Here is a 69,157-nt window from a genome sequence, read left to right as displayed (position 1 = left end):
ATTAATGTGATTAAGCTCACACAATCTACCTACTATTCCATCCAATACCCCCATTTTTTTTAAAGAGATCCCTAAGCCTACATAATTTCCACCTCAACCCCCAACCCTATGTCAATTATAATAAACTTCTAATTGATGTCCCTAACCCTGAAGGCAAACTTTGTTGGAAGAGGGATGTCATCTTCTAAAATTGCTTCTAGTGGTCATGGGGGGTGATCTTCTTTCTATGGGATCCTGTAAAAGTAAAATGATAGTTAAGTTTCAAGATTACTGTCTGCTATAATTGCAAATAGTCTCTGAATAGCCAATGGGTTTTTCTGAGGGTTCCTATTTGGAGTTCTGGCCAGAACATTGTGAGAAGGTTCACTATTATAGTTAACCAAGTTAAGCATCGTGAGCAGCTGGTACCAAAAACTGGTCTTAAAGTAGCACTATCACCATCCTGACATCATATATACTAGGTGGAGTAATGGTTGTGGGGCCCCAACTTCTTCCTGGAAACTTCAAAGATTACTGCAGGAAAATCTATTGTTTGTTGTGGAAAACTTGAACATTATTTATATAGACATATAGACATAGATTCAATAAAAGATACTATGCAGACAAAATAGGTATGGAGAAAAGTAAAATTTTTCCTAAGACCTTTCTTCTTTCTGTCCCATATTAGATGGCTACTGACATGAGACAGAAACTTTGAATTTTTTATTTTAACAACATGCTTGGATTTAGAGAATGATAGCCATTATTCAACTCCAAATCCAGCTTTGATTTTAAGTTAGTTTATATTCCTACTGGGATGTATATTATTTATATATATATATATATATATATATATATATACACACACATATATGTTACATATATATATGATATATATATATTACATATGAAATTTTACCCTGCAAATGTAGTAATATGGGCGCGGGGCTGCGTCCCCAGCACCCCAGCCGCCCGCACGGCTAGTTTATGCCCCGAAATAATTACACGGACACTGTATTCTTTTAAACACTGCTTGGCCCATTCTCTTCTAGGCTAATTCTCACATATTAATTTAGCCCATTTCTAATCATCTGTGTGTAGCACCCCAAGGTGCGCTTACCGGGAAGATTCTAGCCTATGTCCATCCTGGGTCAGACCTTCATCGCGTGTGTCTGCCAGGGAGCAGGGCATGGCGTCTCTGCTGAGGCGTCTGCTCTGGAGAGCAGAGCTGTGGAGTCTGAGCTCACTTCCTCTTCTTCCCAGCATTTTGTTCTGTTTACTCCACCTACCCTACCTATGTCCTAACCAATATAATGGGCCAAGGCAGTTCCTTTATTAGCCAATGACCTTCCTCCATCATGCAGATGATCAGCCCTCATAGTTTTATTCCTCTTTGTTTGGTGATCCTTTCTGGATAGTTACCTTTTTCTCTTTAAGCAGCCAAACGTCCCCCTTGACTCTCTGAACTTTCTGAAGATGTATATTTTTCTGCAAAGACAAAAACAGATCATTTCCCAACCCTTATGAGGTTTCCTTACCACATGTAACATTGTCACCTCTGTGGATGAGTTGCCATTTCTCTGTCTCAAGAGGATATTTCTTTTCAAATTGAATCTTTATTAATTTTGATGGTATCCAAAGCTTTTGTTTTCCTGTGGAAACAAGAGCAAAACCCTTCCAAAACATAGCCTATCTCCTGGTTTCTATTCTTTGATCAACACATCATTGAAATATACCAGATGATTTAATTCAGAATTCTTTTCTGTTATCCATTGTCTCTCTGCTAGCATTGTTTCTTTCTCATTAGCATTAAGAAAATTCAAGGTTAATAAAGCATTATGTAATCTATTTCCGAGAGTATTTTCCATCTCCTTTTGTTTGTTTAACATGTCCTTCATGGTTTGATTTGATATTTCTATAACTGTCTGACTTATAGGATTGTTGGATATACCTGTAATATGATTAATACTATAATAAGCAAAAATTGTTTCATTTTCTTAGACTAATTCAAAGATTACTGCAGGGAAATCTATTGTTTGTTGTGGAAAACTTGATTATTGTCTGTCTTTATTTTTGCAGGTATACCCCTAATGGCCATAATTTCTAAAAAAAAAAAAAAAAAACAAAAAACAAAAAAACAACAAAAAAAACTGCATGATTACTGACTCAGCCTTTTCTGAGCGCGTGGCAGGTGCCCATTGAAAACCTGAATAAGTGTCAATGGTGTGGTGTATATATTTTAATTTTTTCAAATTCTGTAAAGTGTAACACATTCATCTCCAGATCTCATTCTTTTGAGTACCCTTTGGGTTACTCCCTGCAGGTAACAGTATTTGGTTATAGGAAAGGCAAGTAGGGTATCTTTTTATAATCCCCTTAGCTTGTTGCCATGTAATAGGAAATTCTTTCTTTAAACCTTTGTTATTGAAATGATGCTTTTTATGAAATTCTGAGGCCTTCAACACACTTCCAATCAATAATTGATCAATTTCTGCATTATCTTATGCTAAAAAAAAACCTGGCAGACAACTATGGGATCAGATGTGTGTTATATATATATGGGACAAAGCCCATTCCTGATTATATCTTGAACCTGAATAAATAATGAAGTCAATTCTACATCATCTGGCATAAATTTAGCAGTTTCAATATGCAAGACAACTCTTTCTGCACATTGCAAATTAGTAACTATACTGAGAGGTTGTTTAAAATAGCATTTAGTACCATGAAAATAGCACATAGCTCTGCCTTTTGGACAGAATTATAAGGGCTCTGTTGCACCTTACTTAAATATTCTGATTTGTAACTTACCTTTCTTGATTTATTTGCATCAGAATAAAATGTACAGGCTCCAGTTATTGTTGCATCACATACAATTCATGGAAGAATACAAGTAGTTCTCTATATATGCTTAACTCTATAACTTTTGAGATAACTGCTATTACTCTCTCCTAAAAAAAGTGCAGAAGCTCTTTGCCATGGTTCATTGTTGTCCCTTAATTTTTTTAATTTTCTCAGTAGAAAAAGGCACTATAGTCTCTGCTGGCTCTATACCTGCTAGTTTGCAGAGTCTCGATTTTCTTTTTATAATTAATTCAGAGACATTTTCCATATACGTTTTTTTTTAACTTGGTTTATGTGGTAAAAAAAAGACCCATTCTAAGATAATATCTTCTGCATTAAAATTCCTGTAGGGGAAATTCTGTAAGACAATATGACTGGAATGCAGTTAAGATTTGTATTCACTCAATCCACAAGTACCTCCTGTAATTTCTCTTCAACTACAGATAATTCTTTCTCAGTTTTAGCTGTTAATTCCCTGGGACTATTTAAGTTTTTGTCACCATCTAAGGTTTTGTTTAAATAAAACAGCTGGTCATAGACTGGAAATATCTCCTAAGAATATTTGAAAGTTATTAAGAGTCTGCAATTGGTCTTTCTTAATTTGTGCCTTTTTTATTCTAATATTTTGTAAATCTATTTTATAACCTAACTAATTGACACAATCTCCTCTCTGTATTTTTTCAGGACCAATTTGTAATCACCATTTAGGCAAAACTTTCTTTACTTCTTCAAACATTCTTTCTAAACCATCTGTATTTGAATCAGATAACAAAATGTCATAAATGTAATGGTAAATTATAGATTTAGGAAATTGTTTACATATTATTTCCAATGGCTTACCTACAAAGCATTGGCACAGGGTGGAGCTATGGAGCATTCCTTGTGGGAGGATGATCCACTGGTATCTCCTTGTAGACTAAGTAGATACTGTGAAAGCAATTTTTTCTCTGTCGTTTTCTTGTAAAAGTATAAGTGAAGAAACAATCTTTTAAATCAATAACTACAAGTGGCCATCCTTTTGGTAATAGAGAAGGCAGAGGAATTGTAGATTGTAGAGGTCCCATAGGTTGAATTTTCTTTTTGATAGCTCTTAGATCTGCCACCATTCTCCATTTTCCAGATTTCTTTTTTAATTTATTTATTTATTAAAGATTTCTGTCTTCTCCCCGCCACCACCTCCCATTTCCCTCCCCCTCCCCCGATCAAGTCCCCCTCCCTCATCAGCCCGAAGAGCAATCAGGGTCCCCTGACCTGTGGGAAGTCCAAGGACCACCCACCTCCATCCAAGTCTAGTAAGGTGAGCATCCAAACTGCCTAGGCTCCCCCAAAGTGAGTACGTGCAGTAGGATCAAAAACCCATTGCCATTGTTCTTGACTTCTCAGCAGTCCTCATTGTCTACTATGTTCAGCAAGTCCGGTTTTATCCCATGCTATTTCAGACCCAGGCCAGCTGGCCTTGGTGAGTTCCCAATAGAACATCCCCATTGTCTCAGTGGGTGGGTGCACCCCTCGCGGTCCTGACTTCCTTGCTCATGTTCTCCCTCCGTCTGCTCCTCATTGGGCCTTGAGATTTCAGTCCGGTGCTCCAATGTGGGTCTCTGTCTCTGTCTCCTTTCATCGCCTGATGAAGGTTAATATTCAGGAGGATGCCTATATATTTTTCTTTGGCTTCACCTTTTTATTTATCTTCTCTAGGATCGTGAATTATAGGCTCAATGTCCTTTATTTATGGCTAGAAACCAAATATGAGTGAGTACATCCCATGTTCCTCTTTTTGGGTCTGGCTTACCTCACTCAGGATAGTGTTTTCTATTTCCATCCATTTGTATGCAAAATTCAAGAAGTCATTGTTTTTTACTGCTGAGTAGTACTCTAATATGTATATATTCCATACTTTCTTCATCCATTCTTCCATTGAAGGGCATCTAGGTTGTTTCCAGGTTCTGGCTATTACAAACAATGCTGCTATGAACATAGTTGAGCATATACTTTTGTTGTATGATAGGCCCTCTCTTGGGTATATTCCCAAGAGTGGTATTGCTGGGTCCAGGGGTAGGTTGATCCCGAATTTCCATGGATAGAAACTACAAATGGATAATTAGTACATGAGATCTATAATTGGCCATGAAACTATTCACAAATGATTTAATAGCCCATAAAATTGATTGAAAGCAAGACCAGGGTTTTACTTTTCAAGGATGGGCATCTTGCATTGTGACATAACTAATAATGAATGCCAGCTGCCATAACAGTCAACTTGCTCACTGCTGTCCACTCCACTCCTGCAGCTGAAACTTTTCTAAGTCATTGGCCTCCCCCTGGTGGTACTCATGATTAGATGAACAATTTCGTGGGGGACAAAGTCCTGAGTGAATGTGTATTTGTTAAAATGGACATGATCATGTCAAGAATCCCAGTGCTTCAGACCCATGGGAAAGGATGGACATTCAGTAAATCAGGCCCAGAAGAATGACAAAGTCTTTCTCCAGTTCAAGTAGAGATGACTAAGAACTATTGACCTTTAACTAAAACAAATGCATACAAAAATTACTAGCCACAACTTCCTCTTCTTGGATGACTATAGCATGAAACTTTTCATCTACAGACACCACCTACCTAGATTAATGAACTCCTCCATTGTTTGTAAGGAGGCCACTTGTTTGTTCCTTGGCTGCCCAGACTTGGGAAATAATCACTCAGAAACAGTATTAATTAAATCACTGCTTGGCCTATAAGCTCTAGCGTCTTATTGGCTAACTCTTACATCTTACTTTAACCCATTTCAATTATTTTATATTTTACCTCAAGGTTAGTGGCCTACCAGCAAGGTTTCAGCATGTCTGTCTCTGGCAGTGGCTCCATGGCTTCTCCTTGACTCTGCTTCCTTTCTCACAGCATTCAGTTAGTCTTCCCTGCCTATCAACCCTATCAGGCCAAACCAGTTTCTTTATTAACCAATTGGTATTCACAGCATACAGAGGGGAATCCCACATCACTCCAGCATACAGTAAATATACAATAAGTCTACCTCCTTGTTCAGAGGTATAAAAGCCCTGAGTTTCCAGGCTGACATGTGTTTCCATTAAGAATGTATGCCCTACCTGATCCCAGCTTTTCTATAAGTGTATCTGTGTGTCTGTCCTTTCTTTACTCTGTGATCACCCACATAGGGTCAAGTCTGAAACCCAGGTTGAAGCACAAGTATTTGTCATTTTAGCTTCTGGTGGAAGTTTCTCTAAATTGGTTTCAGGTGGTGGGTATAAAGCAAATAAATGAAAAACATTTGAAGCATCCACAAAAGGCATGCAGAATTGGACGTAAAGAATGTCTCTGAGGAGCAGGGTCAAAAGTTATGGATTTGGTAGTCCGGTTAGGAGGTAAAATTAGAGTCTAAAGGGATTCTAAGTCAATCTTTTTATTTTCATGTGTGAAATATGAATCAGAATGTGGTTCAGCTCTATAGATGTAGTGATTGTCACAAGCTCCTAGACTTATTAAATGAAAACAATGAAATTTACACTTTATTAGTGTTGTTAGACATTTTAGAGGACTTCATGTAGGGTGCCATTTGTTACCAGGGAAATTGGGGTTCCATTTTTGGTTCTTAGTCTTGTCAATAAAAGGGTGGAAAAGTGGATTCAGGAGCTCAAGGACAATTTTGTTAGCATTTGAGAGGAAACAACAGGCAGGCAGTCTGTGCATCTTGGTGGTTACTAGGAGGAAGGGTATGGGCAAGACGAAGAGAGAAAGTCATGTCATTTAAGTTAGGAGGACATGCTCAGGAGTGGAGGTCAGCATGCAGCCACATGAGTGCAAACAGTTCCATGGCCATAGGAGGATGGCTTCAGAGAATGAGTGAAAAGACTCAAATGTATAAAAAAAATGTAGAAAAGAGAGGAAAAGTCCTAACTCAGAAGAGCAGGCAAGCTATATGGCAGAGGCTGTGCAAGCAGCTGAGATTTCTGGGAGGGAAAAATGCATTATGTCACTAAGAGGATAATTATTCCTCCTCTCTCCTTAGCATGGCAGCTTTCCTGAGGGATGTATTTTGGCCAGATAATAATAGACAGGCCTAGCTCTGTTGACTCCAAAGGAAGAAAACGTGGTATGGAATCCTCCAACCTTTGAAGGCGATCAGAATCTTAAGTCTCCAACCAGGGCCAGATGTAGGTTTTATTCTTTTGACCAGGAGGAAATAGTGTTCCCTAAATGTGTCTCAACAGAGCCCTAATATCCTCAATGGTCTCAAGGTTAATGTAACTTTAAGGGACAGAGGGGGAAAAAATACAAAGATAACACTAATATAAATTAAGTGGTGAGAACTAGTGAGGGGCAATAGTATTTGATTGATTTGTTTAAAAACATTACAACTCTTAACCCTGTATCAGGAACTAATCTGATGTAATAGTGAGCAAAACTGGACTTGGCCCTACATTGAGGAAATGAGAGAAAGCAGGCTAGAGTGCAGAGCAGGGGAGTGCGTGGGAGTTTAAGATGAAGGTGAAGAGTACACAATTTGTCTGCAGTGATTTAACAACCCCCCCCCCCCCCCCCCCCCCCCCCCCCCCCCCCCCCCCCCCCGCAGTGCTTCCTCCCGGCCAGAACACCAGGCAAGCAAGGCAAGCACTCTACCGCTCAGATAACACCCACATGCCCTATTTAAGGATTTTGAGCTTTATCTGAAAGGCTAAGCCTTCTAAAGGTTGTAAGGTATTTTTTAAAGCGTACATCCTCCCTAAATCCTTAGAAGAATGTGTAGGCTAGATGTTATCAGTATTTGTTTACCTTTGAGAAGGCTGGGGCTTTGAAATGGTTTGACCTCACTGAGAGCTGCAAGGAAACAGAAGGCAGGCAGAAAGGAGGAGCTTTCGGAAAGGAAAGGAGGCTTCGTGCTTTTTTGCTTGGCCCAGCTTTATCCGTGCTTCATTCAGAACCTGGTCTTCAGGGCCAACTGTGCATTCCCTTGTAAAATCTAGTTTTTAGCCAAGAATGCTTTGTAGCCAGTTTCGCTAGAGTATTCTTTCTCATCTTCCCATCTTCTAGGTAACCCTTGCTCTTTCATCAAGAATGCTGTAGACCTTAGTCACTGAGTTGTTCCCTAACGCCGTTTTCTTTTTGGGATTCTCTATCCACCCACGCCTTCCTATACTCTGCTTCTCATCTTTAAATTCCCACTTTTACAGTCTGGATTTTGATTAGAAACCATTATCTCCCCTTCCACTTCAAGATGGAATTGTACTGGTCACTGTACTTTATGGCCATTGTTTTAAATAAAGCCCTCCTAACAAGGTGCTCTTACAGGTTTTGGACATATTTTTTAAAAACTCCAACGTGGTCTACAAGAGCTAGTTCCAGGACAGTCACCAAAACTACAAAGAAACCTTGTCTCGAAAAAACAAGAAAAGAAAAAAAAAACTCATTATATGAACACATTGTTTCCCTGAATGTTTACAATCTTGTGAGGAAGGTTTTGTTACCATTTTATAGAAGGACAGACCAAAATTGTAAGCAGATTTCAACCCCTAAGATTACCCGTCACGACAGCAACTGTGTGTGAAATGTGGCTCCCAACAGGTCGACCATGTGAATTCAAGGACATCAGAGTGCAAATTAAAATCATCAGTGTTTGAAAGTCCTTCAGAGCCTGGGAGAGATAGGACTGTAGAACAAAGATGTTCAGGATGTGGATCAACGGGGCGGGCTTAATTTTAAAGGCAGGTTGGTTATCATATGCAAAGCCATAAATTATACCATCTATATGAAAGAGCAGCAACGCCTTCTGTATATATTTGCAGTCAACTTGCAACTGTCCCACCCAAGCTGGTCCACTCTCGGTCCACTCCAGGCGGTGACCTAGCGGCTTTAGGGGCCTGTTCTCCGGTGGTCTTCTAGTTTCCTACTCTTGCTGCTAACACCCGATGGTAGGTAAAGCAGGACCCAGGATGGGGCCGCTAGCTTCCGTGCAGCTCTGGGCGCACCTGCCTGGCTGAGGCTCGCGGCGGGGCGTGGAGAGCCGCTGGGAGGCCGGGCCAGGGAAAGGAAGCGCGCGACGCGGCTTGACCCTGGCGGCGATCCGTACCGCCCGGAGTCGTCGGCGGCAACATGGCGGTCGCGCTCGTCCCCGAGAAAGTTTCTCCCGAGGCCGTGCAGCGCGAGTGAGGGCGGTCTCGGTCTCTCGTCCCCCACCGCTGACCCCCGCCGGGTGCCGATTCGCAGTCAGACCCCTACGCCCTTTTGCTTTGCAAGCTTCGCCGCGGACGGAGCGAGGGTCGGTCAGGTAAGTGGCTTCGGAGCCAGGGCTTGGGCGCCGCCCCGGGCCCCGCCGCCCCGGCCAGGCCCCGCCCCGCCGACCTCCGGGGGGGGAGCGCTGTGAGCAGGCGGTCGTCAGGGAGAGTGACCCTGGGTGTCCCTCGTCACCCCACCCGGGCCACGCGTTGTGTCGTCTCTCGGAGCCGAGGGGCAAAGGGCCAGCGTCCCGGCCCCATCTCTCCCCGTCTCGCTCGGTCGAGGCCTAAGGAGCCAAGTTACTCTTTACTGCTCAGAAGGGAGGAAGTTAGACTCTGAGCTGCCTTTCTTCTGGTTAAGAGGTCGGTCTGAAGAGTTGTTGGCAGGAACTCAGAAAAGCAAGATCGTAGTTCTCCAACCCTGACTCCTCAGCGTGGTTCTTTCAGGTTTTGATACTTCCTCTTGATGGCACGGAAATAGATTTCCACTGAAAGTTCATGCAAGGGATACAATGTGTCTTGAAGCCCGGTGCCTTAGAGAGGGCACCAGGAGGGCACTTTGTGTTTTGGAAGAACTGTAGGGAATTATTAAGTGAAGGCAGGAGTAAAGCTGAAATTAGTCGTGGCGTATTAGTAAACTTGATTTTATCCGCATTAGTTAAGTAGTGATTTCTGTATTAGTCCTTTTTATTTATATATACAAATTGAATGTAACTTGATTGCAGACTTGTAATCACTGAGCGTGCATTGTGGAAGTCGAATCTCACCGGACACCTTGTGACCTAGTGAGGAATGCAGACATTAAACAAATTTTTATTTTTTCTATTTCAGAGGACATGCAGGAACCATCTGATTAGTGAGAGGTGATTCTTCTAAGAAAATTATTTAAGCCCAGACCTGAAGAGTTTGACAGATGAAGGCAGTTAGTACTAGGAGGAGGAAAAAGAATTGTGTCCAGAGAGGGCATGGGTATTTATTTCGTTCATAATCGAAATGTCATTTGTTTGGAATACAACGTAAGAGGAAGAGCAGTAAGAGGGTGTGGGAACATTATTCTTACCCTATGTAGAGTACTTTTCAAAGTCACTGAAGGAGTCTAGACTACAGTACTATGAGGGATAAAAAGCCATTAGAGAATTTTACATAGTGTAGTAACATGGTAAAATTTGGTTCTAAAAACACGCTTTCTAGCTGGGTCATGGAAGTGAATGTCTATGATCCCAGTGGGAGTCTGGGGTTCTCTGTGAGTTCAAGGCCAGCCTGGTCTACAAATTGAGTTCCAGGACAGCCTGGGTTGTTACACAGAGAAACCCTTTCTCGTAAAACCAAAACCCAAGTCAAACAAAAAACACACTTTCTATAAGAAGGGCAAGAGTAGATTGAAAACCAAAGAAGGAAGACATTCAAGCATGAGAGCATGGTGGCCAAAATTGAGGTGGTGATTTTGGGGATAAGAAGTAAAAGAAGTGTGAGAGAGATGCTAAGGAGAAAGAAGAATCAAGAGCCCCTGAAGATTAAATAGTGGGAGAGGAAGTGTGAAATGAGGTGAAAGTAGTATACAAGATTGAAGGTTGGGGTTCAAACCCAGGCCTCCCAATTAACAAACCTGCTTCCTGAGCTATATCCTGAGCTTGAGAATTCTTAAAAATGAACTTTAGCAGTGACTTACAAATTGACTCCATTGTGTTTTGTTTTTATTTGCTTCTGGAATATTCCATGAAATCAATAGGAAAGGCAGCTCAACTGAAAAGTATTTATTGCTGTTTTTTTTTTTAAATTTGTTTTAATTTCTAGTTCCGGCTATCATTTAAAGAAAGTCAAAAAGGGCAAAGACTTTTAATAATAAGTGCCATAAAAACGTGATTATATAATATTCTGTGATGCAGCCATATTGTCTTTGATTTAACTATATAATTAAGATACGGAAGTAATTGAGATTGCTCAAAGCCTAGGGTTGGGATTTTAGTATCCAAAAGATGGGTTGAAAATGAAGAGCTTAAATGACAACCAAGGAGAAACCACTGACTTAGGAAGAAAATTTGGATCCTTAGACTTTAGAAGCCAAGGAAAGGAGGTTTTCAGATGGTAGTACTCAACACTTTCAAGGTTTTAAACAAAATGTGCAGGATCTTGCAAAGGTTTTATTGTATTCAGGAATTTGCTAATCATTCCAGAAGTTGGCAGAGCAGTTACACTGAGAGAATTATACTGTTCAGTGTTTTGAAATGAGTGTATTAAACATCCAAACGTAACTGTCAAGAAGGAAGAAAATTGAATTGAATATGGCAGAAGAGATGGGGAGAACAAAGATTACTTTTTCCTCTTTACCCCCTTGTGTAGTAGTTTTTAAAAAGCTGACCTACAAATGCTTTAGTACTAATGAATAAAGGATAAGTGAGAGTTTGGAGAAAATGAAATTCTATGGCAGGAATTTCACAAAGGAGAGGTTCTCGTTTTGACTGGCATAAGGATATACAGATAGAGGTGGATTTATTTGAAACTTAAGTTCTCATTTGATGACCTTGTAGGAAGCAGTAGTGTAGTAAAAGTCCAGTGAGATGTTGTTGTAGGAGGCTGCTTGGCCACTTGTTCATTTCCCAGCCACTCAGACTCCTGAAATATCCACACAGAAACTGTATTAATTAAATCACCGCTTGGCTCATTAGCTCTATCTAGCTTTTTATTGGCTAACTTTTACATCTTAATTTAACCCATTCAATTTCTATTAATCTGTGTATCCCCACCAGGCTGTGGCTTTCCAGGTAAAGCTTGGGTATCTGTCTCCTGTGAGGCTACATGGCTTCTCTCTAACTCCACCTTCTTTCTCCCAGCATTCAGTTTGGTTTTCTCTGCCTACCTCTATTCTCCTTTGTGCAGGCCCAAGACAGTTTCTTTATTAACCAATGGTAGTCACAGCATACAGAGGGGAATACCACATCACCTCCCCTTTTGTTTAAATAAAAAGGAAGGTTTTAACTTTTAACATAGTAAAATTGCATGTAACAAGGAAGGTATCAAGCAAGAATTACAATTATAATATTTATAACTACTTTATCATTTAGCATAACTAAGGAAAACTATAATTATAACTATGTATTCTTCAACTCCATCAAAGACTCCAGAAAGATATATTACCTAAGTAAACAAAAAGTGCATTGTAAGCAACTTCCAACACTCTGAGATTCCATCTTACACCTGTAAGAATGGCCAGTATCAAAAACAGTGATGACAACTTATGCTGGAGAGGTTGTGGGGTAAAGGAACACTCCTGCATTGCTGATGGGAATGCAAACTGGTACACCTCTTGGATATCAGTGTGGTGGTTTCTCAGAAAATTAGGAAACAACCTTTTTCAAGACCCAGTAATACCACTTTTGGGTATATATTCAAAGGATGCTCAACCATACCACAAGGACATGTGCTCAACTATGTTCAATAGCAGCATTGTTTGTCATAGCCAGAAACTGGAAACAACTTAAATGCCCCTCAACCAAAGAATGGATAAGGAAAATGTGGAGTACCTTTTTCTCTGTTCCATTTACACAGTGAAGTACTACACAGCAGAAAAAAACAATGACATCTTGAAATTTGTAGGCAAGTGGATGAAGCTAGAAAACATCATTTTGAATGAGGTAACCCAGACACAGAGAGACAATTATCATATGTACTCATAAATAGTTTTTAAACATAAAACAAAGAAAACCAACTCACAAATCACAATCCCAGAGATCCTAGACAACAATGAGGACCTGAAGAGAGACATACAGATATCTAATCTACATGGGAAGTAGAAAAAGACAAGATCTCCTGAGTAAATTGGGAGCATGACGATCTTGGGAGAGGGTTGAAGGGCATGGGAGAGGCAGGGAGGGGAGCAGCGAGAAATGTAGACCTTAATAAAAATCAATTAAAAAAAGTCCTAAGTTCTTAAAACATTTTAAATGGAAGTCTCTGAAAGGTTTGAAGAGTACCTAACTAACTGAAGTATATCTCTGTATATCTAGAAAACCTAATTAACATGACACGATTGACTATTATAGATGATTATGTATTAATCTGTATTTCTTAATTATGCATTACATTTTTAAATGAGCTGCACAAGCAGAATACCTTAATCAGAGCAGAAATATACATATAACAAAATTGACCTAAAATTTGTATGAATAGAACAAGATCCATACCAATGCATATCTCTATAGCATATCCCCCCTTTACATTTATGTAAAGAAACATTTATAATCAATATTTGGGAATTTGGGTGTAGTTCTCTACAAATTGCTTTCTGCTGTTTATTGGGTGAAGTAATTTTTGGGAGTGTTTATGGTGACTTTTACATGTTAATTTAACCCATTTCTGTTAATCTATGTATCACCATGAGGCTATGGCTTACCAGGTAAAGTTTGGGCGTCTGTCTCTGGTGGGGCTACATGGCTTCTCTCTAACGTCACCTTCTTTCTTCCAGTATTCAGTTTAGTTTTCCTTATGTACCTCTATTCTGCTCTGCGCAGGCCCAAGACAGTTTCTTTATTAACCAATGGTAGTCACAGCATGTAGAGGGCAATCTCACTTCAAGATGTAGGTGTTGAGAGTTGAGAACAAAGAGGTTTGAATAGTCACAGAGTGAGAAAGATTATTGACCAGGGCTGGAGAGATGACTCCACCGTTAAAGCTAGCCTAAGAACCAAAAATAGAAGAGTATTAACTAGGAAACACAGAAGAGGTGTCTCATGGTTGTAGAGTGGTACCTTTTTAGCACAGTGTGTGAAGTTTTCTCTCTCTAGTAGTACTTATACTTACCCCATATTATACCATCAATATTTTGAGTCTTTTTCTCCCTACCTTCTCTTCCCCCTTCCCTTCCTCTCCCCCATGTGTGTGGTATAGTATATAAGAGTTATATTTTATAAAACTTTTTTGCAGTCTAGATTTTATCAGTTCCTTAATAATTTAAAAATCCACAATATACAAAAAACATTTTCATTAATTTTACATAGTAAGAAGTGTTTACATGAATACATTATAGAGGAAAGTTGGTTTGAATACCTAATAATTTGAAATAAAAATATGTTTTTGAACCTAAAAAAAAGTAGAAAAAGTAATGGCATTTGAAATATGCTAGTGGTCCTAAGATTGTTCCAAAAACATTTTGCTCCGTCCAAATGCTTCTTGGGAGTTAATTCTAAGTTATCTCATGGTTCTGTTTGAGTGTATCTTTTAGTGTACCCCTCTTAGGATGCGTGTGTGCTTGTTGCTGCAATTCAAGCCTAATACCTTGTACATTTTAGGAAAGTCCCATAGTACTGATACCCACCCCAGACCGTGAACTATTTGTTTTCTGAATATTTTAAGTATTGTATGACCATAAGCTATTGCAATAGTCCAGTTCTTACAGTACACTGGAAAACATTGAAAAGCTACCTAGTGGATAGTTCAGTAGTAATTCTTTTTTATATGTATTTGTATGTGTGTGTTTGTGTGGTCAATGTGTGTGCATGTATCAGAGGATAACTTGTAGGAGTTGTTTCTCTCGGCATTATGAATCTCGGAAACTGAACTCATGTAAATCTTCATAATTGAGCTTATCTCATTTGCTTAATTATATATATATATATATATATTTATATTTTAGCTATTATTGTATTTTAAGTGAAACTTATGGAAGCCCTTAAGTTTGAAATAGTTATTTGGGTCCTAACAAATAATTGCTGTAGTGTAGTGACGTTTTGAAAAAGTAGACTTGAAGTTCTCTATTTTCTTTACCATGACTTGGTAAGTATTCTGGTATATGGGTTTTGAGTAATAAGTTTAGCAATTGATTTACTACATAGATAGTATTTAGATTTGAATAATAAGTGATAATCCAAGTAATTTATTTTTATTTTGGTAGGAGCAAAAGTACTAGAATAAGGGCACAGCTTTAGGGACTGAGCAACTTTAATAGAGTTAAATTTTACTTTTAGCTAAGTTTATTAGCTGAACCATATAAAGACTAAAATTTTATAGTATTTTTAGAGCTGTCTTGTAAAGAGATGTAGGAGATTAAGACAGCAGTAGTGGTTGACATCTCTGTGTACTAGTGTTTTCAGATTAGATCTCAGAAAAAACAAAATGGGGGGCATTTATCTAGTATAAAGAAGATGACACAAAATAATGTATGAAATTAACTGAAATATTTTTTCTTCTCCTTAGGTCACTATAAAGCAAACCAGAGAAAATGTTGGCATAGGAGCTACCACCACATGTGATTTGTTGAATGAAGTACAAGAAGTGAATTTTGTGACGTGTGGGAAAGCCCTGCATTGCCAGATTACATGTGTAAATCACTGCGTTACTGCTTCAGTCATTGTCTCTATCTAGCAATGACAAGGCTGGAAGAAGCAAACAGAGAAGTGAACATGCATTCCTCCGTGCGGTATCTTGGCTATTTAGCCAGGATCAACTTACTAGTGGCTATCTGTTTAGGTCTTTATGTTAGATGGGAAAAAACAGCCAATTCTTTAATTTTGGTGATTTTTATTCTTGGCCTCTTTGTTCTCGGGATTGCCAGCATACTCTACTATTACTTTTCAATGGAAGCGGCAAGTTTAAGTCTCTCCAATCTCTGGTTTGGATTTTTGCTTGGCCTTCTATGTTTTCTTGATAATTCATCCTTTAAAAATGATGTGAAAGAAGAGTCCACCAAATACCTGCTGCTGACGTCTATAGTATTAAGGATATTGTGTGCTTTGGTGGAGAGAATTTCTGGCTATGTCCGCCATCGACCCACTTTACTCACCACAGTAGAGTTTCTGGAACTTGTTGGGTTTGCCATCGCCAGCACAACTATGCTGGTGGAGAAGTCTCTGAGTGTTATTTTGCTTGTCGTGGCTTTGGCCATGCTCATTATAGATCTGAGAATGAAGTCTTTTCTAGCTATTCCAAACTTAATACTTTTCTCAGTATTGCTATTTTTCTCTTCATTGGAAACTCCCCAGAATCCAATTGCTTTTGCGTGCTTTTTTATTTGCTTAATAACTGATCCTTTCCTTGACATTTATTTTAGTGGACTTTCAGTAACTGAAAGGTGGAAACCTTTTCTGTACCGTGGAAGAATTTGCAGGAGACTTTCGGTGGTCTTCATTGGAATGATTGAGCTTATGTTCTTCATTCTTTCAGCATTTAAACTCAGAGACACTCATCTCTGGTATTTTGTGATACCAGGCTTTTCCATTTTTGGAATTTTTTGGATGATTTGCCATATCATTTTTCTTTTAACTCTTTGGGGATTTCATACCAAACTAAATGACTGCCATAAAGTATATATCAATCACAGGGCAGATAACAATAGCCTTGATAGAATCATGGCATCCAAAGGGATGCGTCATTTTTGCTTAATTTCAGAGCAGTTAGTTTTTTTTTAGTCTTCTTGCAACAGCAATTTTGGGAGCAGTCTCCTGGCAGGTAAGATCTTGTGTTTTGTTGTTGTTCTTTGTTTATTTTCTTGTGTTAATGCCAATAGGAGATTATTCTTAAAGACATTCTTAGATTATACTTAAAGACATACTGAAGATTATACTTTAAAGAGATAGTCAGAGTTACTGGTACTAGCCTAAACCCGTACCTGCTTTCTGTGGCTTATGTATAGCATATTTATGGCATAGCTTTTTTTCTTAAGATTTTATTTGAAAAGAAATTATATGTGTAGTACCATATCAACTTCTGAAATAAAGATTAGAGAATCTGAATTCTAGACAAGAGAAAAATAGATTTTATGGTGTATTTGTTGTCAAAAAAATGTTTTATAAAAATATGCTTATGGACATTCAAACTATGTATTTAAGAGTTTGTGTTTGTAGTAATTTTTAAAGTTATATCTGTGTGATTTATGTGTGTGTGTCTATGCGCATGCATGTGTGTGCCTATGTGCATGCATGTGGTCATATGTTTGCTCAGTCACTTTCACCTTTTCTTTTTCCTTCTCCTTTTCTTTCCCCCTCCTGGAAAGGGTCTTTCACTGATCTGGCTATTCTAGCTGGCCAACAATTCCAGGGACCCTCCTGTCTCTGTCTTCCCAGTACTAGGGTTGTAGACATGTGCCACCACACCTGACTTTTTCCACGGGTTCCCCATCTCCTCAGCTCTTTTGTCTACATTAGTCATGAGTCTGTCTTTTCTTCTGAGTATTTATTGACGTTCAGCTAGACACGGTGCTAATGCTGTAGAGCTCGAGGCACCTATGCCATTAAAAACGGAGGGAGAACCTAACATGAAAAAGAGTTTGATTATAAACTGTTCATGATGTGAAACACTGTATAATTTCTACCTCAGGCTGGGAGGTGGGCATACAAGAGCAACTCTTCTTGGTTCAGTTGCTTTGCAGCAGTTTGTTGTTGCTGCTTGATTTACAGTTGTGAGTGTTAAAGGGCATTAGATATAAGCGCTTGCCTGGGCATGGTGCTTCTATTCAGTGTGGGCTTCAAGGAGCCTGTGAGGGAGTCAATAAGTGGTGAAAACATCTTGGATGTTTTCTTAGGGTAGCTTGCCCACTTGCCAGAGTGAGGGACTTTCAGAACTATAATGATGTCAGAACTCTAGCAAGAATTTTCCTTTCTCTTCCCCTCCTCACTCTGTTGGCCACTTTCCCAGTCTTTACTACCTTTTTTATTGCCAAGTCAGCCTCATTCATTCATGATGCCTTTCGAGGTCATGCAGTTCTGTTAACCAGATACTTTCTTGGTCAGTAGATTTTTCTGCTTTGCATATACCGGTGGTCTGCAAGTAAAGTGTGCACACCAATGGGAGAACACAAAAACTTTCTTAGGGATCTTTCAGAAAGGTAATGTTAGGAGAATCAGTCTCCAGGTTTAACTTTCGATGGCAGTGTTTCCTAAGGTTGACCTGCATGACAAAATCCCTCAAGTTAGCCTGCAAATAGTATCTCATCTGATCTGTAAATTTACAGATCCCCAATGAAGATCTATTTCATTTAATGGGTATATTTAAATAAATCACATTTTGCACCCAGTTTTGAGTTGGGTTATTTGTCTTAAGTTTAAGAGGTCTTTGTGTATTTGGTACAAGTCTTTTATTAAAAGATTAAGGATTTAGAAATGTTCTTTTCACTCTGGCTTACGTTTTAACTTTCTTATTGATACTTTTTGATGAATAAACACTTTTATCTTTATAAAATCAGGTTATCAATTCTTATGGACTGTGTATTTAGTATTTTATTCAAGAATCTGTTCAATTTTAGGTCTTTGAAGTTTTTTCTCCTTTATTTTATTCCTGAGGCTTTACCAATTAATCCTTCACATTTGATCTATGCTTCTTTTTAATTTCTTGTTTATAGTATAAAGACCTTAATTTTGTTTAGTTTACGAATATCCAATTGCTTCCTGAAGACTGGAGACTGACATTTGCCTAACTGAATTGCCTTTGCATATATGTCTACCACAATTAAATGTGAATATGAGATTTCCCACATGACCTATTTTTTTTTATTTTGATCTGTGTCTGTCTTTCTGATAGAGTTATACTGTCTTTCAAGGTATTTTCTAATTTTTCTTGTAATTTTTTCTTTGACCTGTGAGTTATTTATATTTTTATTGTTTAAAATCCTAATATTTGTGAATTTCCCAACATTAGTCTTTTTTTTTAATTTATGATTTCTCTTTATGGTTGGAGGACAAAATTTTATGATTTTAGTGTTGAGATGAAGACCTGTTTATGACCTGGAGTGTTTTAGTCTGTCTTCATTTGAAAATAATCTGAAAAAGATTCCAGTACTGTTGAGCTAAGGCGAGCTGGGTAGTGATTTTGTTCTTGTATCTATATCATTGATGATTTTCTGTCTAATTCTATCAATATTAAGATATATTAAAATGTGTATTTCCTCATTTAAGAAATTGTGTATGTGTGTAGGTGCCACAGAGGGGTGTTAGATTTCTTGGAGCTGGATTTGCAGCTGTTGTGAGCCGCCTGACATGGGTGCCAGGAACTGAATTTTGATTTTCTGCAAGAGCAGTAAGCACTCTTAACTGCAGCCCCTTAGTGGTTTCTTCTTATTTGTTTATTTTTTGGCTTTGTATATTCAAGACCTGTTCCTAAATGTAGGAATATATTTTAGAACTTCTGGTCCTTGATTTTTGTCATCGTAGATGACATAGTTCAGTAGTTTCAATAAAAATCCTATTACCTGCTTCCGAAGCTTAAACTATTAACTATAGAAAAAGTTTGCCAAGCCTTGTTCCTAACACCTATGTATCTGAGTCTTGTGGAGTTTGTTAAATAAAGTTCTGGAGACTGGAATTCAGTAATATAAGGAAGAGCCTAAGATAATGCTTTGCTAAAGTCTTGAGGCAGTCCTGATCAGCAATATACCTGTTAAGTGGTTTATTAATTTAGCTGTTCAAAACTAATGTAAATCCACCTGAATGTATTTATATTTATATGCTACTTGATAACTGTTGTCAATGATGTTGGAACTGTTCCTTGTGGGAAATTAGACTTTTCAGCTCAATTTTCTTTTAATTGGCATAGAAAGCTTTCAGAATCTTTATTCTACCCAGTGTTGTGTGAAATGTAAATGCGTATACTCAGAGGGAAAACATTACAGAGCAGCTCTTCTGTATTCATCTGCTTATGAAATGGTTTCCTCTAACCCTCATTGGTCCTGCTACCCTCCTCCCCAGCTCATACACCCATGACGTCTGTGTGTGATCTCTCCTTGGACTTTTGCAGAAAAGCAAATGTAACATTCATATGAAATATAATTTGGGAGGCTTCTACTGGATCTATCCAATTTCCAATGATTTCAAGTGATTTAGAATCAGAAATTATATAGTAAAATGGAAACAGTAGAGGTCTTTGTTGGCTAAGTCTATATTGGAGAGAATGACATTACCAATTCAAGTTCATTCTCAGCTATCTCAAATTCTTTAAATTATATTTTAATATATTACTAAACAGAAATATTTTTACCTAAAATTTCTAGTGTTCCTAATTTCTCTCTCTCTCTCTCTCTCTCTCTCTCTCTCTCTCTCTCACACACACACACACACACACATTTCTATAAGAATGATACCGAATGTTAAACTTCTTTTTTTGTGTCTCATTAACTTTTCTTTGAGCTAATTTCAACTGGAAAGCTTTCCTACTCATTGAGTGGGTACAGACCGAACATGACAAGGAAAGACAAGAAATTACAGAAACTTAAATAGTCTAGTTTGTCAGTCATAGTCAGGACAGATGAAAATAGATATGGCATAGCCCATGATTATTTTTCTTTTATCAAATTTTATGTCATAGCTAAGAAATCTTCACAAAAGTGAAGTTTTTAAAGTAGCTTTACTTCTTGTTAGTTCTTCTACTGTAATATTGTCAGAATGATTCAATAGTTCCATTCACAGTTACTTTCACTAAAGAGCTGGAATTTCACGTTAACTTCTGTTGTGGCTTACTCATAATCTCATTCTGCCTTTAAAGTGCACCACTACAGCCGTTCTTTCCCATAGATTGTATTATGTTCACTGCTTGCCATTTGCCTCTGTCTTTTAAACTTTTCCTTTAAATAAGTCAACTAGAAAGGCACAGCATCGTAGTATAGCTTGTGTTACTTTGAAGGGAATTGGCAATTCAACAGAAGGCTAAAGAGAGACCACATCCCACTTACAAGCATACTTCATGGCATTTTTTTTTTTATAATTAGACATTCTCTCTGAAATCTTTCACTCTTATATGCCCTTCCTTGCTAACCATTGTAATTTGAAGATTCCGTGGAGATTTGGTGCTGCTTTTGTAGAAGCCCTTTTAAGGCAAACCAGAAAAGTCATTATACAGTTAATTTCACTGTATGTGAAAGAGGGACAATCCCTGGTATGATAGAAGTTTTAATGTCAGCCTCACATTCAAAGAAGAGATGAGCTGTATTAATGTAGCATGGGTTCACTTCTAGCAAGATGGAAGGACCAGCCTTTCCTTCATTTGGCACAGGCACCAGGGAGCTTTGCAGACTGCTGCTGTATTACAAATACACAATATTCACATTTTTTGTTTTGTTTTGTTTCATTTGTTTGCCCCAGTTTAGAGCCATTTAGTCTAGGTTACAAAGGGGAGCATTATTTTAGCTCGAAGCTAAAATGTTATCACTTTTCCCAGAACACTATAAAATGTGATGGCCTAGTACATTGTGTGTTGCTGTGACAGTAATATGGAGTAGAAAATTTATAAAGAAATGACATTCATGTTTTCATAGTATGAAGGTTGGGAAGCTCAATTTCAATAGTGAAAGTTGAGATAGATGGATACATAGATAGGGAGACGGACAGACAGACGGATAAATGGATGGTGGATGAATGTAGGTAAAGGGCATGTTTCACTGCTTTGGATCCTTATAGAATAATCATTATTTCATTTGTGAAGGTTATTTCAGTTTTGTGTCCTTATGCCCAATAAACTTCCCATTAGACTCCATTTCCTAAGATTGTTATATTGAGAGTTAAATTTCCAGAGCATTCTTTGGGGAAACATTGAAATCCTTCAGAGAAGTACATGCTCTTTTCCCACCAAAAACAATGGTCTGAAGAGTATTTTCTTCTGAAGTATGGATGTGGTACATTTTCTAACAGATAAATCCTGAGCAGTGCATCATGAATGCCATAGCGTATACTTTCAGAAATCTAGATTATATTTCAATCACTCCATCTGGGCTGAGGATGCAGTCAGCGGGCACAGAATGTGGGCTTGTTGCTGGGTAAACTTTGCAGCATACTTTTTAATATGGAGGAAATACAGGTAGTAAATATGTGAGCCACTAATAGTCAGTTATTATTGATTATATGCCTGACAATGCAGACTTGGTTACATGTTGCACAACAATGCATCAGTGTATCATACAATGTTACTAGACAGTAGGACATTTTCAGTTCCTTTGTTATTTTATGGGACCGTGAATGGATAAGTTGTTCACATGCACACAAATGGTGCATATGGTCCATAGTTGAATGAAATATTGTTACATTGTGCATAACTGTCTTTTCTTCTTCATCTGGATTTCCAGCCTTTAAATGAGGACCATGTCATGGTGCATGCTGTTAGTTTTCAAACTCGGGCGGCAGAGGCAGGTGGATCTCTGAGAGTTCAATACCAGCTTACCCAAATAATAAGTTAAAGTCAAGCTAAAACTACATCTAGAGACCCTGTTTCAAAAAACAAAGACAAAAATTTTAAAAAAAAAACAAAACACCACTAAGCAATAAAAAAACTACGAGCTTATCCTTTACATTTTAACAAGACCTAGCATTTCCAAACTGTTCCCTGTGTGTCGGCTCCACTCTGTACTATGCATGTATAAAATATATTGAGTCCTCACAATATATTTCTCTTATTGCTGTTCTTCTTTGCAGGTCAGACATGCTCTTGAGAGATTAGGATGCTTGGCTTCTACGAAGCCTCCACTCACAGCCTGCACTCTGTAATTGACCATTGTACAGTTTCATATGCTTTTAGACTTGGCAGGACCATAGAATTTACTTACTCCCATCTCTTTTGTTGATTATAGCAAAGCGTAAGTTAGTAGATTTGCCTGAGTTCATTTTTATAACTGTTTTTAAACTTATAAGGGTTGTGACTTTAATTTTTTGTGGTTTTTGTCTTTTTTGAAAGTACACAGTGGCAGTATAGATTTCTAACACTTCTCTCTTTTAGAAAAGATTTATTTATTTATTATGTATATAGTGTTCTGTCTGCATGTATGCCCACAGGCCAGAAGAGGGCACAAGATCTCATTATGGATAGTTTTGAGCCTCCATGTGGTTTCTGGGAATTGAAATCTGGACCTCTGGAGAAGCAACCAGTGTTCTTAGCCACTGAGCCATCTCTCCAGCTCCAAGATTTTAATACTTCTATTAAGACTTTGATGACTATATATCAGTGTAGCATGATTACTAAAAACCCAAAGACTGAAATTGGGGTTCAATCTGAAGGTTAGAAAAGCAAAACAGTCACTGGCTCTTACCTCTTCCTCTGTCCAAAATGGCATTCCTGCCTCCAGGAATCTCAGAATGATAGACTGTGTGTGAGAGCTGTTTCTTCCTGTCTTATATTTCTCTCTACTCCTGGGATTAAAGGCATGCACCACTACTGGCCAGTTTCTATGGAAAACTAGTATGACTGCTGGGATTAAAGGTGTGTGTCACCACTGCCTGGTCTGGAAGGCTGACAAGTGGGGCTGTTTTACTCTCTGACTTTCAGACAAGTTTTATTTATTAAAATACAAATGAAATATCACTATACAACAAGATCTCTTAAGTAATATTTAAACACTTAGATTTTTTAAAAGTTCTCTAGATTTCTATTCTTTTACTTCTGATGACTTAATGTGTTTTGTTGGAGGCTGGAGAGATATGACATAGCTATTAAAAATGGTTACTATGCAACCATGAAGACCAGAGTTCTGGTCCCAACATCCACATAATAAATATAATGTCTCACAAACTCTAGTTCCTCCTCTAACTTCGCCTTCTAGGGATTTGACTCATTCTCCTTGCCTTTTACATACAGTATATGTAATTGCACACACAAGTTCACATATACACACGCAGATACAGGTATACATAAACTAAAAAATGTAAAAAGTTGAATCTTCCATTTAGTTGTTTTTAATTCAACAAGCATAAACGTTTCAGTAAACACAAACATAAGGTCTTTTGAAATTATGTGACAAGCATTACATAAGAAATATCTATAAGTTATATATCAGTTATGTAAGGTGTAGCATATTTACACTGAAAGGGTTTTAGATACCATTAAGCTGGCAAATGGGAATGTAAATTATATACAAATTAATGGCCTTACAGAAATGTTATATATCACATCTTTTAGTAAAGAATAGACCTGTGTATACACACAAATACATATTCATGATGAAAAAACATTTTTAAAGATTTATTTATGTTTTGTCTGCTTGCATGTTTGTGTACCACATGTGTGTCTGGTACCTGCAGAAGACAGATGAAGGCATCAGATCCCCTGAAACTGGAGTTATAGACTATTGTGAGCTGCTGAATGGGTGCTGTGAATCGAAATAGGTTCCTCTACAAGAATAAGTGCTCTTAACTGTTAAGCCATCTGCCTAACCCCAATATTTGTGACTTTAGATATATGTGTGTGTGTATACATACATATATATATATATATATATAATACAAAATGTGGCAATATTAAAAAAGACTACTTGAAGTGATTTTAATCACTTACACATTTTTATATTTTTCAGTATTCATAAATCGAGTCTTTATACTAAATAATTATAACTTGCTATATTTTATATAATTGAGAATGTACCAAATTGGACAGTATATCTGTTCTTTCATTATGGGTAAATTTTCTACTTTTGACCAGAGGAACCACTCCTTAATGTTGACATTTGCTCCTGTATATAGGCCATTACTTATGCAGTAGCAATGCAAGAATCTGATATAGTGCCAATATTAAAAAGCAACAGTGTGGGATTAATTATCATCTTTATATTTTATTTCAACTTAAATGAGCACTTGTTTTTCCTGCTTTTTAGTTTCAGTTAATATTTAAACATGGCTTTTTAAAATTTTTCTGTCTTTTATGTGCTGCTTTAAAGGTATTTAAATGTACATATTTTTTTTTCCGTTGTGATCTTCAATTTAGACAACTTGAGTTTGGGGTTTTTAAAAGGTAAACTATTATGTAAAAATGAAATTCATCTTTTAGCCTTAAGCTATTGATTTTCCTTTAGGTTTTATTCTCATAGTTTGTGGATTCTATGGGCTCCACATGGAATGGGGATAGTGAGTCCTTTCTCAAGCATACTCTTTGATAAAGTAGTAGTAGTAGTATTTGGAAAAAAAGATGCATATGTTGCTTGAACATGAAGAGATGGTTTTTGTTTTGTACTCTTTCACATCAGAGTTGTTATATTTTTGTTTTAAGTTTGAATGGAATGTTATTTAACAAATTTTTAAAAATATGTGCCGTGTTTTGCTACAACTTCCAAAAGACTTAGAGATCTGTTTAAGATTCTTTTCTCCAGTAATTTATCCAGGTCTACAAATGTGTTCATTTTCTTATTGTTTTCAGATTACCAGTTATTTGTGTCTTTGAATGTAGTGGTAAAAACTGAGTCAATACATATGTATGTAAATATACACAAACTATATAAACATTGTTTTGTTTTACCTTTTTTAGCCCACAAATGGAATCTTCTTGAGCATGTTTCTTATTGTTTTGCCACTGGAGTCCCTGGCTCATGGGCTCTTCCATGAACTTGGTAACTGTTTAGGAGGAACCTCTGTTGGCTATGCGATTGTGATCCCTACCAACTTTTGCAGGTATGGTGGTATGCTGGACTTTAGTAACAACTTGGCTGTTAAAGTTTTCTTAGATTATTTTTCCCCACCTTTACTTCCAAAATGTAGTGCTCTTGCACTTCATCCTTGTGTATAAAACTTAAGTGATAGTGTTATTTTCAGGATTAAATATATTTTGATAGATATGTTTAGCTGTTTTTTAGCTAGGATCAGGAAATCTGGATGAGCTTTTAAAAGAAAGGCCCTTCCTTAAAAGGAGGATCTTTTGATGACAGCTTCTGTTTCCTTGCAGGTTATAGGTTTATTTAAATTGTTCACCTGGTCTTCATTTAATTTTGGTTTATGGTATCTATCCAGAAAATTGTCAATTTCTTTTATGTTTCTAATTTTGTGGAGTACAGATTTTTGAGTATGTCGTAATGATTCTCTGGATTTCCTCAGTGTTATATTCCCCATTCATTTCTGATTTTACTAATTTTGATGTTCTCTCTCTGCCTTTTGATTACTTTGGATACGTGTTTGTGCATGTCGTTGATTTTCTCAAAGAACCAGCTCTTTGTCTCATTGATTCTTTGTATTGTTTTCTGTGTTTCTATTTTATTGATTTCAGCCCTCAATTTGATTATTTCCTGTCTTCTACTCCTCCTGGGTGAGTTTGCGTCTTTTTGTTCTAGAGCTTTCAGGTGGGCTGTTAAGCCACTAGCGTGAGCTTTCCCCACTTCCTTTATGTTAGCACTTAGTGCTATGAACTTTCCTCTTAGCACTGCTTTCACAGTGTCCCATAGGTTTGGGTACATTGTGCCTTGATTTTTGTTGAATTTTAGTATGTTTTTAATGTCTGTCTTTATTTCTTCCTTGACCCAGGAATGGTTCAGTAGTTCACTGTTCAATTTCCATGAGTTTGTAGGCTTTTTGCAATTAGTGTTGTTGTTAAATTCTAACTTTAAATCATGGTGATCCTATAAGATACAGGGGATTACTCCAATTTTTTTGCATCTGTGGAGGTTTGCTTTGTTACCGAGTATGCCCTCAATTTTAGAGAAGGTTCCATAAGGTGCTGAGAAGATATATTCTTTTGTGTGTGGGTGGACTGTTCTATAGATGTCTGTTAAGTCCATTTGAGTTGTGATATCTGTTCTCTTATTTCACTGTTAAGTTTCTGTCTGGTTTCTGTCTGTTGTCGAGAGTGGAGTGTTGAAGTCTCCTACTATTAGTGTGTGGGGTTTGATGTATGATTTAAGCTTTAGTAATGTTATATATTTTGAAGATCAATCCTTTGTCTGATGTGAGGTTGGTGATGATCTTTTTGCATTTAGTAAGCTGCCTTTTTGTCTTATTGACTGTGTCCTTTGCTTTACAGGCTTATCAGTTTCAGGAGGTCCTATTTATTTATTGTTGCTCTCATCGTCTGTTCTACTGGGGTTATTGTTTGGTAATAGTGGTTGTGTGTTTCCCTTCTTTGGGTTTTGTTGGTGTAAGGTTATCTGTTGCCTATGTTTTTGTGCATGCAGATGGGTTCCTTGGGTTGGTGTTTTTCTTCTAGTACTTTCTGTAGGCCTAGGTTTGTGGATATGTATTGTTTAAATCTGGTTTTGTCATGGAACATCTTATTTTCTCCATCGATGGTGATTGACAGCATTGCTGGGTGTTGTAGTCTGGGCTTGCATCCATCCAGTCTCTTAGTGTCTGCAGCACATCTGCCCACCTTCTGGAATTCATGGTTTCGATTGAGGAGTTGGGTGTAATTCTGATGGGTCTACCTTCGTATGTTACTTGACCTTTTTCTTTTTCAGCTCTTAATATTCTTTGTTCTATATGCTTTGCGTTTTGATTATTATATGGCAAGGGGACTTTTGTTTTTGTCCAGTCTATTTGGTGTTTCGTAAGCTTCTTGTACCTTCATAGAGATATTTTTCTTTAGGTTGGGAAAGTTTTCTTCTATGATTTTTTCTTTTGAATATTTTTTTCTCTGCCTTTGAGCTGGAGTTCTTCTCCTTCTTCTATTCCTATTATTCTCCCACAAGTTTGGGTCAGCTGTCTCTGTGGGTCTCCTTGTCATGATTTTGACCTCCCTTGCTCATGTAGTTGCCCCGTCCTCTCTTGGACTGGTCTCCTGGAGCTCGGCCTAAATTTTTAATAGTGCATTTTTATCAAAGGCTTACTGGAACTAAAAGGGACTCTTAAGAAATGCATGTGTTTCAGGAAAGTCTCAGAAAGGAAGGCATGACAGAAAGAATTTTTGGAAATAGTAATTTGGACAGTTAATTTTTGCCCTGGTTACTGTTAAAAGTCAGAAATATGCAAAAGATTTTATTTTAATAAACACTGAAGAATTACTGGGATAGGATTGATAGTACAAGAAGTGAAATTTATAGTTTTTCCATTTTCTGATAGAAATTTCATTTTGGAGAGGAGAGTAGTGATGAATTTTGTTCCTTAACATTAAAAGTTTTCATTTCTGGTAGCTATAAAACATAGTTTAGTGTGTTCCTCAGGGTACCGTTTGTTCCAGAATCAGGTCAAAGTCTTCAGTCAGTGTTAAGTCTTAATAACTACTTTAAAGTCATATTTGTTAACAGATGATTTCTTCTGTTTTTAAACTGTACCTTAAGTTAGTAGATTTTGAACACATTACAATGATCCTGTTTTACACCACAGAAATTAAATATATAATCACATTCTTGCTTCCCATGTTTTACATGTGAGTTTAATTTTCTCAACAATACAATGATCTTTCCTTTTAGTTCCTACTTGGGTGTTCTTGAAATATTTAGTACAATCTTGCTTTTAAATGTTATTATTCAATATTGTTTACTTATAAGAAAATAAGGATAGGGACAAAGAATAGTGCTATATATTTCATGAGATACTGTTTCAGCCTTTACTCTTTTACTGAGAAGAAATACAAGTTTTAGAAACTGGGTTTTGGATTTTCTAAACTTAATTGTTAGCTTGAAAGGAGCTATAGAAGAGAAAGTTGCCATTTAGTTAGCCTGCCTGATTATGGTTTTTAGGTAATCAATTATAGATGGCAAATGAGAATGTAACATAGAATAATTAATACTTTCTAAAACCAGAATAATCAGGATAATTTTTCCCTCTCCTTTTGCAGTCCTGATGGTCAGCCAACACTGCTCCCACCAGAGCATGTGCAAGAGTTAAATTTGAGGTCTACGGGCATGCTCAATGCCATCCAAAGATTTTTTGCGTATCATATGATTGAGACCTATGGATGTGACTATTCCACAAGTGGACTGTCGTTTGATACTCTACATTCCAAACTGAAAGCCTTCCTTGAACTTCGGACAGTCGATGGACCTAGACACGATACATATGTTTTGTATTACAGCGGGCACACCCATGGCTCAGGAGAGTGGGCACTAGCAGGTAAGTTCCCCTTTGTCAGCTTCACTGTTGTACAATCACACAGAGGCAATAAAGTTCCCAGATCCCTGCTTCACAGATGACCAAGGCTATATGATTACTTTTGATTTCTTTGAGATTACCTATTTCATTTTAGTAAACTGTAACAAGGATTTGAAAATCTTATAGTATTTAGAGAGGAAAATATGTGTTTGATTTGAGAGTTATGATCAGTCTCCTTTTAAAATGTTTTCAGAATCATTCCATACCAATAGTGTTTTTTAGAAGCTGATGAACTTAACTTTAAGTCTTTAAGTGTTGTAAACACGTCCATAAAACAAGGGAAAGTAGGGAATGAGCAGTTTCATTGTAAGCCTTAAACTCTTTAGCGTTAGTTTAGATTGTTGATGCATTTATACTTTTTAGAGTCCTGAAAGGGAAAAGCTTAAGTTTACTTGCATATAGGAAAAGAAAACAGTTTTTCCCCAAGAGAAGTTCCAGAGAAGTGAGCTCTTATAGTAGTACGAAGATTTGTAAGTCTTCCTAACTGTAGTAAAGATTTTTAGTTTTAGGCTTTATTTTGTGGATTAGTATGTGCCCAGGACATAAAAGAACTTGGAACCTGGTGGGAAAAGCCTTAAGTAATGCCTACGTTAAAGAAAATCATGGAATATATTATGAAAAAGTAAGGTAATTTTCCTATTTTAGCTTGAAAATAATCCATATAGATTTAATTATATCTGGCCTAGTTTTAAATTCAGATGAAGACAGTAATGGAGTTGTCATAAAATATAAGTGTAAATGTTGTGATGCTCGATATTTATTGCCAATTGTTTTGATTTAATGGTAACCAGGAGACTAGTAAAGCAGACTTCTGGGTATGCTCTCTGGCATTTCCAGATAGAATTATTCCTGGAACTGGGGAGAACTTCCCTGAATATAGGTGTGCGATGCAATGGTCTGCAGGGCTGAGTGAAGTAAATATGGGAGAGAGGAAGCCATCTGTCCCAGGTCACCCCACCCCACCCCGCTTCTCCACTGCCATGGATGAGAGGCTCTGCACTGCCGCACGCCTGCATGAGCACGGATGCCTCTGGACCTGTGAGCCGAATAAGCCCCAGTGTCTTTTAAGTTGTTTTTGTCAGAAGCCTTGTTTCATAGATGAAAAGTCAGTCATACCTACACTCCGGTCAGAGAAACTAAGCCTGGTATTGACAGAGCTGCAGTTAAACTGCAGAAGCTAACAGCCTCACATAGCCGATGGTTTTAAGCCAGCTTGAACCCACCAATTTCATGCCTGACTTGTAACTGAGGCTTTATCAGAAATAAAAGCAGCTTTTTTAAAACTTCATTTTTTTGCAATTTAATATGAAATAATGCAATGTTTGTTTTGGGAATAAAGCAAATATTGGGCATATTTTAAATATCAGTTACTATGCTTAGTATTTGGTAAACAATATTAGATTTGATTTTCATATGAAGTCCTCTGACCACCTCTGTGCCTTCCAGAGGATACAGTGGAAGCTGGAGGCAGCATGTAACTTCCTGTGATCAGCCCAGGTCTGCCAGACCCCTGAGACATTTTCCCACTGTTCCACGTTCCCACCATCAGCAGGCACCTGACTCCAGACGAGCGTGCTCTGGTTAAACAGAGTTGTTAGCGTGGATCACACATTTTCAAGAAGAGCAGGATATATAAAAGGGAATACAAGAAACTCCATGAACATAGCTTATAAATTCATTTCCCTAACCTACAGCTCTTGAATGGCAATCCAGAAAAGAGTCTTCATGACTACCTTGATTCGAGGGAAGGAATAGACATCTGTGTATTTTAACTCAGAGCACCTATAGAAAAATTCTAGTCCATTAAAAACACTTTATAGAATAAAACCTCACTAAAGGAAGGACTGATTTTTGTAAATATAATATTTATAAACTTTGCAAGCCCTGTGTGGAAAGGGGTATAATTTTATTAGATATTCACATATCCCTGTAATTTAAAAATATTACTAGACAGTATTAGGAATGGGATTTTTCTGTGTTGCTCAGGCTTGTCTTTAACACCTGGACTCAAGCACTCCTCCTTACTGCCTCCTAAGTGGAGCCTGGGACTGCAGGTCTACAGCCTAGCACTCAGCTAGTTCCGAAAATAATTTTTGGCCTAACTCTTGTATGTATACTTCCATTAAGGAATTATACCTAATATAAATGTTTTTCAGAATCTTTATATTTTCTTCTTATTTTGAAATTTATAGCAAGCCTTTTTAAAAGATAAATCCTACTCATTCAGCTTACTAATACTTATATCATCTTCCTCTTTTCTGGAAAAAAAAGATAATAATAGATAGTATCTAAATTTGGTATTAAGTTTCATGAAGACTTAGGAACAATTTATGTAAACTTAATTTTAAGATAAAATTATAATTTTTATAAATATCTAGATGTAACATTCTAGAGTAATATCTTTATAGTCTTTGAAATATACTATCAGTAAATTGGCCATTATGAAATTTCTTTGTTAGCCAAAAAGTTTTGTGATTTTGTAACGGTTATAGAGTTTATTATACAAAATAAGAAAGTAAATTACAAAGGAGAATGGATGGTAGGTATCCCATAGTATAGTATGACACTACCCTGTCTTATAGTTCATGGATACAAACTGCCATGGGGCCCTGGCTTGGGCAGCCTGCCTCATTTGAAAGTAGTCAGGTTGAGCCGGGGCCATGAATGCTCTTCAGACCTGCCTGACTCAAATCTTGCAACACTGATTTTGCCTTGAAATTGAGTAGAACACGCCTGCCCTGTGGAAAATGCTCTAATTTGTTCCAAATCAAATGACAAGGAGCTTTAAACTCTGATAATTTAATACCTATCTCCTTGGCAGCCTTGAAGTATGACCCATTAACACGAGATTTTACTTGGGTTAACAAATTAACATCAAGTTTACGACAATGCTACTTTGGGAAAGAGAATCTCACTATGCCTTTGTTCCTTACGTTAACACACACTACTTAGAATATGCAGTCTTTGTAGATTTTTGGAGTTTTAGTATTAAAACAGATAATTTTGTCTCCTTGCTTTAGGGCAGTGGTTCTCAGTCTTCGTAATGTTGCCACCCTTTAATACAGTTCCTCGTGTTGTGGTGATCCCCCCCACCATAAGATTATCTTTGTTGCTACTTCATAAATTAATTTTGTTGTTATTATGAATTGTAATATTTAACAATGATATAGTTAAAGTATAGTGGGACTTTTCTGTCCTAATCTCCAGCTCCCAAATAACCACATGGAAACTTCTTATTAATTAAGAAATCTCAGCTAATAGCTGTAGGCTTATTTTTAGCTACTTATTATAACTTAAATTTTAGAAAAAATAACCCATTCCTATTCATCTGTGTGCTGCCTGAGGCTCATTTACCTCATCTGCTTACTGCCCATCCTGCACCTTTCTGCATCTCATGGCATCTCCTTATACCTCTGCCCTTCTTCCCAGCATTCTCTCTGCCCCCCAAATCCTGCCCAGCCATCAGCCGGCCAACTCTTTGTTAACCAGTGAGAGTAATATATATTTGCAGTGTACATCTAGGGAAAATGAGTGAAGTAAAAATCCCCATGGAGTCAGGATTTGGCCTGCTCCTAAAATAACATGGAAGTCAATTAGGCTGTTGGAAAGTTCAAATAATATCACTCACAGGGATGAGTTTTATGGTCTAGAAATAATGTTCCACGTTTTAGGAGGAAAGGGACTACAGAAAGTAAAACATAAATTCTAGATGATCTGGGCGGAGCCTGGGTCCTTTGGCAGCAGAAGATCACCAGGCTGTAAATTGCATCCATTCTCAGCACTCCAGGACACATTAAACATCTCCTTTCCTTGAAGAATGCTGTGAGTTTAGCTTTCCAGGCCTCTCCAGTGTCATCTGTGTCCACAGCCCTTTTGTCATCTACTGTTGCTCTACCTAAAAATTTTGGAAAATAGAAAAAAGTATTTTTCTGCTTGGAAAGGAAACAGATTTCTAAATACCCAGTAATCCCTACCACAATAATTTCTGTAGATAACCTTCTGTGTTGTGCTTGTCCTCATGATCTAAACATTCCCTCATAAAATTGTTTTTTTTTTTTTTTGGCTTTTCGTGACAGGGTTTCTCTGTGTCTCTCAAATTGTTGTAAGTTTTATTTTTTATAAAATATTCTGATTATTCTATAGTTTATTTCTGTTCCCCTTGTTTCAGATTTTGTATTAGCCTAGACTTCGGTGGTGGTAAGAAATATTTATAAGTTTCCCTCTACTCTTATTGTTTTCTTGGGGGTAGATTCCTAGAATTAACATGATTGTAACCTTTGGTCATTGAGACAGAGCCAGGGGTGGATTGAGTTTAGGACAGTTGCCTCGGGCGCAAAACTGAAGAAGGAAGTGTACAGTACCTTCATTTTCTGTATTTAGAAAGACAAAAGATTGTCACAAGACTCATAGACCTGACAAAAATTTAAAATAGCAGGATACAAGCATACAAAGTTTCGGTTTTGTATATCAGCAGTGAATTCAATCAAGAAAGCATTCCCACTCATAATAGACTCAAAGAAAAAAAAGAACAAAATGAAAATCTGGGAATATTGCTATTGAAGAAGACAAAGACCACTATAGTGAAAATTATAAAACACCTAAGAAAGCAATTGAAGAAAGCAAAAGAAGATGGAAAAATTCTCCCATGGTCATATTGTGGGACAAGAATATTGTTAAACTGCCATATTGCAAGAAAATCTACAGATTTTAATGCAATCCCTCTTAAATACTAATGAAATTCTTTACAAATAAGAGAAACATCCTTTAAGCGAGCGCTCTGTGGATGAAGCCGCAGAAAGGTTTTGCGAGTAAAAATAAAGGTTTGTTGAGGCCCTCAGCCTGCCAGGCTCTTGAGGGTGGGCAGAGACACAGCAAATGGCAGGAAGCCTCACGAGTTCTGTGCAGAGCCTGTAGCGGATGGTGCTTGTGAGTCAGAGCTACAAGTGAGCTGGGAGCTAGCACAACCTGGGAGCTAGCTGGGCATTTGGTCTGTTACAGTCTTATTTGAGTTAATCAGGAACTACATGCCCTTGTTTGAGGTAGTCGCCTGGGGGGGTTGGGGCAGTAAATGACTTTTCCTGGCAAACAGAAACCCACTGTGCACGATTTCTGATGAATGCTGAGTTTAGGATTGTTTGTCTGGTAGCAATTTTTCTGTTTGCCTGATCAAAGTCCAGCCTGAGATGTCCAGTCTGTCATTCAGGACATTGTCAGCAGCACTTTTGTTTTGGGGGCCTGCTTTGGACCTAACAAAATTCATGTGAAGACATGAAGACTTTGAATAACCAAGCAGGCTGAGCAAAAAGTGCAGTGCCTCTAGTATAGTGTAGGTGCTGGGAATGTACACTAACTCTATATGTAGAGTAGTGACTCTACTTTTCCAGTGCTTTTTAGAGTGTTACTTTTCTATGGCACTTTCCTTCTAGTGATTGAACCCGGACACAGCAGTAAACAGAACTTACTGTTTTTTCTTTAGCAGCCCATGTGTCTCTTCCTCTTCCTCACCTCTCTTCTTCTTTCCTCCCCATCTTTTCTTCCTTCCTTCCTTTCTTTCTTTCTTTTTTGTTTTTTTTTTTGTTTTTTTTTTTTTTGGTTTTTCGAGACAGGGTTTCTCTGTGGCTTTGGACCTGTCCTGGAACTAGCTCTGTACACCAGGCTGGTCTCGAACTCCCAGAGATCTGCCTGCCTCTGCCTCCCGAGTGCTGGGATTAAAGGCGTGCGCCACCATCACCCAGCCCTCTTTATTTCTTTCATTATCACATTCTTTTCTCTTAGTGGAGTATTCTGGATGAGTATGTACTTTTTATTCAGGTGACTTCAGAATCTAGAAGAACTATTCTGTTACTATTTGAGCTGTAGGACCCCTGTAACCACAGTAGCTGTGCAAGCAACCAGAGATAAAACTGAAAAAGTGTGGATTTGTAGTCATTAAGTGTTATTTGTGTAAATAATTATTGAGAGTTATTAATTAATTAGCAATATTAATAATTTAACAAAATTGAATTTTCTATTAAAGTTTCACAAAGTCTTCCTTTGACTTTCTACTATGTAAAAACATAATATGAATGATCATCATAAAAGCCAAGTGGCAGTTTTCAAGAGGATTATGAGCTTTTACTAGGCAACTGTAGAATGTTTGCTTTTCTGTATAATTTTACTTTTACTAAATTTATCTATAGTCTCTAACTTATAGTAGTTCAACTTCATAATTTTACAGTAGTGTAAAAAGTAGATGCAGTCACTGCAAGCATATTTTTGTTTATATACTTTACCATATCAGCAATGTGGTAATCCCGGAATGCTAGGCAGTGTCAGCAGCCACAGTCACAATGGTGGACACCTAATGCTTGAACGTAGTGTGTTAGTAGGCTTTGGTGTTTGTGTTTAGAAGGTGCCATATATTGAATACTGTTTCAACTTATATTGTTTTCATTTTAGAATGATTTTCATCTGTATGTAACCCTATTGTAAATCAAGGAACATAGGTATAGAAATCAATTTCCTCTAGTTACCATAGCATATTTTTATGTAAGTTATAGGTCTAAATGTATGTTTTTAAATGTATCTTCTGGGTGCTGGTGAGATGGCTCAGAGGATAAGAGCACTGACTGCTCTTCCAGAGATACTGAGTTCAATTCCCAGCAACCACATGGTAGCTCATAACCATCTATAGTGAGATCTGGTGCCTTCTTCTGGCATACAGGGATACATGAAGGGAGAATATTGTATGTATAATAAATAAATAAATCTTTAAAAAAAATAAAAGTATCTTTTGAAAAGACACTTTAAAAGTATCTTTTATTTTTTTGTTATTGTTGTTTAATATTCTTTTTTTAAAAAAATTTATTTATTTATTAATGATTTCTGTCTCCTCTCCGCCACCGCCTCCCATTTCCCTCCCCCTCCCACAATCAGCTCCCCCTCTCTCATCAGCCCAAAGAGCAGTCAGGGTTCCCTGCCCTGTGGGAAGTCCAAGGACCTCCCACCTCCTTCCAGGTCTAGTAAGGTGAGCATCCAAACAGCCTAGGCTTCCACAAAGCCAGTATGTGCAGTAGTATCAAAACCCAGTGCCATTGTTCTTGAGTTCTCAGTAGTCCTCATTGTCCGCTATGTTCAGCGAGTCCGGTTTTATCCCATGCTTTTTCAGACCCAGTCCAGCTGGCCTTGGTGAGTTCCCGATAGAACATCCCCATTGTCTCAGTGTGTGGGTGCACCCCTCGCGGTCCTGAATTCCTTGCTCATGCTCTCTCTCCTTCTGCTCCTGATTTGGACCTAGGGATTTCAGTATGATGCTCCAATGTTGGTCTCTGTCTCTGTCTCCTTTCATCTCCTGATGAAGGTTAATATCCAGGAGGATGCCTATATGTTTTTCTTTGGGTTCACCTTCTTATTTAGCTTCTCTAGGATCACAAATTATAGGCTCAATGTCCTTTATTTATGGCTAGAAACCAATTATGAGTGAGTACATCCCATGTTCCTCTTTTTGGGTCTGGCTTACCTCACTCAGGATAGTGTTTTTTATTTCCGCACATTTGCATGCAAAATTTAAGAAGTCATTGTTTTTTTACTGCTGAGTAGTACTCTAATATGTATATATTCCATACTTTCTTCATTCATTCTTCCATTGAAGGGCATCTAGGTTGTTTCCAGGTTCTAGCTATTACAAACAATGCTGCTATGAACATAGTTGAGCATATACTTTTGTTGTGTGACAGGGCATCTCTTGGGTATATTCCCAAGAATGGTATTGCTGGGTCCAGGGGTAGGTTGATCCCGAATTTCCTGAGAAACCGCCACACTGCTTTCCAAAGTGGTTGCACAAGTTTGCATTCCCACCAGCAATTGATTAGTGTACCCCTTACTCCACAACTTTTCCAGCAAAGGCTATCATTGTTGTTTTTGATTTTAGCCATTCTGACAGGTGTAAGATGATATCTTAAAGTTGTCTTGATTTGCATTTCCCTGATTGCTAAGGAAGTTGAACATGACCTTAAGTGTCTTTTGGCCATTTGAACTTCTTTTGTTGAGAATTCTCTGTTCAGCTCAGTGCCCCATTTTATAATTGGGTTGATTAGCATTTTACAGTCTAGTTTCTTGAGTTCTTTATATATTTTGGAGATCAGACCTTTGTCAGTTGCGGGGTTGGTGAAGACCTTCTCCCAATCAGTACGTTGCCTTTTTGTCTTAGTGACAGTGTTCTTTGCTTTACAGAAGCTTCTCAGCCTCAGGAGGTCCCATTTATTCAATGTTGCCCTTAATGTCTGTGCTGCTGGGGTTATACGTAGGAAGTGGTCTCCTGTGCCCATGTGCTGTAGAGTACTTCCCACTTTCTCTTCTATCAGGTTCAGTGTGTTCAGACTGATTGAGGTCTTTAATCCATTTGTGGTGTTTAGTATTCTAAAAATTTAAAGGAACAGTAGACTTCAGAAATCACCACTGAACTGGATTTTTCTTGTTCACAGGTGGAGACATACTTCGCCTTGATACGCTTTTAGAATGGTGGAGAGAAAAGAACGGTTCCTTCTGCTCCCGGCTTATTATCATCTTAGACAGTGAGAACTCAACCCCGTGGGTGAAAGAAGTGAGAAAGATTAATGACCAGTATATTGCAGTTCAGGGAGCTGAGCTGGCAAAGACAGTAGATATCGAAGAAGCCGACCCCCCACAGCTGGGTGACTTCACAAAAGACTGGGTAGAGTACAACTGCAACCCCAGCAACAACATCTGCTGGACTGAGAAGGGCCGCACAGTGAGAGCCTTATATGGCGTGTCCAAGCGCTGGAGTGACTACACGCTGCACCTGCCAACAGGAAGTGATGTAGCCAAGCACTGGATGTTACATTTCCCTCGGATTACATATCCGTTAGTGCATTTGGCAAACTGGTTATGTGGTCTGAACCTTTTTTGGATTTGCAAAACTTGTTTTAGGTGCTTGAAAAGATTGAAAATGAGTTGGTTTCTTCCCACAGTGCTGGACACGGGACAAGGCTTTAAGCTTGTCAAATCTTAGTTTGGACACCAAGGAAAGATACTATTGAGTGTTCGTGTTACCATTCATCACTAACTTGCCATTTTTTGTATACTGTATTTTTATTTGTGGAAAATATCTTGCTACTTTTGTAGCTGCTCTCACTGTCTTTTCTTAAGTAATTATGGGATATGTAAGATATTGGGGGTAAGCATGATTTTGTACTAAAAGTATACAGAGGGCCATAAAAATGCTGAATGTAAATGTGTAAGAGATGTTAAAAATAGCAGTGCACTTTCAAATATGTTTTCATTTCTCTCCAATGAAAAGAAAAACGGTTGTCTGTTCTCTGCACTGGCCAATGAAGAATTCTTAATGCCTTATTTTCTAGGCATACGTTAGAGAACATAGACTAATGTGTTTACTATTTTAAGAAAACTACCAATTTACTTAATAGATGATTCCTTCATGTGTGTGACTCATAGGTTTGACCCCAAGACTGTTTGCAAAAGAATAAACTCTTGGGGCAGGAAGAGACCTGCTCATAATGACTGCTACGTGCCCTTCCTCCATCATACCCAAATGTCTTGGCTATGACCTCTACCAGTACAGCAGAGAAGGCCAAAATGCCTTTGAGATGAAAACATTGTTGATGTAGGTAATAATAAGAGCTTAGAGCCTACAAACTGTTTCTTCATATGTTAGTAAGGGACTCTGAAAATACTGGTATTTTAGAGTCTTTCTCAGGGTAACTTATGTTTTCTTAATGAGTAGTATTTCCAATACAATTCCTTCCGAGTAAATTGCCATTCTTTTTACAAAGTACTATCATAGAATAAATGTAGCAATTTCTCATTGACCAGTTCATTCTGTTTTAAGTATCTCTGTGGAGTTAGTGCTCTGCCGTGAAAATTATTTTTCAGATCCTATCGTAAACTTTTCTGCTGACGGTCACAGGATGGGAACAGATCATTTTTCTTTGTATTCCTGTATTGTATTATGTAAAAAAAAAGTATTCATGTTGGCAATTTTAGGTAAGCATAATGGTGTGGTTGTAATTTTTAAACTTTAATTCAGTGTTTTGTTGAAGTAAAGTAGGCACTGATCAGGATATCACCTTAAAAGGTAGTTTACTTCTTGTTTCCTTCCAATAATACTTACATTCTAAATTTTCATCTTTGAAAGAGGGAATTATAAATAAATTGGGAGATTAGTTTTGTTAAAGTGATGTGACTTCTCTCCATTGAAGCCATTTTCCATCCCCAGAAAGAGGAGTTAATGAAGCTACCATTTTCTACCAACTTGAAAACTGAAGTTCTATAGGAAGAAGTCAGAGCACCAGGGAACTTATATACCATTATCTATGCAGCATTGCTACAGCCTGACTATTTCTATGTTTGGAATATCGTATTCCTAATACTTTGAATAAAATTTTGTTAAAGATTAAATTTTCATTTAATGTGAAATTAAGAGTGCCTGAATATTTTACTATATTAAAGGTGGAAGTTATGCAAAATGCCTGTTTTATGTTTGGTGGCAGGTTGATGTGAAAGCATATAGCATTGTGTTGTTTATATTTGTATAATCTAAATGCACTAGTGTGAGGTGTCATCATTGTTCTGTTGAATAATGATGTAGAAAAGCTATGAGCTGAATTTCTTTAGTACTTGGCTTCTTAAAACAGTTAACACTAAGCAGAATTTCCTTCTCACGTTTCTCATCCAAAAGCAAGCAAGTTAGTTTTAAGTAAAGCATAGTATTTACTGAGAAAGCCAAATGTAAAAGTATATTCTTCATTTCTTATAAAGTAGTAGTATTTAAATGGCACTAGAGTTACATTCAAAAGATGGCAGCTATTTAAAACCATAAGCCGTGTGTGTGTGTGTGTGTGTGTGTGTGTGTGTGTGTGTGTATGTGTGTGGTGTAAGAGCAACAAAAAGAAATCTTTGGAATACAAATGTGACTTAATAAAAATTTATAGTCTGCCCACTTAGGTTGATATTTCTGCCCCCCAAATAAAAACAACCTAAATAATTCTGGGATAAAATTCTAAATGAAAGCTACGGAATCTAAATCAGTGATCCACAGTGCAAAGAAGAAACTTTTTAAGAAGGATAAAATATTTGCTTTCTATGATCTAAAATTTTGAAAGAATAGATCAACAATAGAGCCACAGGATTGCCATTTTCCATGTGATGATGTGAAGTTGTTATTTGGAATGAAAAGACAATTACACAAAACAGTGATAATATGGGGATAGTTTTCAACACAATTTGTCATAATATTTGCGTACCTGCTGAAATCACAGAAGTGCTTCCCCTTTAAAACATTTTTAAGCTAGACCAGTCATTAGTTGGCCACTTCCACAGTTTCTCTGCCACTTTTACCCCAGCACATCTTGTAGGCAGGACAAAAGGGTTTGTGTGTGGGTTGGTGTCCTAATCCCTCCACTGGAAGTCTTCCTGGTTACAGGAGAGGGCTGGTTTAGGCTTCCTATATCCCATTGCTAGGAGTTTTAGCTAGAATCATTCCATTGCACTAGGTTTCTAGCTCTTCCTAGATGTGCTCACAGATTCCAGCTGTCTCCCAGTGTTCTCTGCCTTCATCCTCCCTGCAACCTGATTCCTCCTGTTCCCATGCTTGCCCTTTTGCAACCCTACCACCACCCATGATACCTATTTTATTTCCCCTTCACAGTGAAATTCATGCATCCTCCTCCTTGAGCCCTCCTTGTTACTTAGCTTTTTGGGGTATGTAGGTTGCAGCATGGTTGTCCTTTACTTTATGGCTAATATCCACTTATAAGTACATACTATGTTTATCTATACATACCCTGAGAATAAGCTCACCCTGACACTGCCTGGAGGACCAGGACCCAGAGGTAGGATCATCTAGAGACCTAGGATAGAACCAAACAGGACCTGAAAAAACAATCAATGAAATGATTCCTAATGATATTCTGTTATACTCATAGATTGGTGCTTCACCCAGTAACTGATGGATACAGATGCAGAGACCCACAGCCAAACATTAGGCAGAGTTTTCTGAGAAACCTGTGAAATAGGAAGGAAGGATTGTAGGAGTCAGAGGGGTCAAGGAAAATACAAGAAACCCCACAGAATCAACTAACCTGGGCTCATAGGGGCTCACAGACACTGAATTGACAACCAGGGAACCTGCATGGGACTGACCTAGGCTCTCTGCATATATGAGCCAGTTTTGTAGGAATGAAAAATGGTTTTACAAATAGTAAGAAAGTATTGATAAAACTTAAGAGTCTAATATGTTATGAGAATAAGGAAGTAGGAAAATCAAGGATAAAGCTTTGAGTAATTAGAAGAGTAGTGCCATCCATATGTATCAGTCAAGGGAATAAAGCAATGTGGAGGGTAAAGCGTACTCTGACTGGCACATGAGGAATTGAAGTGGTCTATGAAAGGCAGTGCTAAGCACACAAATGCTAAATACATGTGCTGAGAGCAGATGTATTTGTAGCACATTGCTGAGACAACTGACTGAGGGAGACACTTGAGAATAATCAGTGGGTTACAGCTGACCTCTCACATGTGGCTAAGGCTTCTGAACAGAGTTGATAGAACACACAGTGAAATTTTCAGATTACCCAGCATATCTCTTCTATTTCCCCTTCCCAAGGAAATCCATTCATCCTTATTTGGGCCCTCATTGTTACCTAGCCTCTCTGGGGCTATGGACTATAGGTAGGTTATCCTATACTTTATTTCTAACAGCCACTTACAAGTAAGTACATACCATGTTCGTAAAAACATGTTTTAAATAGTGATTAAATCATCAGATTTCTTAAATAATTAACAGATAAGAAACCTAATGTCATTTTTTCAAATTCAGGGACTGTAAAGTCCTTCTTACGGAGGATTATAGAGTTTTGAAATATAAAATCTCTACTTCTCAAAAGAACATAGACCCTACTCACATGGAAGTGTTCTCAGTAGTATAGCTAAAGGGTGTTGTTTCAAATAAATGCTTAAATTGATGCCAGGATGTTGTTCTTCAGCTGATAACTGTCACTGATGTCTCTTGACCTAACAGGACTGTTGCCTACAGAGTTGTAACAAAGCTTGTTCTGATATTCCAACCTTAGATATGAATTACAGCTTTGAATTGGCTAGAACAAATGGCTTCATACAAAACTTCATCAAAATCCATGATTGCCTCTGAGCACAATGTAGTACTTGTTGTCCTCATTCAATTCTTTGTATCTGGTCCATGCAAACTGGTGCTTGGATTCTTAAACAGGAACCCGTCTGAAAATAACAGACATTCAATTACCTCTAACCCCTGCGATCATAGTTTCTTACTCTTTTGTTTATCATACCTGCCTTGAAGGACTAAAAACAATCTTTTCTTAGCGCTAGCAGGTTTTGGATAGTTAAAGAACAGGTTTGCTAAATTATCTAGCTGAAGTCCTTGAATCCTGGGTGAGTTTTTATTTTTACTTACACCTGCAGGAATGGAAAATTAAAACAAGTACCAAGTACCTTTTATTATTTGGGAAATATAAAATAAAGAACTTGGTGTTTTTATATTTCATAAGTAATGAAATTTGTTTTTTTTGGTGTTTATGCATAACCAGTATGTAGGCATAACCAGTGTTGAAGCCATAGTGTGACCATTTCTTAGGCTTTTGTTTTTGTTGTTTTGTGTATAAATACAATGTTAACAACTAGGAATGAACTTCTAAATTCACTTATGTGTCCAAAGAGATAACAGACAGTGGCAAGGATGACGTCTATACATATATGTGTGTGTGTATATATATATATATATATATATATATATATATACATATTTATGCATATATATCAGGTAGGAAAGAATAACAACAACAAAGACTCATAAGTAGGTATATCTAAATAAACATTGACTTTCTAAAATTATACATATATAAAATATATATGAATATATAAAATTTTTACTTCTAGAAAGAATACACACACACAAGTTTAAGGTAAGGTGAAACTAGAAAAGACAAAGGCCTAAAGTAACCACAATTTTTTTTTAACTCAGAAGAGTTTGTCTTCAAAGAGGTAAAATGTACCTTGACAGCCTGTCTTATTTATAACAACAAAAAAAGAACTACAGACAACAGAATAACAGAATAGAAACCAGTGTGTTGTAAGCAAATAATTAGCAAAAGAAAACTCTTTACCATGAAAAATGCCCCTCAGCAATAATAGTAAATAAAGACAGTCACTCGAAAGTTGAAAAAATTTCGGCCAACAGACATTCTGAAAGGAAATAAGTATGCTCTTTGGGCAAAAGGAAAATAGTATCAGACTGGAGAGTAGCTTTGCTGTTAGGAAAGAAGGACAACAATGACTCATAAGTAAGGGGTTCATCAAAATGTGCATTGATTCTCTAAAACAATATTTAAAAACTTCAGTTTCAAATAGGTAGAATGTTAAATAGCATGTTAACAATAGTATGTTAATTGTCTCTTCCTGCGCTAGCATTAAAGTACTAATTTGTCATTTCTAGAATAAAATATGTAAACCTTTCAGACCATCAGAAGGAAAATGAGTGAAATGAAAGTATCTAGTATGCAAGAAAGCAGGAAAAGAGAGTACAGTCAAAAAGACAGGATACTCAGAAAGCATAGCAAGAAAGTAGATACAAGCCCACACTTGAGACTAATGCAAGGTCACAGAGAGGAATGAGGCAATTCACTTTGTTTTGTCATAAGGAGTTCTTTACAATAAGTTTTCCTGAATAGCATTTCAAAGGAGGCTGCTTTGCGCACACTTTAGTTACTAAGAATCTGGAAGAAAAAAATCTGCATTCATAATGTCCTTTGGTGCTCACAGGAACTTTCATGGTAGATTTTGAGGCCCCCATTTAGATGGAAGGTTTGCCTAATACTGTTCTGAGAGTAAGTGAAAAAAACATGCATTCAAACCAGATCTATATCACCCAAAAACACAACACATCCCACTGGAGCAATTGTGCATTCAATACCGTTCAGTTTAGTCATGCCCAAATATATCCTAAGTTGTTAATTATGCAGAGGAAACAGATGGACAAACCTTTTGCCACAAAATTATTTTATTTTAAATGCAAAAATTGAGATTTCTCAAGTTATAAAAATATATCTTCAAAATGAACACACTAAACTTAACCTATATCCTGGATATATCCCCTCATTCTCATATTAGGTATTCATGGCCAGGCTGTGCATCCTATTTTCTCATCTGTGGTCCACACTGTGTATGCATTTCAGGTTCTGCTTAGTTCTCCATTTAATTCTGCTAAAATCAGGCTTTCATTTCTTGATTAAAAAGTAGAGTTTTCATTTCTAAAATGATTTATAATAGAAGACAATGTAATTACATTAGGGGACATTCTAATTTACAACTTCATTTCCAGCTAGAATTTGTGCAAAATAAAATCTAACTTATTCTAAAGAATATCAAACCTGCTAATCAATTTCCTTTTAATGAATTCTCATGAAGAAACTAGTGTTGGCTATGATTCCTCACAGAGCATAGTTATCTTCCAACCATATTGCTTTTTAAAAGTATTCAATCTTTTTTTTTTTAATGTTCTTTCAGGAGTGAGAATTGCATTATCTAGTTACCACAAAATGAGAACTCTGGAGTCTAAACTAGAAAAAGGGAGAATGGTGGTTGTTTCCTTTTGGTCATTTATATTCAGGTGTATCCATATATACTCCCTTTACATTAAATTTTATTTCTTTGTTTTCGTGCTCAGGTCCTAATAGTTTCTAGTTTGTACTAATAATGATTGCTAGATTAATATGCAATTATCTTAATATGCAATTTAATGGCGATGTGACCTTAGATTTTCTGAAGACCATTAAAAAAGAACACATTGAAGAAAGAAAAGTTATCAAAAAAAAATAAATGAGGACAGAATGATCTGAATCCCTGTTTCTGGTGAAAATCCCATACAAGAGATGAAGAGTTACCAGAAAACATGAATCAACTTGTTAACTTTATGCATAGATTCCATCAATAGTTGATTTTTAATGCTTGGACTCATTATTTATGAGCCTCCTAGGTCTTCATATACATTTTAAATTAAGCCTAATAACATGAACTAGTTACATCATGATGCTCACTGCATCATCTATTTAAAGCATCTCTCAAAGAACAATCCACAGAGGAGAAGCAGAAAGCTGATGAGCCAGTGTTGTTTTGTGATGCAAATTACTAATTATTAAATATCAAATGTGCCAGCTAAAATTGCCACTTTATTTGATGTGACCTAAAAACCAGCAGCATACTACAAAGCATACTTCTGGAAAGCAAGTTTGCATTGCTTTCCTTTACTGTAGTCCCATGGTACTCTTCAGCGTGGGTTCCTAGCAATACACAGATATGCCTTCTGAATCACAACAGATTTATTACGGACAGAAAGACACATATTTGAGAGTTGCTGCATGTCAAAACAAAGCAGATCATAAGGAGCCAAATACACTAGTTTTCAAAGGGGATTCTAGAAATGACAATTCTGTGGCATGTGAAACAACCCAATGAATTTTGTAGAATTATTGAGAATAATTAATCCTTTCTAATAGGAAGCAATTTTTAAAAGCACCATATGTAGAAAAAGTTAAAACATATTTAGTTTATTGTGTGCATGTGTGCATGTATGTGCATGTGTGTAGGTGCACGAGTGCCATGTGATAGCAAAAGTGTTCGTCAGAGGACAATTTGCAGGAGCTAGTTTTCTCCTTGGGAATTGAACTTGGGTCTCTAGTCTTCACAGCAGGCACCTTTAACTGCTGAACCATCCTTCTCACACCCCAAAAAGTAATCTTTTTTAAAAAAAATGTTTATTTCATTATTTATTTATTTACTTATTGTAACAGGAGGTCAACTCGGTGGATACTAAATGCTGAATTTCTTTTCTGAGTCTTGAGTTTACCCATGTTTATTTTTCCATACACTTTTATATCCCAATACAATAGGGGGGAAAAGGCAACAGACTGCTTTAACATGCTACAAATGACAACCAGAACAGTTACTTGCTTCAATTCTTTGAGACATCAAGATATTATTTCTGAAGAAAGGCATTCTGTTGTTTAGGCAGTGAACCCAACCTAGCCCAAGTATCCTGAAGGCACTACTCCCTAGGTCAAACCTCCTATTTAAAAAGAAGGGGTAGAAGTATGCTTGAATTCTCTGACCTTTTGTCAGGGTGGAGGGGATCTACCTCGATGGACCACCTTAATGTTAAAGAGACCCAGTAAGTCACCCTAGGTCAGGGTGTGCAGCCCCAATTGTTGTCAACAACCTCAAGCAAGCTCAAACTCTCCAACCTTCAGAAAAGGTGGAATAGATTCACATTTTGGGGCTTCCATATATTTCTTTTTTTTTATTAATTTGAATAAAGTCTGTTCTTCTGCCCTGTATAAGTCTGCTCGTCATCAGTGTAGCAAATTGTGTTAGAGCTCTAGTTTTGTTGTTTCTGGAGCTAAGTAAAACACATAGGTTGACCTCACTGATGTTCATATTATTTTAGCTTTTGAGATACAGTCTTCTTATGTAACACAGGTTGGCCTGGAGCTCATTATTTACAACAGGTTGACTTTTTAAAAATTTCCATTTTTCTTTCATTTTTGTGGTAAATATAAATGATCTCCCAAATTTACCGTCCTTAGTGCTGGGATTACCAGCATGCATCAGCCAGTCATACTTATCCTATCACTAAACACTTAGAATAGGTTACTTCAATCCTTTTAACAAGTCTATGAAAAGAGGTATTATTATTATTACTACTGTTATTATTAAACTTTGTAGATGAGAAATGAGACAGAGAGGTAAAATGAGGTAATAAATAGCAAAGACCACTTGGTAGGAAAGGTTAGGCCTATGTGGCCTAGTAATGAGTCAAAGTTCCAACCCCATGCTAAGATGTCTCTCTACAATTGAGTTTCCATTGAGTGTAAGTGCTCTCATTGAGTAATGTGCTTTCTTACATTCAAAGCTCAGGAGAATATCTGGAAGAATCCTAGTGTGTGTAGGAAATTTTAGCCACTTTAAAATATACCTAATCATTAGTTTGTGTCTTGTGGAGGATTTTGTCAACTTGACACAAGGCTACAGTTATTTTGGAAGAAGAACCTCAATTGAGGAAATGATTTCATTGTTGTGGCATTGGAATACAAGGGAAAGACCAATAATTTAGACTAAATTAGATTTCAATTAATTTAGTTGTAATTTAGATTATATAAATTCATTCTCACTGCTAATAGAAGGATGACAGTTTTAAAGCTAAACAGTATGCCTGGCTGAAGGGTACTAAGGCAGGGTTTAAAAAGGTGAACATACAATTATGTATGGAAACCCACAGCTGGGCAAGAACATTTATTTGGTTGTTTTTTCCCTGTTGTATAGTAATAAAAAACCCACTTCATCCCAGTCCCACAGCGATAAGCATGTTTACAAAAGCAGAAACCAGAAACACCATTATCTTATTTTTTATTTTTCTTCTTCTCTCATATAATACATCCAGACCACAGTTTCCCCTCCCTACATTTTTCCCAGTTTTCTCTGCCACCTACCCTCTCCCCTAGATCCATTTTTCCTCTATTTACCTTCCAAAAAAAAAAAAAAAGCAGGCCTCCCATGGATATCAACCAAACATGGTTAACAAGTTACAATAAAACTTTATATCACAAACATATAAGGCAGACAGATAAGAGGACAGATTGTAGGTAGAAGGTTTTTTTTCTGACTGGGTTGATTACTCAACTTTGAGGTTTCTTTACATTTAACTTGTTGTTGGCTATAGGCTTGCTGAAACTCTTTAGCATGTTCATGTATGTCCCTTGTATCCCTAATATTTCCAAGAATTTTTTATCACGAAGGGGTGCTGTGTAGGGTTAAGCCCAGCCTTAGGGGGCGTGTTTGCCTCGGGCTAATGTTTACCTATAAATCTGCCAGGCGTGTGCCCAGCCACCCCTTCTGCCCCCTGTTCTCCACGGGAACCGTAGTACTGTATGTTTATTTCCCCATTAAAGCTGTATATATTTTTTACAATCTGTCTGCATTCATTTACGCTGCTACACTTGGCGCCCAGTGAGGCTTTGCAGATACCCGCCCCAAATCAGAGCCTCCTGGGGGTCACCGCTGGGAGCTAGTGGCACCCGCCCTCCAGAGGCCTCTCTCTTCACACAGATTGTACCCTCTCAGCACAGCTCCTTGCCGGTTCACTTCTGCCCAACTATGGCGGCAGCAGCAGCTGAGATTCTGAGTCACTGAACATCAACAGCGACTCGATTTTTCCTGGCGCCTGCTAGAAAGTCCGGAAATGGGACGGGAGACTTAGGCCCTGCAGTTTGGAATCAGCACCTCACCACGGAGTCTGTGCGCCCCGCCCTGCCCGACAGTGGTACAAGCCTCTCTGTAACAGTGTGATCAGTACACAGCTCTGCTCTGTGTCCCCTCCCAGCAGGTGGCTTTGTTCGGCCTTGGCTCTGCCAGGCTTCCTGGCCTTCCCCCAAATTGCTATTTATCAGCCTGGTGTCTGCTCCAACTTTTGGTTTTGAGTCAATTGTTTCAGACTTAGGCCACATGGACTCAAGTGGACTCTTTCGCCACCACTGGCAGGAACCGGTCATTGCAGGTAAAAAAAATTTTTCTTTTATAAATACATTTTTTTCTTGTATAAATAAAATGTCTGAAAACCATTCAAGACTTTAACAGCCTTTTTGAGTGTACCATGTGGGAGATTTTACAAGAGGTGTCTGCCATCCCACATCTATGGATCTTTCTGGGATTCGTAGTTTTCCTTGGTACTATATGGTTTGATAATAGAAATATGATAAAGTCTTTACGAGATGAATCCAAGATTTTTAGGGCAGAGGTTGAACGTTTAAAAACAATTGAGAATGACAACAATCTTCTCAAGAATCAGTTTGAAGTTCTCCAGGAAGGGAACAGATCTTTGTTGAACATGACTCTATCAACTGAGCAAAATTTAGAAAAGGTACAGGCTGATGTTAAGGAGAAATTCCTTACTATGGAAGAGGGGACAGCAGATTTGGATCGTAAGCTTCAGTCCCTTTCTGTAGGAACTGAAACATTAACTGAGAGAATCAAAACTGCTGAATGTGACAATCGAATTTTGTCTAAAGCTTATGACAGATTGGCGGAAAGATTGTCAATACAAGAAGGCACGGTTTATGCCATAAAAATTATGTCCAAAGATGAGAAGTTATCTCTAATGGACAAACTTCATACTTTAGAATCCTCAATGAAGGCTTTGGAACATAATTCTGGACAGGAGATTCAGACATTGCAGAAGGCAATGGTGAATAGAATTGAAAAGATTGAGGAATTTCTAAATTCTGATGAAGAAGAGCAAAGGGTAGAAAGGCAAATTTTAACTACATCTGTGGGTAAATCCCTCTGGGACAATTTCAACAAAGCTCTACCTACAGCTCTACCTGTCTTTCCAGTAATAACAACAGAGAAGGTGATTGGTTCCAGAAACCGTAGGGTCATCAAGGAGGATACATGGGAGCCTGTCCGTATGAATGATCTCAAGGAAATAAAACAGGCTGTCATGACTTTTGGGATGCAAGCCTCTTTTGTTAAAGAGATGCTAAGATCTTGGGCCACAACAAGCAGAGCAACCCCCTCAGACTGGCTCCAGCTGAGCTCTGCGGTACTCGAGAGTGGACCGCAATTGAAATGGAAATGCTTATTCAGGCAAGAGGCTAGACTCTTAGAACAGCAGGAAAAAGCGAAGGGAATTGACATTTCCCTAGATAAAATTCTAGGTGAAGGGCTCTTTTCCGACCCTCAGGAACAAGCTAATTTGGATGAAACACACTCTCCATGTATACTACAGCAGCCTTAAGGGCTTGGGACAGGGTACAAGACCCAGGACAGAGAATGAAATCATTTGTCAGAGTTGAACAGGGTCAGAGAGAACCCTTTAGTGACTTTTTGCAAAGATTAACTAAGGCTGTACAAACAGGGATATCTGTCCCAGAAGCAAGACGTATAATGATTGAGTCTTTGGCTTATGAAAATGCAAATGTGGAATGCAAAAGGATTTTGAGCCCTTTAAAGCTCAGATCAGCGCCCTTGGAAGAATGGGTCTTGCATACGCTCAATGTTGATACATGTGATTATGGCACTGAAGCATGGGTAGAAGAAGCAATTTCCAATGGTAAAAGGAGACACCAGAATACCAAATGTTTTAATTGTGGCAAAATGGGTCATATGAAAAGGAATTGTAAACAATGGATTTTCAGAAATAATAATAATGCATCTTCTAGAAATAACAGAAATAGGAGGACTCAGCATTCAGGTTTATGTAGAAGATATGGAAAAGGCAGACATTGGATGAATGAATGCAGGTCTACAAGAGATAGACAAGGCAACCTGAATCAGACAGGAAACATGAGGGGGGGGGCTCACAGGCCCCCATGGCAAACATGGTTCAGTCATTTCCAGTTTCTGCAGAGAACGTGCCTCATCAGGACAATTAGAAAGCCACATGCCTACTGTTACAAGCAATAGTAATCAGAAAGATGAGTTACGTGTGTTTTGGCAAACTTCTATAAATGACAAAGACCTAAGCTGAGAGTGTGTGTAAATGTCATTTTTATTACTGGCCTGCTGGACACAGGTGCTGATGGAAGTATCATTACCCCAGAATCTTGGCATCTGTATTGGCCTCTTCAGAATGCAAATTTTCAGCTCCTGGGAATTGGAACCCTATCTCGAGTAAGGCAGAGCATGAGATGGGTTGAATGTATAGGGCCAGAGGGACAAATAGGAAAATTAAGGCCATATGTAGCCAATATTGCAATGAATTTATGGGGTGGTGACCTATTACAACAATGGAATACCGAAATTAACATTCCTGCTACTTCTAGAGCCTATATTTCTGAGAATAATATTAAAAGATATTACAAACGGAGAAAACCGGCCATTCGGACTGTACAAGAACAAGCAATTGATGTCCCTTCAGAGATATCAACAGCCTTGCCTCTAAAATGGTTGACTGAGAAACCAATATGGACAAAGCAATGGCCTTTAGCTGAGGAAAAGTTACAGGCTTTAGAACAGCTGGTACAAGAGCAATTAGATGCTGGACATGTAGAAGAATCTACCAGCCCTTGGAATTCTCCTGTATTTGTGGTTAAGGAAAAATCAGGTAAATGGAGAATGGTGACAGATCTCAGAGCTATCAACAAGGTTATTCAACCTATGGGCCCTTTGCAATCTGGAATCCCCTTGCCCTCTTTATTACCAAAATGATGGCCTCTCATAGTTATTGATTTAAAGGATTGTTTTTTCACTATACCTTTACAAAAAGAAGATAGAAAAAAATTTGCCTTCACAGTGCCTACTTAAAACAATTCTCAACCTTCGAGGGGGTACCACTGGGCCGTCCTCCCCCAGGGTATGTTAAATAGCCCCTCCTTGTGCCAATATTTTGTGAATCAACCATTGTAAATGATCCACAAGAAATTTCCCAAATGGATAATATACCATTACATGGATGACATTTTGTTATCTGATTCAAACATGGATACCTTGAACAGACTGAAGAAATAAAGATACTTTTACCTAAATGGGGATTGCAAATTGCTCCTGAAAAGATTCAGAAGGGAGATTCTGTTAATTGTTTAGGTTATAGAATATGTTTGAAAAAATTAAGACACAAAAGGCACAAATTAGGAGAGATCGCCTACGGACTCTTCATGACTTTCAAAGACTGTTAGGAGACATTTACAGTCTACGACCAGCTATTGGGATAACACCTGATCTAATAATTCATTTGAACAAAACCTTGGATGGTGATAAGGATTTAAACAGTCCCAGAGAATTAACAGCTGAAGCAGAAAAGGAACTGACAATGATTGAGGAGAAATTACAACAGGCACATGTGGACAGGGTGAATCCAGAGCTCGATTGTATTCTCATCATATTACCATCAAAAATTTCTCCTACAGGAATTTTAATGCAGAGAGATGATATTATCTTGGAATGGATCCTTTTACCACATAAACCAAGTAAGAAACTGAAAACTTATGTGGAAAATGTCTCTGAGTTAATTATAAAAGGCAAGCTGACCCCCATCCCAAGGGAGATGGGGAGAGAAAAGGTAGAAGGGAAGGAGGGGGGACTTGGGGAATCAGGAGAATTGGGATAAAGGAAAGGTGGATAGGGGAGCACGGAACCACAATTCTTAGTTAAGGGAACCACTTTAGGGTGAGCAAGAGATTTGACCCTAGAGGGGCTCCCAAGAGCCCAACATGAGGTTCCCAGTTAGTTCCTTGGGCAGCTGAGGATTGGGAACCTGAAATGACCCTATCCTAGAGCAATACTGCCGAATATCTTGCATATCATCATAGAACCTTCATCTGGTGATGGATAGAGATAGAGACAGAGACCCACACATGAGCACTGGACTGAACTCCCAAGGTCCCAATGAGGAGCAGAAGGAGGGAGAACATGAGCAAAGAAGTCGGGACCACGAGGCGTGCACCCACCCACTGAGACAGTGGAGCTGATCTACTGGGAGCTCACCAAGGCCAGCTGGACTGTGACCGAAAAAGCATGGGATAAAACCGGACTCTCTGAACATGGCGAACAATGAGGGCTGATGAGACGCCAAGGACAATGGCACGGGGTTTTGATCCTACTTAATGTGCTGGCTTTGTGGAAGCCTAGCCAGTTTGGATGTTCACCTTCCTAGATATGGACGGAGGGGGGAGGACCTAGGACTTACCACAGGGCAGGGAACCCGGACTGCTCTGTGGACTGGAGAGGGAGGGGGAGATGAGTGGGGGGGAGGGGGAGAAGGGTGGGAGGAGGGGGAAAAGGGTGGGAGGAGGGGGAGGGAAATGGGAGGCTGGGAGGAGGTGGAAACTTGTTTTTTGTTTATGTTTTTTTCTTCTTTTCTTAATAAAAAAAATTATTAAAAAAAAATAGGCAAGCTGAGATTTCATCAACTAGCATTCATAGACCCAGCAGAAATTATAGTGCCTTTCACTGCTGATGAACTAAAGAAATTATGGGAAGATAATGAACCATGGCAAAGAGCTTGTGCTAATTTTTTGGAGATATTAATAACAATTATCCAAAATACAAAAGGCTTAACTTCATAAAGAGAACTTCTTGGATCCTTCCTCAAATTGTCCATGATGCTCCAATAACTGGAGCCCGTACATTCTATACTGATGCCAATAAATCAGGGAAGGCAGGTTACAAATCAGAAGACTTGGGTAAGGTGGAACACAGTCCTTATGATTCTGTCCAGAAGGCAGAATTATATGCCATTCTTATGGTGCTAAGGGATTTTTAAAGAACCTATTAATATAGTTATAGATTCACAATATGCAGAAAGAGTCATTTTACATATTGAAACTGCTGAATTTATACCTGATGATACAGAACTAACCTCATTGTTTCTCCAGGTTCAAGATTTGATCAGGAACAGGCTTTGCACTATGTATATAACTCACATTCGATCCCATATAGGTCTGCCAGGTCCTCTAGCACAAGGTAATGCAGAAATTGATCAATTATTGATTGGTAGTGTGCTACAAGCCTCTGAATTTCATAAAAAACATCATGTTAATAGCAAAGGTTTGAAGAAGGAGTTTTCTATCACATGGCAACAAGCTAAGGAGATTGTAAAGAAATGCCTTACTTGCTCTTTTTATAACCAAATGCCACTGGCTACAGGGGCTAATCCAACGGGCACCCAAAGGAATGAAATCTGGCAGATGGATGTGTTCCACTTTGCAGAATTTGGCAAATTAAAATATGTTCATCACACCATTGCCACTTATTGAGGCTTTCAGTGGGCAACTGCTTTAAGTTCAGAAAAAGCTGATTCAGTAATCACTCATTTATTAGAAGTCATGGCTATCATGGGTATACCTACACAAAAAAGACTGATAATGGTCCTGCTTATGTTTCTAGGAAAATAAAACAGTTTTTTGACTATTACAATATCAAGCATGTTACAGGTATATCATACAATCCTACAGGTCAAGCAGTCATAGAAAGATCAAATCGAACTATAAAGGATATGTTGAACAAACAGAAAGGGGTGGAAAACACCCCCAGAAATAGGTTACATAATGCTTTTTTAACCTTGGATTTTCTCAACGCTAATGAGAAGGGAACAACGGCTGCAGAAAGACATTGGATAATGGAAAAGTCTACTGAACTAAATCAACCAGTTTATTTCAAGGATGTGCTGACCTCACAATGGAAGCCAGGAGATGTGCTGCATTGGGGAAGGGGTTTTGCTCTTGTCTCCACAGGTGAGGAAAAATTGTGGATACTGTCAAAGTTAATAAAGGTTCAGTTTGAAGAAGAGAAGCCACGTGGAAAAGATAAATAACAATTCATTCACAAGGATGGTGAACATACTGCTGGTAAGAAATACAGAATGGTTGGGGGTAGGGTTCTTATCTCCACAGGAAAATACTCATCTTCAAAGTATTTAAGGGACCCTGAATATTTAATTACTGATGGTTGGACATATTCTGTAAGTATTAAATTATATATATATATATATATATATGTATATGTATGTATCTATGTATTATTAAACATTTCTTTATAAATATGTAGAGCTGGTTTTGGAGTTGGACTATGGCTCAGTCCCTCTTCAATCCCAAGCCTGTTGATAAGAAATATTTCAGAGTTTCTGTCTCAGGTCAGGAGCCATGAAATGGGACAGAATAAGAATAATTATATACTTGATAAACTTTCTTTGTCTTTCCTCAAATCTGTGCCCTTTTTTTATATGTCAGTATTTGTCCTTGTTGTTAATGTTTAAATTTCCCATAACAAGCAACAACTTTCCCTACAGTAATCTTTAAAGTTTCCAGGATGAAGATGGGGCCCCATGACATCAACTCAATCTGGTTTTTATGACGTCATGAATATTTTTTTAAGCGCTAAAATTTGACCTGTTTTTTGGTTCCAACTGCATGAGACAATTTTGAATGGTGCACATTTTTGACAACACTCTGGCTGGACCTTCTCAAAATGCTCAGAGACTAGTTATAATTTTCTTAGGTCAAAGGTTAATTTGGGAATTTTACCATTATTTGCTTTCACAGGAGCCCCTAAGAAGAACGTTGCCCCCATGTCAGCTAGAAGCAATTTTAGAGGATGACGTCCCCTCTCCCAACAGAGTTTGCCCTCAGGGTTAGGGACATCTTTTAGTGGTTGGTTCAAGGTTGAGGGGATGGGGAGATATTTTATGGAATTAGGGGTATTTTTGAAAAAAGAGGGATTAACTGGTTTGATGGGATGATTGGTATTTGTGAATTACTGTTTTTAGAAAATTGTATTGGTACTGTTTCCTGTATATTGATATATTGAATATTGAATGTGAGTGTTCCTACCTCTATTTTTGTATAAGAGTATGCTTATAACTTTGTCTCTATTGTATTGGTACATCTACCATATTACAATGTACATTTCTACCTCTGATACTATTTATATAATAACATTGTTTACAGTTGAAGATTATTGTCTTCATATATTGCACAGTTGTTTATTCTTTTAGTCTTCAAATTAGATAGGTATTGAGAATTATATGTTTGTCATATTTATTTTTAGGTTAATCAGGTATTTTAGATACATAGAGATTATATTTAGTATAGATAGTATAATCTTCAGCCTCTTCGAAGAGCTGTAGAAAATGGCATTTAATCTAACCTAGAATTCTGTGCCAATGAGACACAATTACTCCTGGCAATGCCACTCTACTCCCGAGAGAATGTTGAGCACCAAAGACACTCCACTGGGAGCTTGTCTTCTTGGCAGAACTGGCCTTGGGCTTAAGAGAAGCCCATACCTCAACTACTGACAAAGATATGAAACTGGATTTTCTTATCCTGCCAAGACAGGGTAGGATAATTCTAAGAAAGTTTTTTTGCATTTATTAATGGTATGTCAGTTATGTTAGGCCTTAGCCAAAACTGGTTGACTCAACATTGCAAACGAGACTTTGTGTGATTGCCCAGGTAGTCAGTTGTCTCTGTCAATTGTTGCACATTTTGGATATCTCTCATTTGTTAAGTAATATTTATTCCCTTCTCAGATCTTTGACGGAGTTGAAGATTATATAATTGTAGTTACTCTCTACATTATTTAGACTCCTTGAGATAGAATGTCTAGCAAAACTTTTGTTCTCAATATTGTTTGCTATATTTATTATTTGTTATTATTGTATATAGTTGTATTTGGTTTAGTTCTGTCTTATTTAGACAAAAGGGGGAGATGCAGGGTTAAGCCCAGCCTTAGGGGGCGTGTTTGCCTCGAGCTAATGTTTACCTATAAATCTGCCAGGCGTGCACCCAGCCGCCCCTTCTGCTTCCTGTTCTCCATGGGAACCGTGGTACTGTATATCTATTTCCCCATTAAAGCTGTATATATTTTTTACAATCTGTCTGCATTCATTTACGCTGCTACAGTGATGGACTTTGTCAAAGGCCTTTTCAGCATCTAATGACATGATCATGTGTTTTTTACTTCTTTTAGTTTGTTTATGTGATGATTTTATTGATTGATTTTCATATGTTGAACCCTCCCTGCCTGTGTCTCTGGGCTGAAGCCTATTAGATTATGGTGGGATGATATTTCTGATGTGTTCTCAGATTTGGTTTGTCAGCATTTTCTTGAGTATTTTTGCATCAGTGTAAATGAGAGTTTGGGCTGTAATTTTTTTTTCTTTGTTGAGTCTTTGTGTGATTTGTCAATTTTCCTTCTCTTTTTATTTTTGAGAATAATTTGAGGAGTATTGGTTTGAGGTATTTCTGAAACTCTTTTAGAGTTCTGTGCTATAATGGTCTGACACTGGTCTATGTTGGTTGGGAGACTTTTAATCACTGCTTCAATTTCCTTAGGGGCCATAGGTCTATTTAAATTATCTGATCTTAATTTAACTTTGGTAATTGGTATCTATAGAGAAAATTGTCCATTTCTTTTAGATTTTATAGTTTTGAAGAGTACATGTTTTTGAAATATGATTTAATAATTCATTGGATTTCCTTAGTGTCTGTTGTTATGTCCCCTTTTCATTTCTGATTTTGATAGTTTGAATATAATCTCTCTCTGACTTTTTGATTGGATAGGGATTCTTCTACATTATTGATTTTCTCAAAGAACCAACTCTTTGTTTCATTGAGTCATTGTATTGCTCTCTTCAGTTCTATTTTATTGATTTCAGCCCTCAGTCTGATTATTTCCTACTGTCTACTCTTCTTGAGCGCTCTCGGTTCTTTTTGTTCTAGAGCTTTTGTGTGTGCTGTTAAGTTGCTAGTATTTGATCTCTCCATTTTCTTTCTTATTTTTTTGTATTTTGTTTATTGGTACAAATTTGTTTCTTTCTTTATTTTACATCTTGCCTGTATGTTCCCCTCCCTCCTCTTCTCCAAGTACCTCTCTCAAATGTTCCCTCTGTTTCCATTCTCAATTCAGTCCTCCTCCATTCCAGTCTGAGGTATAGGGTCCCAAAAGCTACTAAAATACTCAAGAGACAATCATGTCTACCACTGTTAGGAGTTGCAGAAGAGGTCCAATCTACAGAACTATAGCATATGTAGAGTACTTAGGTCAGTCCCATGCAGGCTCCCTGGTTGTCAGTTTAGAGTCTAGGAACCCCTGGAGCCCACACTAGCTGACTCCATGGATTTTACTGTGGTGTCCTTGACTCCACTGGCTCCTACTATCTTTTCTCCTCCTCTTCTGCAGGATTTTCCAACCTTTAACTAATGTTTGACTGTGAATTTTTACAGCTGTTTCAATCTGTTTCAGGTTGAAGGCTCTTTGATGACAATTTTTGATGACTTGGCACCAAACATGTTTCTCTTCCTGGGTCTGAGTTACCTCACACAGGATAATTTTTTTCTAGTTCCATTTATTTTACCTGTAAATTTCATGATGTTATTGATTTTAAAAGCTGAGTAATACTCCATTGTATAAATGTACCCCATTTTAAAAAATCTATTCTTTGGTCTAGGGACAGCTAGGTTGTTTCTAGGTTCTGACTATCACAAAAAAAGCTGCTATGAACATAGTAAAGTAAGTGTGCTTGTGATATAATTGTACATCCTTTGGGTATGTGTACATCCTCTGGTTAATGTGGTTGATTGATTCAAGATTCCTGGGAAGCCACTTGAGTTTTGTTCAGGGCAATATATAAAGTTCTATTTGTATTCTACTACATGCCAACATTCAGTTATACCACCACCATTTGTTGAGCATGCTTTCTTGTATCCACTGTATAATTCTGTCTTCTTTGTCAAAAATCAGGTGATCATGCATTTGTGGATTTATGTGTAGGTCTTTGATTTGATTTCATTGATCTACATGTCTGTTTTTTTCCACACCATGTGGTTTTTATTAATATAGCTCTGTAGTAGAACTTGAAATTAGGGATGGTGATACCTCCAGAACTTCTTTTATTGTACAGGATTGCTTTAGCTATCCTGGGTATTTTGTTTCTCCATATGAAGTTGAATATAGATCTTGCAAAATCTGTAAGAATTGTGTCAGGTTTTTAATGAAGATTGCATTGAATCTGTAGATTAATTTTGGTGAAATGTCCTTTATGTTAATTCTACCAAATTGTGAGCATAGGAAATAATTTTATCTTTTGATATCTTCTCCATTTTTTTCTTCAAAGACTTGAAGTTCTTGACATACAAGTATTTTCACTTGCATAGTTAGAGTTACACCCAGATATTTTATGGTATATTTGTGGCTATTGTAAAGGGTGTTGACCCCTGACTTCTATCTCTTTTATTTTTTTGTTTATTATTTGTATATAGGCAGGCTACTGATACTTTTTAAGTTTGTCTTGTATCCAGCCACTTGACTAAAGGGATTTTTGACCTGTAGGAGTTCATTGATATAATTTTTGGCATTGTTCATGCATGTTATGATATTATCTTATAATAGTAATACTTTCACTTCTTCCTTTTAGACTGGATTCCCATTAATTTCCTTTAGTTGTCTTATTGCTCTAGCTAAAATTTCAAGAGCTATCAAATAGGTACAGAGAGAATGAACAGCCTTTTCTTTTTTCTCATTTTAGTAGAATTGCCTTGGTTTCTCCCTATATAATTATGGTGACTGTCAGCTTGTTTTATATTCTTTTTATTTTATTTAGGTATATTCTTAGTATTGGATTTTGTCAAAGGCATTTGCAGCACCTAATGAGATGATCATATTTTTTCTTTCAATTTTTTATATGATGTATTATATTCACTGATTTTCAAGTGTTGAACTATCCCTGTATTTCAAGTATAAAGTTTACATGATCACAGTGGATGATATTTTTGATGTGTTCTTGGATCTGACTTGCCAGCATTTTTGCATCAATGTTCATGGGGGAAATTGGTCTGTAATTCTCTGTCGAGTCTTTGTGTGATTTGGGTATCAGAGTAACTATGACGTCATAAAAAGAATTTTGCAATTTTCATTCTGGTTCTATTTTGTAGAATAATTTGAGGAGTATTGTATAGGGCCCATGGGGTCTACTCCTGCTCCTGGGTTTCATCTTGAGGACAGTTTCTGGTCAGCCAGATAAAACATCCTGTTAGTTCCTGTGCTCCCTCTGCTCTTCCAGGTGACTAGCTGTAGGGCATTGTTTACTCCATCTTGGGTGTGGCAATTTCCCACCTGCCTGGGGGGAATTCCTTGTGCAGCTGCTAGGGTGTTGGATTTTCCCAAGGTTGAATAAAGCACATTTGGCTGAACTCTTTTCAAATGACCCAGGTCTCTTGTGGGTTTTTTCAGTCTCCAGGCCCTTGTCCGGCTCATGTATGTTACAATGGTGCACAAACTGTACCAAGAGGGTAACACAGATGCAGGTGTTACATTATTGGTATTAGGTCTTTGAAATTCTGGTAGAATTCTGCATTAAAGCCACTCTGACATGAACTTGTTTTTGGTTGGGACCTTTCTATGACTGCTTCTATTTCCTTGGGAAATAGAGCTCTATTTAAATTATTTATCTGGTCTTGATTTAACTTTGGTAAGTTATATATAAAAAAATTGAACAAAAATATGTGCATTTCTTATAGATTTTCCAGTTTTGGTGAGTACAGGATTTTGAAGTATGGCCTAATGAATCTCTGAATTTCCTTAGAGTCTGTTGCTACTTTTTCCTTTTTGCTTTTGATTTTCTGAATTTGGGTAATCTCGTTTTTGCTATTATTTTGGATAAGGGTTTATCTATTTTTGTGATTTTCTTGAAAAACCAACTCTTTGTCTCATTGATTTTTTTTATATATTTCTCTATTTTCTATTTTATTGATTTCAGTCCTCAGTTTGACAACTTCCTCCCATATACTCTTCTTGCATGTGTTCATTTCTTTTTGTCCTAGAACTTTCAGGTGTGCTGTTAAGTTGTTAGTATGAGATCACTCCAAATTCTTCATGAAGGCCATTAGGGTTATGAACATTCCTCTTAGCACAGTTTACACTGTGCCCTTACATTTGGGTATGCTGTGCATTCATTTTCATTGAATTCTAGGAAGTCTTTAATTTCTTTTATTCTTTTTTCTTCCTTTCTTTCTTTTTATTTCTTCATTCCTTTAATCCTTGAGTCAGTAGTAACTCAAAAAAGAGTTTTTCAGTTTCCATGAGCTTGTAGGCATTCTCTTATTTCTGTTATTGTTGAAATCCAACTTTAATCCACAGTGATCTGATAAAATTCAGGGGTTTATCTCAATTTTTTTCATCTGTTAAGACTCACTTTATGACTGAGTGTTGATGTAGGTGGGTCTTCTGTCTATGTGTTGCTTTCATTGGTTAATTAATAAAGAGACTGTTGTGGCCTTTTAATAAGGCAGAAAATTAAGTGGGTGGAGTAGGCAGAACAGAATGCTGGGAAGAAGGCAATGAGGCAGACGCTATAGCTCTCCTCTCCAAGATGGACGCAGGTTAGAATCTTCCTGGTAAGCCATCACCTTGTGGTGCTACTCACATTAAGAAAAATGGGTTAACCAAGATGTGAGAATTAGCCAGTAAGAGGCTAGATATAATGGGCCAGGCAGTGTTTAAAAGAAAACAATTTGTGTGTTGTTATTTCCGGGGCTAAGCTAGCCATGCGGGAGCTGGGTGGGATAAAAAGCAGGCCTGCTTGCCTCATCTCTACATAGTATATGGTTAGTTTTGAAGAGTGTTCCATGAGGTATTGAGAAGAAGGCATATTCTTTTGCTAATATGCCTTTTTTGACTTTTCCAGAATTCCCTTAGTTTGTGTTTTCTTTATTGCTTCTATTTCCATTTTCAGGTCTTGAACAGTTATTTGTTTCCTTCATTATTTTCTTTGCTTTCTTGGCTTCCTTTAAGGAATTTATTGATTTCTTCTTTCAGTTTGTATTTCTCTTGATTTCTTTGACTGTTATAATCTCCACAAAGTTGATTTAAGGTCATTTTTTTGTGCTTCATCTGTGTTAGAATATTTACTGCTTACTGTAGTAGGCTATCTGCATTCTGGTACTGACATATTACCTTTGCTATTGTTGGTGGCACTTAGGTTTGGGGTGATTATAAGTCTAGATTCTGAGTTTGTCTTTGTTAGATGAGTGCTTTGTTCATTGGTTTCTGTTTCCTGTTTGGTCTTTTGGCCAAGTGGTCTATGGTAAAATAGAAGATATCCACCTGAGTTGGGTGCAGGAGTTCTGGTGGACTAGTCATGGTCTCTGGTCCAGCAGGGGTTCTGGCATCGGGTTTGGCCACTGGTGGAGCACAGAGCTCCAGCCAGAATTGTAGGTAGGTATAGAGTGATGAGGGGTGTAGGGATAGTTGGGGGTGGGGTGTGAGGGCATTGGCTGCATGGGGGCAGTCTGTGAGTGAGGGGTTTACATGGGGTCCTGGACCCAGCATGACTTCTAATGGAGCAGGGGGCTTCCATTGGAGTTATCTTATTTTTTCTCTCACCTACAGACCACAAGATCTCACAGATATTTTGGGGAAAATGTCAGTGGCCTTTATAGTGTAAATGAACACTATAAAATAGTCCCACACTAGCTCAGAATTGAGTATAATAAAGGGTTCTTTATTTAGAGATAGACTTACAGATCACAGTTCTCTGCATGACTGGGGTACAGGAACTGAATCCAGTAGCCGAAAAAGTGAGTGAGAGAGAGAGAGAGAAAGAGAGAAAGAGAGAGAGAGAGAGAGAGAGAGAGAGAGAGAGAGCCCATATAAGCTTTACATCAGCATTTATATTATAAGTGCCCATGGCCAAGTGGGCTGGTATTTTAAAGGTTATTGGCTGAAGGAACTCCCACAGAACTACTCCCTTTTGTCTAAATAAGAGAGTTCTAAGGCTAAAACAAAACTATATGCAATAAAAATATCAAATATAAAAATTAGAATAACAGCAAGCATAAACAATATCAAGCAAGAGACAAATGCTAAACGTTTTAATAGTTATCCTATCCTAAGAAGTCTAAGTCTTGTATTGGAAATGACTTGATTAAGTCATGAGAGGAAAGTAACTATGGCTATCTAGTCTTTAACCCCATTAAAGACCTGAGAAGGGAAATAATATTACTTAAGTAAACAGGAAGTATAAAATCAAGCAACTTCCAAAATGTGCAATAATTGACAGAGGCAACTGACTAACTGACTCATCACCCAGAGTCTCATTTTCAATGCTGGAGCAACCAACTTTAACTAAGGCCTAAAATAACTGATAGTCCATTTTCACAGGTAGGAAAAAATTTAAAACTGTTTTACCCTGTATTGGCAAGGTTTGGCAGCCTTTTTTCTTGTGTCCTGCTTGTCCTGTGTGGACACTGTGCATTTTGCCAATGATCAAGGCATGGGCAGTTTCTTGTCTAAAGTTCAGTTGTGACAAGAAGAAAACAAACTCCTAGTGGAATGTCTTTAGTGCCCAACATTCTCTTAAGAATAGATTGGTGTTTCCAGGAGCAATTGTATCTAATGTCAACAGAACCCTAAGTTATTTAAATGCCATGTTCCACAGATCTTTGAAGTGGGTCAAGATTACTTATCTATATGGAATACAATCTCTATGTATCTAAAGAACCTGATTAACTATAGGTATAATAAATATGAATGACTATTGACCATTGAATTCAATATGACTATTGAATTATAATTTTTAATACTTATATAGCTTAAAGACTAAGACTTCATATCAGAATGATAAACAATCTTTAAACAACTGCACAGCAAATGAGCACAATGACCTCAAAATGTAAACAATGTATAAGTATCTTAATCAGAGGTAGAAATGTATAGCGCAATATGATAAATGTATCCTAAAATTGTATCAATATACAAAATGTCTTAAGCAGAGATAGAAGCATGCATGGATACAATATTACAAAATAACTTTGCTTAGGTGTAGAAATATTGCAAAAAGAAATAGAAGCATATTCAATATAAAAAATATAATTTGAATTATAATTGAACGAATATAATTTAATATACAAAAATATATACCAATGTAAATTGTCTACAAATAATATCTCACAAGCATTCACTCTATTACTATCATTATTAGTATAAATAAGCTAATACATAGTTACCTGTTATCCCATCCAATTTCCCTTTTTTTTCAAAGAGATCCCTGAGCCTACATAATTTTTACCTCAACTCCCAAACCCTATACCACTTGTAATCAACTCCGAGTAGATAAACTTAACTCTGTGAACAAACTTTGTTGGGAGAGGGGACATTGTCTTCTAGAATTACTTTCAGCTGCCATGGAAGTGATGTTCTTTCTATGGGACGCTGTAAAGCTAAAATGATGGTTAAGTTTCAAGATACTGTCTGGTATAAATTGCAAAGAGTCTTTAGTAGGGTTTTTCTGAAGTTCTGATTGTCACCTCTGAGAATGAGTTGCCATTTCTCTGTCTCAAGAGGTTTCTCTTTTTCAAACCAAATCTTTATTAATTTTGATGGTATTCATAGCTTTTCTTCTCTTGTGAAACAAGAGCAAAACCCTTTTCCCAATAAAGAACATTTTCTCGCTTCCATTGTAAGGTCAACATATACTTGAAATATACCTGTTGATTTAATTCAGAAGTATTTTTTTTCTATTATCCGATGTCTCTCTGCTGCCATTGTTCTTTTCTCATTAGTGTTAAGAAAATTCAAGGTTAATAAAGCACCATACAATCAATTCTGGGTTTATCTTCCATCTTTTTCTGTTTGTTTAACATACACTTTATAGAAATGTAGGATTGTTTGGTATACCTATAATAAATATGATTTATATTATAATAAGAAAAAATGGTTTCATTTTCTTAGAGACATTTGCTGGACCATTATCTTTATTTTTATAGGTATATCCATGATGGCCATAACTTCTAATAAATGTGTGGTTACTGAATCAGCCTTTTCTGAGCTCAGGGCAGTTGTTCATTGAAAACCTGAATAAGTGTCAATTGTGTGGAATACGTATTTTAGTTTTCAAAAAACCTGCTAGGTGGAACACATCCATCCACTAGATTTCATTCATTTGAGACCCTTTGAGTTACTCCCTTTAGGTAGTGCTATTTAGTTATAGAAAGAGCAAGTAGGACATCTCTTTATAATCCCCTTAGCTTGTTGTCATGCAATAGAAAACTCTTTATTTCAACCTTTGCTGTTGACATGATTTTTTTAATGAAATTCTGAGGCCGTCAGCACTCTTCCAATCAATAATTGATCAATTTTAGCATTACCTTGTGCCAGAGGACCTGGCAGACCCATATGGGATAAAACGCTTGTTTCACATATGGGACAAAGGCTATTCCTGATTATATCTTGAACCTGAATAAATAATGAAGTCAATTCTGTATTATCTGGTATAAATTTAGTGGTTTCAATATGCAAAACAATTCTCTTTGCACATTGTGAATCAGTAACTATTTTTAGAGGTTCTCTAAAATCCCTTAGCACTATGAGAATAGCATATAATTCTGCCTTTTGGACCGAATTGTGAGGGTTTTGTTTCATGCACCTTACTTAATTTTTTAAATTTATATCCTGTATTTTCTGATTTATTTGCATCAGTATAGAATGTAAGGGTTCCAGTTAATGGTGTGTCATGTATAATGTGGGGGAGAACTTAAGTTGTTCTCTTTATAAAGTTAATTCTATTGTTTTTGGAATAATTGCTATTAATCTCCCCTTAAAAATTAGCACAAGCCCTTTGCCATGTTCATTGTCTTCCTATTTTTTTAATTTCATCAGTAGAAAAGGGCACTATAATTTCTTTTGGGTCAATTCCTGCTAGTTGACAAAGTCTCAATTTTCCTTTTATAATTAATTCAGAGACATTTTCCACATAAGTTTTTAATTTTTTGCTCAGTTTATATAGTAAAAAGATCCATTCTAATATAGTATCTTCTCTCTGCATTAAAATTCCTGTAGGGGAAATTTGGGGGGGGCATATGACTAGAATGCAATTAAGATTTGGATCCACCTGTTCCACATGTGCCTTTTGTAATTTCTCTTCAAAGCTAGTACATTCTTAGCTTCAGATGTTAATTCCCTGTGATTATTTTAGCCTTTGTCACCATCTAAGGTTTTGTTTAAAATAACAATTAGATAGGTATTATTTCAACCAGTAGGCCATAGATTGGAAATATTTCCTAACAATCTTTAAAAGTTTGCAATAAATCTCTCCTGATTTAAGCCTTTTGTGTTCGAAATTTATGCAAACCTATCTTATAACCTAAGTTATTGATAGAATCTACTCTGTATTTTTTGGAGTAATTTATAACCCCTATTTAGGCAAAACTTTCTTTACTTCTTTAAACATTCTTTCTAAAGTATCTCCATTTGAATCAGATAGCACAATGTCATCTATGTAATGATAAATTGCAGATTCAGGAAATTGTTCACATATTATTTGTACTGACTGACTTACAAGTATTGACACAGGGTGTGTCTATTGAGCATTCCCTGTGTGAGTCCATTGATATCTCCTAGTAGGCTGAGAATTATTATAAGTAAGCACTGTCAAGACAAATTTTTCTCTGTCCTTTTCTTGTATACTTACAGTGAAGAAACAATATTATAAGTTAATAACTATAAGAGGCCATCCTTTAGGCACAAGGAAGACAAAGGAATTCAGATTCCATTGTAGAGGGCCCATAGGTTGAATAACCTTGTTGATAGCTCATAGATCTGTCACCATTCTCCATTTTCCAGATTTCTTTTTAACAACAAATGCAGGAGAATTCCAAAGGCTGGTTGATTTTTCTATATGTTGAGCATCTAGGTGCTCCTGTACCAGCTGTTTTAAAGCCTGCAGTTTCTCTTCTGTTAAAGACAATTGTTTAACACATATTGCTTTCTCAGTTAACTATTTTAAAGGTGGGGCCATTAGTACCTTGAAGAGTTGCTAGTTGTTTCATGATCCTGTACAGCCTGAAGAGTTGATGACCTTGTTATTTTTTATAGTATCTTGTCCTTCCCAAAAATATGAGTTTCTGAGACTGCAGGATGTTAATCTGAGTATTTCATTGCTGCAGCTGGTCATGACCCCATAAATTCACTACAATATTAGCCACATATGACCTCAGCCTTCCTCTATGGCCTTCTGGCCCTATGTATTTAACCCATCTTGAGCCATGTTTCACTTGAGATTGGGTTCCAGTTTCTAGGTATTGAATATCTGTCTCTTGAAGAGGCAAATTCAGAGCCAAGATTCTGGAGTCGCATCCACACTTGTGTCCAGTAGCCTCTCAATGACAATGTTTTTCTAAAAATTTTGCCTTTTCTAACTAATAGCATTTCCATAGAAGTTGTGGCCTGTCTTACAGGACCAATGAAACATATTGAAGCTATTCGTGTAGGGCGGCCTTATTGCTGAAAGCCCATGTCTTCACCATCTCCTTAATAGAAGGTGAATACAAGCCATAAGATACTACTGCTGAATTAATTTCTTTTTGATTGTTCATACTTAAATTTTTTCATCTACCTTCTTTGAATCATTTTGTGCATTTAGTACTTGATGGTTTATCAGAGGAGATTACAGGTTAAGTAGCTGAAACCCTCGGTAAGTCATTTTTGACTCTGACAAGTACTGGTGATGCTAAATCCTGTTCTTGTACCTTCTCTCCTTACTCATGAGTTCCAATAATTTCCTGAATCATTTCAAATCTTTTTACCAGTGTCTTTTGTAAAACCTGAATCTCTTGATCTATGAATCATTCTAATGATTTCATTGACTCATTTACCCTCTGGTCCTCATTCTGCTCATATGATTCCAAGGTATGAAAATTTTTTATTGAGAATAACGTTTCATCCTTGGATGTTATTTGGATGGCATACAGATTGCATTCCTAGAGAGATACTCTATCTGCTAACTTAACATAACTTTTAAACAGTTTTCAAGTGTCAAATTGAACACTATGAATTCTTTTAGATAATTTTTCTGCTGTAGGAATTCCTACTGCCAGTAGCCTTTAAGTTATCTGCCTTCTTGGGTGTGGCTTCTTATACTATATACTGATGTAAAGCACATGTCTAGCCTCTTTTCCAGCTATGGGATCCAGTGTTGTTCCCCATTCCAGCAGAGGATTGTTATCTGTGAGTTACCCCTAAATAAATAACCCTCTATTATACTCAATTCTGAGCTAGTGTGGAGATTTCTTTTAAGTGTCTTTCTTCATTTTTCAACACCTTTTGACATGGGTTGAATTTTGTCTGCCAAATTAATGTCATCCTTTTCAATGGTATTAATTTTTTCAGCTAACTTTTGATTTTGATGGCATTAATCCTGTCAGCTAGTTGTTCATTATTAGTCTGTAAAGACTGCATAATTTCTAAAATTGCCTCATTCTTGCCTCTGTTATCAAACCATTTTACTTGGATTATTGAACTTTTACGTGGTTCTCCAAAAAGACTTTGTACTATAGACTTTCTCCCTCAGACATTTATTTTTGCTTTGTATGCTGTTCTGTCTCACACAATCCTCACTGCTCCTCTGTTGGTTACAGTGGATTTCATTATATCTATTTAAGTTTGTACATGGTGTGGTGACATAATTTGAATTTTAAATATCCCACAAAGGTGCATGTGTTAAAGACTTGATGTTCCCTCTTCCCTCTTTTGCCATGAGAGATTGTGGAACCTTTATGAGGTGGAGCCTACAGACAGGTCTTTAGTCCCTGGGAGTATGATTTCAATAGGATTATGGGATCCTTGATTCTACCTCATGTCTTTCCCTTTCCAGCTACATGCTGGTCTGCTACATGTGTCCAACATGACATACAACCTCCCCCTTCCACCAGTCAAAAGCAATGGGTCTTCGTATCCTTGTAATCATGGGCTGTGTCTCATTTAAGGTTACTATTGCTGTGAGGAAACAGTGCAAGCAAAATAACTTGGGGAGGAAAAGGTTTATTTGGCTATGCTTCAACATTAATGTTTATTATTGAAGGAAGTCAGGGCAGGAACTCAAATAGGTGAGTGGAGTTGAGGTTTTCATTGTGCTACCAAGTAACTCCCAAATAAAGACATGGAGATTTAATATTAATAATAACTGCTTGGCCTTAGCATAGAATTGTCCCATTAGCTCTTTTAGCTTAATTTAACTTATTTCTATCCATCTACATTTTGCCTCTGGGCTTTTACCCTTTCTTTCATTATGTATGTCCTACTTTTTTGCTTTCTCAATATCTGTCTGTCTGGACCCTGACATTTCCATGGCATTATTTTTTCTTTCTTCACTGAGCCTAAACTCCTCCTCCTATTTACTCCCCCTGTCTGGAAGTACCACCCAAACCTATTCCCTCACTATTGGTTGTTCATCTTTTTATTAGATCAATCAGGTGCCTTAGGCAGGCAAGGTAAAACAGCAACACATCTTTACATAATTAAACAAATGCACTACATCTTTACATACTTAAACAAATGCAACGCATATTTGCCTAATTAAACAAATATTCTGCAACAGGGAAGGGCCTGGAGGCAGGAGCTGATGTGAAGGCCAAGGAAGAGTGGTGCTTACTGGCTGGCTCCTTATGGCTTGCTCAACTTTTTTTCTTATAAAACTGAGGACCACAAGGTGGTTCCACTCACACTGGCTTAACCCTTCCCATCAATCATGAATTAAGAAAATGCCCTACAGGCTTGCCTACAGCTAAATCTTATGGAGGCATTTTGTCAAGAGGAGGCTCCCTCCACTCCAATGAGTCTATCTTGTGTAAAATTAACATGAAACTATCTAGGACATGATGAAATCTTCAAATCCGTGGGTCCAAAGTAAACTATTGCTTTTTTTTTTATAAGGTGAGCATTTCTGTTATTTTTTTGTTATAAAAGGCTGATAGACACATAGAATTCTATAAAATGAAAGCAGGGTGAGAATTAATAGATGTTACTTCTAAAAGTGTTAAGGTCTTAATATTTCTA

The 69,157-nt window shown here is 37.3% G+C and overlaps 1 protein-coding gene across 1 annotated transcript; it reads left to right on the top strand.

Moving 5' to 3' along the window:
- The first annotated feature begins 8,845 nt into the window (after positions 1 to 8,845).
- Positions 8,846 to 39,208, top strand: Tmem168 (transmembrane protein 168). The gene is given in 6 exon segments (XM_041675650.1): positions 8,846 to 9,100; positions 15,237 to 16,438; positions 16,440 to 16,487; positions 25,245 to 25,387; positions 28,479 to 28,753; positions 37,255 to 39,208. Coding segments are annotated over 5 exon segments (2,094 nt in total). The 5' UTR covers positions 8,846 to 9,100; positions 15,237 to 15,358; the 3' UTR covers positions 37,803 to 39,208.
- The last annotated feature ends 29,949 nt before the right edge of the window (positions 39,209 to 69,157 follow it).

This window comes from Microtus oregoni, unplaced genomic scaffold, assembly GCF_018167655.1.
Source record: "Microtus oregoni isolate MIOR12 unplaced genomic scaffold, Mior012 000026F_ref0000081, whole genome shotgun sequence".
Lineage (NCBI taxonomy): Eukaryota > Metazoa > Chordata > Mammalia > Rodentia > Cricetidae > Microtus > Microtus oregoni.
This window is presented reverse-complemented; position numbering and strand designations above follow the sequence as displayed.